The following is a 72,089-nucleotide window of genomic DNA, read 5'->3' on the forward strand; positions in this document are numbered from 1 at the left end:
TTCATTGTCGATTTAGAAACGAGAAACGACTTCGAGAACAACTACAGCGCACAAGACTGTCAGCAAAACAGTTTCATAATATTAATTTCGCGTGATTTAAACAAATTCATTAGTTATTATTATTATCATTATTAGTAGTAGTACCGGTAATGGTAGTAGTAGTAGTGGTAGTAGTACCCAGTAGACCCCCAGCGTCACCCCATCTCTAAGGATCGGAATGCACGGAAACTCTCCGAGGAGCAAGGACATTCATATAAACATCACGTAGACATTTATATTCCAAGAGAATGTTTCCCCTGTAACATTATGGCGCCTCAAGGCCTCTTTAGTATGCACGCTCTCCTTGGACAAGATCGTAGATCTTTATTCCATGACGACTAAAGCACACATCGCCTCCAACATTTGTTTTCCTTTAATATGCGCCAGAATGAATCATTAAGTGATGTAGACACAAAGAAAGAAGACACATGTGCTCCAATTAAGAGGGTAATTGCTTGTGGTGTCGAGTTACTTGCTGCCATCTGCCATACAGAAACTGGACGTTTGTTCAGACTGCTGGGAGTTTCGAGTTAGTCAACAGATTGTTCACAAAGACTCAAAAACTTCTCTTTTTGTTGGCGGAACTAATTTGTCAACCCCGATTACGACTTAACCGTGGTAAAAAGGATGGCCTATCATGGTTAAGTTGAATTTCTGTTGTATCAAGCCCGTTTGTGAAGTTTTTGACGTTTAATCGCAGTTAAAAGTTCACCGGTCGTCAGTGAACGAGTGCATCCAATGTGCCGTGATTTCATCGGCAAATCCATTTGAAGATCAGACGGACTCCTCGTTTGAAAACAGATTTCGGTTGGAGAAGGAGACTGTGATGTCTTTGTTACAATTAATAGGTGACCTACTCGTGGAAATAAGTCTGTTTTCGCAGAAAGTAGTCTAAATGCCCCGGTGCACCATGGCGTATGGCTTTTAGTGCCGGGTTCACTGTTACAGCACTTGAGATTACCGTGTCGTTGTAGTTAATTGACATTACAAAATGCCATACAGCGGTGTGTGTTCGTTACCCCATAGCATAACAGACACGTCCCGGGACTTTGTTGTTTATAACGTAAACCGAGTGAGCAGACAGTTTCATTAATGTCCACAGGTACAGATACTCCTCACACTCTTATATTCCACAGAACTTGTAAAAACTTCACCTAACACCAGGCAAACCCACGCGTACCAAATACTCTGGCCAACCCACACATTTTCCCGAGTGTCCTCTACACTTGCCATCAATGAACGCCTCCTAAACTGTCAAGTTGGCCGTGTGGTTAGGGTCGTGCAACTGCGATCTTGAATTCGGGAGATAGTGGGTTTGAACCCCACTGTCGACAGCTGTGGAGATACTGTAGTTTTCCGTGGTTTCCCATTTTCACACCAGGAAAATGCTGGGACTGTACCTTAATTTAGGCCACGGCTGCTTTCTTCCCACTCCTATCCCATGGTCACCACACGACCTATCTGCGTCGGTGCGTCGTAGAGAAACTCAGCAACTTGAATTCCGCTAGGGTAGCTGTGTTTCGCGCTACGGAAAATGGTATAGAGAGAAACTATCTCAGGGAAGAAAAGTTTTGCAGTAGAAATGCAATAGGGAAAGTGATCTAGAGAGAAAATATGTTAGGTAAAATCCAAAACCCCACGGCGCAACAGCCCGGAAGGACCATGGCCTACCAAGCGACCGCTGCTCAGCCCGAAGGCCTGCAGATTATGAGGTGTCGTTTGGTCAGCACGACGAATCCTCTCGGCCGTTATTCTTCAATCAATCAATCAATCAATCAATCAATCAATCAATCAATCAATCAATCAATCAATCAATCAATCAATCAATCAATCAATCAATCAATCAATCAATCAATCAATCAATCAATCAATCAATCAATCAATCAATCAATCAATCAATCAATCAATCAATCAATCAATCAATCAATCAATCAATCAATCAATCCCCACGGTATCCCCTGCCTGTCGTAAGAGGCGACAAAAAGGGGCCCCAGGGGCTCTGAACTTGGGAGCATGGGTTGGCGACCATGGGGCCCTTAGCTTAGTCCTGGTATTGCTTCCACTTACTTGTGCCAGGCTCCTCACTTTTATCTATCCTATCCGACCTCCCTTGGTCAACTCTTGTTCTTTTCCGACCCCGACGCTATTAGGTTTGCGAGGGCTAGGGAATCTTTCATTTAAACGCCCTTCGTGGCCCTTGTCTTTCTTTGGCCGATACCTTCATTTTTCGAAGTGTCGGCCCCCTTGCATTTTTTCTCTCTGATTAGTGTTATATAGAGGATGGTTGCCTAGTTGTACTTCCTCTTAAAACAATAATCACCACCACCACCTCAATCAATCAATCAATCAATCAATCAATCAATCAATACTGATCTGCATTTAGGGCAGTCGCCCATGTGGCAGATTCCCTATCTGTTGTTTTCCTAACCTTATCTTAAATGATTTCAAAGAAATTGGGAAATTTATTGAACATCTCCCATGGTAAGTTATTCCAATCCCTAATTCCCCTTCCTATATGAATATTTGCCCAAATTTGTCCTCTTGAATTCCAACTTTATCTTCATATTTTGATCTTTCCTACTTTTAATGACGCCATTCAAACTTATTCGTCTACTAATGTCATTCGACGCTATCTCTCCGCTGACAGCTCCGAACATACCACTTAGTCGAGCAGCTCGACTTCTTTCTCTCAGTTCTTCCCACCCCAAACTTTGCAACATTTTTGCAACGCTATTCTTTTGTCGGAAATCACCAAGAACAAATCGAGCTGCTTTTCTTTGGATTTTTTCCGGTTTTGAAGCAAGTAATCCTGATGACGGTCCCATACACTGGGAGCATCCTCTAGTTAGGGTCTTACCAGAGACTTATATGCCCTCTCCTTTACCATCCTTACTACAACCCCTAAACACCCTCATAACCATGTGCAGAGATCTGTACCCGTTCTTTACAATCCCATTTATAACCCGTCCCAAAGTCTGTTTACAATTTTATTTACCGTCTTCCACCGATCATGGTAACTTTTTAAAAACTGCCTCATGCCTGCTTTATCGGCCAAATGGTACTGCCTAATAGACCTACTTTTAAGACCTTCCTTTCTATCACATTTATTTTTAACTACGACAAAAACAGCTTCATGATCACTAATACCATCTAATACATCGGTTTCTCTATAGACCTCATCTGGTTTTACCAGCACCACGTCCTAAATATTTTTCCCTCTAGTTGGTTCCATCACTTTCTGAATCATCTGTCCTTCTCATACTAGCTTATTTGCCATTTGTTGGTCACGCTCCCTGTCGTTCGCATTTCCTTCCCAATTGACGTTTGGTAAATTCAGATCTCCCGCTACAATCACATTCTTTCCATGTCGTTTCCCACATAGCTGATTATCTTATCAAATAATTCTGAATCAGTGTCAGCGCTATCCTTTCCCGGTCTATACACTCCAAAGACATCACGTTTCCTATTATCTTTAGAAATAAGTCTTACACCTAGAATTTCAGGTTTCTCATCTTTAACTTTTTCGTACCGAGCTCGATAGCTGCAGTCGCTTAAGTGCGGCCAGTATCCAATATTCGGGAGATCGTGGGTTCGAACCCCACTGTCGGCAGCCCTGAAGATGGTTTTCCGTGGTTTCCCACTTTCACACCAGGTAAATGCTGGGGCTGTACCTTAATTAAGGCCACGGCCGCTTCCTTCCCACTCCTAGCCCTTTCCTGTCCCATCGTCGCCATAAGACCTATCTGTGTCGGTGCGACGTAAAGCAAATAGCAAAAAAAAAAAAAAAAAAAAAAAAACTTTTTCGTAGCTTACAAATTCTTCTTTCACCAGAATGAATACTCCCCCTCCCTCCATTGCTATCCTATCTCTATTTTCCGTGAGAAAATGTCTGCATCCATTATATCATTTATCAGCCATGATTCAACTCCTAATACAATATCTGGTAAATATATATCTATTAAAGTTCTGTTCCTTTCTTTACAATACTTCTACAGTTCAACACTAATATTTTTATGTCATCCCTACTTGACTTCCAGATCTCTGTTCCCTTATCGCCGCTCCCTAGAGAACCCCGTTTCCCTGAATATACCTCCCTATTACCCTTCCGAACAAATTTCCTAACTATACGTACCACTGCGGTTTAAGTGAGGGCCATCTGAGCGCAGATCCCTATCCCCTACCCACCCATTAGGATCTAGAAATTTCACTCCCAGTTTCCTACATACACTATCTCTCTCTCTCCAGTCGTTCCACCCATGACTGAGTATCGTGACCCAAGGACTTTGTTGTTTCTTTTATAAGCTGATACCATTCTCAGTAACTCTCCTTGGTAAGTCCATGATCTCTCTTTCTTGATCAACCCGTCTTGTGCCAGAAACTTTTCATTGAACAATTAATTTTTCCAGGTTGCCATCCTCTGTTCTCATAATGTGACCAAAGAATTGCAGGATTCTCTGGTACTCAACTTGGCATAGACTTTCTTGTATTCCAATTTCCCAATTTTCCAATTTCATGTCGAATTTACAGGCGTACCGTGTTATTTAATTTAATAAACTATTACGTGCGTAATAGTTTGAACGGACATCTATATGAAATATCGGAAAAGTTGCGGCGGAAGTTACAATGAGTTACAACTCATTATGTCCGGCTCCATGGCTAAATGTTAGTGTGCGGGCCTTTGGTCACAGGGGTCCCGGGTTCGATTCCCGGCAGGGTCGGGAATTTTAACCTTAATTGGTTAATTTCGCTGGCACGGGGGCTGGGTGTATGTGTCGTCTTCATCATCAGTTCATCCTCATCACGACGCGCAGGTCGCCTACGGGAGTCAAATCAAAACACCTGCATCTGGCGAGCCGAACTTGTCCTCGGACACTCCCGGCACTAAAAGCCATACGACATTTCAACTCATTATGGTAATCTGCCTTTGTTATTATACCAAGGAACCTACAGATATTTAAAAATATTGTTTTAAAAGTTAATATTAACACCTAAAGTATTACCTAAACCTAAATTCGAAACAAGGTACCCCTAGCTAGTCTACTTAACCTAGAGAACGTAATCTACTGAACACCAAATGAATTACTTGTTATAAAATTCAAATAAATAACACTACTCCCAATTTCTACCAACAAGCACTAAACACCAATATATAAATAGCACTAAATACAACACAAACACACACACAAACACAAAATTTAAACAATTTCAATAGGTTGTAACTACTTTACCACTGCCAGGGGGACCAGTCCGGCAATGGAAGCTGCCATTGGTCGCTCTCGCGTGACGTCAACTGGCGAATAGCCTTGAGACAGCGCATGCTGTGTAGGTTGCGAGAACGTACTACTTTCGTAATTTACACGTTTTAAAAATGTGTAAAATAAACACAAATACATAGCATACAAAATTAATACTGTAATACGGTACTGTATACAGTTCCACGGCCACCATTAATTTGTCGCAAACCGAACATACCTGTGTGAAGGGTATCCTCATTATTTTACTGGCTGAGATGCAGTCCACATCAGATTCTTCTTTGCTGCTTGCAACTGCCTTTCCTTATTCAAATGCCTGATGCGAATAAATGTCCTCGTCCTAGTCTACAAATGAATTATATTTTTATGCACCTGAGGAAACTTCGATTTAATAACTGAAGACAAAGTTTTAATCACTTTGTCACACTTCGAACTGTCATGTCCATGAAAACCAGCAAATATAATTTCGAATTGTTTGACTGTGTTCACCCAATCCTTTGTCGGAGTAAAAAGGCCCCGTCGAGAAACAGTAGATATCCAGGAATTAGAACTTGCCCCAGGAATCGGGCACATTTCAGTTCGTGATTCCAAGGATTTATCAATCGCTCGGCACTTAAATGCGAGGTAGCCCGCCATGTACTGGACAGTATCGGGAGAAACGTCCTCATTATTAGAACAGTTCTGCCCTAACTCGTGGACTTTACTCAGTAACTCTTCTTCGTCTTCTTGAATGTCTTCAATGTCAGAACTACGTATAATATTCGCTGGGCGTTCTTCTGTTACTTCAATGCACAGTTCACTACTTATGAATTTGAAGAATTCCTCATCTGTTCCCTCGTCCCGTGTTTCAACGTCTGCCACAGAAGTACTATTTCTTTCTTCAGCAACTGATGTGCTTCCTGATAAGGGTATGTCATTTGAGTTTCCTGTTAAGATAAGAAGCCGAATCCTGTGTTTCACCTCAAGTGCTGTAGGGTTGTTATAAAAGGCACCAAGACCTCGAATTCTCGAAAAATAATTTTCTAGACAGTCTTGATTTAGTCGAGATGTTAGGATCTCTTCTCGGATTTCTTGAAACAGTCCCAGAAGTGACGTGATGGAGATGAGAAATCCCTTTTGAAACGGCAACAAACCTTTTCTACTTCCAAAGCGCATGCCACGGCAAACGTCCATGAACCTTCTTAATGTATTCTCCTGGCTCGCAAGATTGAGACCGAATCCGCTACGGAGAGGTGTACCATGGTCAAAGGGAACTCGAGAATTCAGAACATCGAAAACATCATTCACTAATTCAAAGAAAATGCTCTCGCGTTCCTTACCTAGAACATACTTCAATGCTTTAGCTGTACGGTGTGAAAACAAGCGCGCAGCCATTCTGTCGCGCTCGACCTGTAACACTGATGTGAGCTTCTGATATGTGATGCGTAATAGATAAATGGCCTTTCTGGCTATCTAATACGTCCTCAATTATCTTCCTCGTTATCTCAGTTCCATCGGGCAAAACTACCCCCTCATCTAAAAAGTGGTTTCGAAGGAGCTTCAGTAAGTGAGGCACGTCATAAAAAAAACAGATCTTTCTTTCCTTGTCCGCTGGATTTATGAAAAAAGTTTTTGATTTGTTGACGCAGAGTTCGTTCCACACTTTTGAATTCTTTCCCACCATATCACACGTTACCGCCACGACATGTAGCCCTAAATCTTCAACTCTCATTATTATATCTTGGAGCAATTCGCTGTTCATTGTCACATCAAAATCGTTATAAAGTGCTTGCTTCCAAGTTTTACACAAACCGCGAATCATCACAACTTGAACATTGCTGTGAGGTCCTAAAATCCTGTCTTCCGAGGCATCATAGCAGATACGACCATCAATGATCATTTCGTCAAAGCACAACACAGTTTTCTTATCTAACTCGCTAAATGTACGGGCCTTAACTTTCAAAATTGAAAGAACTTCTTCCGAAACACCCGGATTGCACTTAAAATTCCTAGTCCAATTCTGAAGCGTAGCACGACACGGCAAAGGAATGTTGCGCTTTCTTAAATAGGTATAAGCCTTTCGAGAAAGGGCTTTTAAAGTCAGTGCGTTGGCAATATCCTCGGAGCTCCATCTTACTCGTTTGTTGCCTCGTAACAAGCAGCGAATTTGTCCGGGAGTGAAACACTTAGACAGAACACTTTCCACTTTCTTCCTCACGACACGTTCTTTCAGAGTTGTGGATAATTTCCTCTTGTTTGGCAACATGTGCCTTACAGCTTTGACCTTTTTTAAGGGCTGCATCACACTTTTTAAGGCAATTTCTTGAACTGCATTTTTCTTCTTTAGGACTTCTATTTCTGTTTTCAGTCTTTTAATTTCTTCGTCCTTCACTTCCATATCAGACAGTTCACAGATGGGCTCTGTATTTGTGACTTGGTCCAGTTTCCTATTCTTCGGGGGTATAGACTCTAAGGTTGCAATTGCTCTCTTTCGCACTTCTCTACTTTGATGGCGTTGAACACAACCACGTTCAGCCTAAACGAAAAAAGAGCAACTTGTAAGAAATAAGGTAGATAATTGCCACAGTTCCAGGTTTCCTGTTCTATTTCTAAGTAACGTAACACGTGTAACCCCGCGGGTGTTATACTTGAACGCCGATGATATTCTACGTGTCCTAATCCACCGACTGACTTCACAAGGCTGGTGGGACCCTGTACCAATCCCCCATGCCAGATTAAATCACTTGCGGGATCGGGGATGGAACCCGGAACCTCGGGGATAGTAGTCAATAACGCTGCTACTACTACACCAACGAGGTCGGCTGTTTTATTTCTAACAAATGAGGAATTATAACTACCTATGAATAAAAAAAATCATTCGAGAAGATAAAAGTCAACAAATGAATACTCTAAATCAAGGTTAATCAGTTCAACAGTACTTATGTAGAAACATCATTAGCATCCTTACCTCTTCGACTGCTTCGCTATTCGTGCCACAGTCAGCTGTACGTACTTCTCCGTGCTGTGATGGAACTGCATTTGCTCTTAGTTTCTTATTTAGCGGTAAACCGAGCAGCTCATTCTTTAAATCCCGCTCGTAATCCTCCAGAAGGAAACGAGCTCAGCATGTACGTGGATCGGCACTCTTACCATTCTCTCTGTGTCATTGCATCTTTAGGGAAACCACTCGTCTTACGGCCATAATTGTTGCACAATTACTGTTATTTTTACTCATGGATGACAGCTCCTCTCACAACGCTTCCTTTTTACTAGTTCCTCACACACACACACTCACTAGTTACCTCGTTTTTCACTCACTCCTAAGTCTACCGGGGCCTGAGTTAACCGCCACATGACGTCACAGCGCGCAAAGCAGTGTGGGTAAATTGTCCGCTGAACGGGCGGGAGTGGCCTACTTACCTTGTATCACTGCAATAATACAAGAGCTCTCTCAACAGCCAACCGTTCACAAGCGCATCCAACAATGCGATCCTTGCAATCTTGGTTCCCTAGACCGGGATTTTATCGGAAAAGCGCCAGGAACATATGTTCGGGAACGCCCGAAAGAGCTGTGAGCGCCATAGTTTAAATACGTCGGGGTTAGACGCCAGAGCACGGTGTGTCTTGACTTTGACAGGCTTCCTGTCTGACTTCCACATTGCTGATTTGAGTCTTTCTGGAATACTGAAAATCCGCTTTATCGACTACAAGGAGTTTTTGATAATTTCTCGCCGTGGCAGATTTTCTCGCTTCTTCGGTCTACAGCGGTGATCTGTTTTCGCCATCTTCTTGAAGTACTCAAGACAGCGACGTACTAACACGCCATCGAGGGATTGGCGCAGGTCTTGTCTAGAAATTATTTCGTTGTCCTTTCGTGGCCAGTGGGTGATATAATTCCCACTAACTTTTTACGCTATTGGGCCGAAGGGTGACCTGATTCCCACATTTGATTTGTGTTGCTACCTGGTGTGGACATCAGAAAATCTAGAAAAAAAAATCTGCTCTGGTATATTTTGGTGAACGTGTTTGCTTACTGTAAAGGCTGCCAGAAGCGGGAAGTGAAGTGATTTTCTGCACCAGAAAGATAGATGCTTGCAATTCTAAGCTATTTACGTTATCATAAAATATCCTGTGCGGTACAAGATGAATGCACATATTAACATTCTGGGTTTTTTTTTGGCTTTACGTCGCACCGACACAGATATGTCTTATGGCGACGATGGGATAGGAAAGGCCTACGAAGTGGAAGGAAGCGGCCGTGGCCTTAGTTAAGGTACAGCCCCGACATTTGCCTCGTGTGTAAATGGGAAACCACGGAAAACCATCTTCAGGGTTGCCGACAGTGGGACTCGAACCCACTACCTCCCGATTACTGGATAAACATTCTGTGTCCTGATTTGTGTGTGCTAGCATTTGGTTATTGGGAAGTATAGTTCCCACATTTGTGTCACTGACAGCTATTGGATATATAGTTCCCACATTTTTTTCGACAGTTCCAGTGAATGAATTTTTTTTAAAATAGGCTCTCATTCCTTGACATTCCATCACTACAAAAACATCTTTAGTTCCCAGAAATTAATTTCTTAATTAGTTTGGCCATGAAAGTACAGACGTACTGTGTAACAACCTAGCAGCATCTGTTATGCTGGTACTTTATTTATTAACAGTGAATCAGTGTTCCTCTCCCTCCCATCTGGTCGCGTATCAACCCTCAACCCCGATAATCAAGCCTTCACTTCTCAAGTCACGAGTGCCTCTGTCCAGGAGAGCCAGCATCAGTGCGGGTCACACTCCTACAGTACGTGTTTCAGACTTTACCAGACGCTTCTATATGTAACACACCATGTGGCCTCGTTTAGTTCTTGGTCTCCCTCTACTTTTCTTACCCTTCATGACCGACTCCATTATTCTCCTAGGTAACCCACCTTCCTTCATTCGCCTCACATGACCCCACCACCGAGGCCGGTCCATCCATCCAGTACATTCCTGTCTTAGGATTGATCTCATCATTCTTAGTATCCTTCTGCCATTGTACCCACCTGCTTGTACCGGCGATCATTCTCGATACTTTCATGTCTGTTACTTCTAACTCATCAATAAGATATCCTGAGTGCACTCGATACAGCAAAGCTGGTCTGCGAACTCACTACCATCCTGGGAGAACACACATCCAAAACACTTGAAATGACCCCCTGTGGGTGGGGGCGGTGCATGTCTGATGTAAGAGGTGACTAAAAGGGGTCCCAGGAACTCGTAACTTTGGTGAATGGGTTGGCGACCACGGGGCTCTTATCCTGTCATTGCTTCCACTTGCTTGTACCAGGCTCCTCACTTTCCTCTGTACTATCTGACCTCACTTGGTCAAATCTTGTTCTTTTCCGACCTCGACGGTTTAGGTATCGAGGCCTTCGCCCTTCGTGGTCCTTGTCTTTGTCCGTACGGTATTATCACTCTTTCTTTCTCAATCCGTTTACCCTCCAGGATTCGTTTTTCCCTGGGACTCGGCGAGGGATCCCACCTCTACCGCCTCAAAAGCAGTGTTCTCGCGGCCTCACCTGCTATGCTGAACAGGGGCCTTGTAGGGGGGATCGGAAGATCGGAAGGGATGGACAAGGAAGAGGGAAGGAAGTTGCCGTGGCCTAAGTTAGGAATCATACCGGCATTTGACTGTAGGAGAAGTGGTATACCACGGAAAACCACTGCGAGGATGGCTGATGAGGTAATCGAAAGGCCCCCGAAAATGGATATAGACTGAGATCACGCAAAGTGACAGAAGAGTTTTCCAACATCGCAGCAGACATCCGCAAAAGACGTCTGAAATGTTATGGGCACGTTCGCAGACTGCCGGCAAGTAGACTGACGAACAAGATTCTCACCTATATAGAACATCTAAAAAATATTCCATGGGTACTGCAAGTGAAGAAGGATCTGGAGAAAGCCCATATGAACTCAACTGACACCGCGGACAAAAACCTCTACAGGAAAAAAATTAATGGATGGAAAGTGCAACCAGAGAACGAAGTGAAAAAGAAGACTGGAGCAAAGTGAACAGAAGAACGAAAAAGGATCCACAGTGAAAAGATGAGAGCTGTTTGGCAACTCAAAAAACAGAATCGTTAAATCTTTGCGTGATCCATTGGGTCCATACGCACATAATAATAATAATAATAATAATAATTTTATTATTATTATTATTATTATTATTATTATTATTAGTAGAACTAGTAGTCCGACTCAGTGGCTGAATGATAAGCACTGAAGCCTTCGGTTCAGAGAGCCCCGGGTTCGATTCCCGGCCGGGTCGGGGACTTAAATCGCGTGTGATTAATTCTTCTGGCTCAGGGACTGGGTTTTTGTGTTTGTCCAAACATTTGTATCTTCATATTCAGACAACGCACTACACTACCAACCGCCACAGAAACACGCAATAGTGATTATATCCCTCTATATAGGCTTGGTGCCAGGAAGGGCATCCGGCCGTAAAACAGGGCCAAATCCACGTGTGCGGCACAGTTCGCACCCGCGACCCCACAGATGTGGGAAAAGCGGTAGAGAAGAAGATTAGTAGTAGTAGTAGCGGTGATAAAATAATTGTTGTAAAGAGTTATGTTTATTAATTGAAATATTTAACTCTCGATTTATTTATTTATTTAAATATTTATTTATTTATTTATTTATTTATTTATTTATTTATTTATTTATTTATTTATTTATTTATTTATTTATTTCATGCCTTCATTTGCGGCGAAGTTAAGGCTCACGTCCCTCTCTTACACTTAACCACATAATATCTAAAATAAACTTCATAAAACAGAATAATGAAATAATAAAATAATATAAAAATCCCACCTCATTTATTCTTCCATTCATACAAGCTGGTTATACATTTAATAGGTAATCTCGACAAGACCGCTTGAAAGAAGCTAAGGAAGTGCAATGTCTAACACTGACTGGAAGGGAATTCCATAGCCTTGCACCAGACACTTGAAAGGAGCAGTTAAATGAAGATGAGCGATGCACAGGAATTGAGAGTGTCGTAATCGATCGTGTGTTGTGTTCATGAGAGGAGGAGAGTAAATTGAACTTTGAGGATAAATACTGGGGTTTAGATTCATTCAACAGACGAAATACGAGAGTAGCAACGTGAAGATGTCGTAGTTTATCGGCTTTTAACCAGGAGAGTATTTTACAATGGTGGAGATATCAGTTGAAAATATAAACCTAATGCAAGAGTTCATTGCCCTCTGTTTGTTCCATGGTGGCATCTATCATTACAATATCACGATAATTAAGTGTGGGAAATATGAGGGTCACGATAAGTTTAATTTTTATGCTTAGTAGAAAAGTGATTGGCGAGTTTTGAGAAAGTTAAGTGACTGGTGAATTTTCCTACAAATGCTTATTATGTGCTCACTAAAGTCTAGTGTGTCGCTTATGATAATCCCAAGATTGTTTTCAGACTTCTGAAATGGTATAGCTTCACCAGAAAGCAAAAGTGAAGACAATAACTTCTTGTTTAGAATATTTAACTGGCTTCTTGCCCTATTATAATAGCTTGTGTCTTTTTAGGATTTATTAATAAACAATTCTCATTAGAATAGAAGCTAAACAGATTTAACATAGAATTCATGTGATGAATTCGAAAACCAATATCAAGAGCTTTATATTTATACTAAATTTGAATATCTTGTGCATACAAATGATACAGTTGCTGAACTGAAATTCTAGAGTAAACAGAAGAGGTCCTAGCACGGATGCCTGTGGGACACCGGTTTGCTTAGTCTTCCAGTTCGTGGTCATACCGTTGGTAACAACACGAGTTACTGGTGTCGTGAATTACAGCGGACAGAACATCACACGTACTCGAGCTTGTCGCAGCAGGACGGGGAGTGTTACAACACCACGACAGTTCACAATGTGAGCTTGGCCGTGCCACGCGTCTCTCTACGAGTGTAACAAATTGTTGTACGAAGGATCGAGAAAAATCATTTCTTTCACAAAATGCGCCCATGTCCACACACTAACTCTTCCGTCATTCCAGCTAGTAAGTAATGTCATTCGTCGTATGATCATATGTTGTGTGTTTATGTTGTTTTGGTGTAGTACAACCCTCGATTGCTTCGCACGTGTTAGGAAACACACTTAATAAAAGGTTGCTTTTTACAGCGTACAGACGCACTTCATTAAACAAAACGTGTCTCAGGAAGACCACAAACTTCGCCCTAGCGCCTATTATTAAACCTATTGTTTCTTTAGTAGAAGTGAGTTTGTATTTTTCTCCATTGTAAGGGATAGTTTCCATTCTGATGTTACTGAAATCATTTGTTGAGCGCTCCTAGTGATCTACATGGCCTATTCTCAGTACACCTTTATGTCGCATCTCTCAGTATATCTTTATGTCGCACCGACACAAGTAAGTCTTAAGGCGGCGATGGGATACGAAAGGGCTAGGAGTTGATAGGAAACGGCCATGACTTTAGTTAAGGTACAGTTCCAGCATTTGCCTGGTGTGAAAACGGGAAACCACGGAAAACCACATTCTGGGCTATCAACTGTGGGATTCAAAGTCACTATCTCCCGAATGCAAGCTGACAGCTTCGCGGCCCTAACCGCCAAACTCCTCTCCGGATGATGATATTCCTGATTTTATTAGTAATTCTCCTTCTATTGGTCGCGGGTATGTGCTCTTCTCGAAGCTGTTCCGGTAAAGAAAGTACATGTTCCGTTCCTTAGGAATACTATGTAAATAGACGTTGTTCTAACGTTTACTTTCAATCCTAGCATGGACTGCCATTTGGATGAATGGTTAGCGTTGAGGCATTCGATTCTGAGAGTCCCGAGTTCGATTCCAGGCCGGGTCGGGGACTGGGTGTTTCAACACGCCGTACTACTAACCCCAATAGCTGATACAGCCCTGCCGGAAGAGCATCCGGCCGTAAAAAAGGGGGCCGAATCCACATGAGCAACAGCAACCCCGCAGGTGTGAAAAAAAAAACGGAGTGCTATTCACTCTCGAAAGAAGTGCGGTCGTCCCGGCCGTTATTAGATACAAACGTTGAAAAGTAGAAAAGGGGCTGGAATTGATAAGATGTCTGGGGTTATACTAAAGACCCAGAGAAACAAGGAAATGCCATTTTGTCCTTGTTTAAATGACGGTGAATCACCTCCCCGCGGTAGAGAGGCGCAACGACTGCAGGCGGCTAACGAATGAAGCGACCGATTATACCTAGTGCCAAGAGTGGATGAGCGGGCACTCTATTGCCCTGGGAACAAGCAATTGTCTCGATTCTTCGCACAACAATTTCTTACACCCGTAGAACACAGTGAGACGCGCGACACGGCGTTGGAATTTTGGGCTGGGAAGATTTGGGAAAGAGGAGACGAGCTGCTCGACTAAGTGGTATGTCCCGAGCTGTCATCGGATAGATGGCGTGGAATGACATTTTTAGACGAATAAGTTTGAGTGGTGTCTTTAACAGAAGGAAAGATCACAATATGAAGATAAAGTTGGAATTCAAGAGGACAAATTGGGGCAAATATTCGTTTATAGGAAGGGGAGTTAGGGATTGGAATAACTTACCAAGGGAAATGTTCAATAAATATCCAATTTCTTTGAAATCATTTCAGAAAAGGCTAGGAAAACAACAGATAGGGAATCTGCCACCTGGGCGACTGTCCTAAATGCAGATCAGTAGTGATTGATTGGTTCTCGACAGGGGCCGTTAGCTCACTATCAGATAGGTCCTCAGTTGTAATGTCGTAGTCCGAGTGCAAAACGAACCAGTCTTCAGATCCACGTTTGCCCCCAAGCCTTCATTATGGTAGAAACACTTCCACACTATGGTACATCAGTGGCTTTCTATCAATCTTCAAAACACAGCAAAACCTTTTGCCTGGAAAACCGGTAGAAAGTTCACTTCCTTTAGGCTCCGTATTCACTTGTAAGGATCCTGGACACACAATTTTTCCGCCGTGTTTCACTTTAAAAGAAAAGACCTGTCTGCTCCCCAGACAAGCTAAGAGCCTATAATACTCTGGAGGAGAAGTTTTCTAAACGTTAATAAATTACTGCAATCTGTTTAGTAGCTTTTTTTAAATACTGCATTGATTTACATCGCGCCAACGCAGACTGCTGTTATTGCAATGATGGGATAGAATAACCCTAGGATTATTATTATTATTATTATTATTATTATTATTATTATTATTATTATTATTATTATTATTATTATTATTATTATTATTATTGGGTTCGATTCCCGACTCTGTCACAAAATTTGAAAAGTGGTGCGAGGCCTAGAACCGGGTCCACTCAGCCTCGGGAGGTCAACTGAGGAGAGGGGGCTTCGATTCCCACCTCAGCTATCCTGGAATTGGTTTTCCGTGGCTTCCCTCTTCTCCTCCTGGCAAATGCCGGGATGGTACCTAACTTAAGGCCACGGGCGCTTCCTTCCCACTCTCTTGTCTACTTCGAAACTGTGCGGCTGTGCGAAGTACTGGTCCTCTTCGCGATTTGTATACACCGACCCAACGTTTCACTGTCCAGGACACTGCTCTTGGGGTGGTAGAGGTGGGATCCCTCGCTGAGTCCAAGGGAAAAAACCCTGAATGGCGAACAGATTAAGAAGGAAATAATAATAATAATAATAATAATAATAATAATAATAATAATAATAATAATAATAATAATAATGGGATACCGCCCTCAAATTAGTACCTATAGGCGAACTGCGTGTCTGTGAGGACGGGGCCCTACACACAGCCCGCAAGCCAGAGGAATTAACCAGTGAAGGTTAAAACTCCTGACCTAGCCGAGAATCGAAGCAGGGACCCCTTGGATCACCCCTGAGGGTGAGGGTGGTAGAGTACCACGCACGGTATCCCCTGCCTGTCGTAAGAGGCGAGCAAAAGGGGCCCAAGGGGCTCTCAACTTGGAAGCGTGGGTTGGCGACCATGGGGCTCTTAGCTGAGTCCCGCTATTGCTTCGACTTACTTGTACCAGGCTCCTCTCTTTCATCTTTACTATCCGAGTAGTGCCTGGGGAGTCTCACTTTCACGCCCTTCCTAGTTGTACTTCCTCTTAAAACAATAATCACCGCCGCCACCACTGGGTCAAAGGTGAAAAATGGAAGAACTTTAAGGCAGAAACAGTGTGCAAGAATCATTAGTGAACAAGGGGAGTGTGCATGCAGTGTGTTGGTTACAAGGATAATGTGAGCTGACTAATATTAAAGAAGTATTAACATTTACGTATGATAACAATACAGGACCACAACCATTTACGAATGGAGTCGGCCAGGCTTAGGAATGAAGTGACATTGGTCACAGCCTGATGAGCTGCCAACAGTGGGGTTCGAGTCACCACCAGCAGCACGGCTGATGGGGGTTGTCCCATATAATGCCAAGAAGCTACCCTCTTCCCTGAGCACGTGACCCGCATGACGGCCCACATCCCAGGGGAGCACTTAACGGAGGACAGTCTGCGCCAACAGACATGGACCAGCTGTCCAGTATCCTCGGTGCTTGTGCCACACCCTCACCCTTTTGTCTTCTTATCTTGGAAGTAGCAGAACATCCGCTTCCAAGTCTCATTCTTGTCACGTGACGATATTATTGTTATCATCTTATCTAGTCAGTTTACAGTCCAGGATTGGTTTGTCCCCAGGAATCAGCTAAGAATCCCACCTCAACCGCCTCGAGTGCAGTGTCGTGGAGCGTGAGATATTTGGCCGGGGATACAACTAAGAAGGAAGACCAGTACCTCGCCCAGGCTTGTGAGGGATGCGAGGATTAGAAGGGAAGGAAGAAAGCGGGCGTGGCCGTAACTTAGATAACTTTTGCCAGCACAAGAAGTGGGAAACAACGGAAAACCACTTCGACGATGGTTGAGGTGGGAATCGAACCCCTCTACTCAGTTGACCTCCGAACGCTGAGTAGACGCCGTTCCAGTCCTTGTACCACTCTTTAAATGTCGTGTCAAAGCCTGGAATCGAACACGGGCCTTCGAGGATGACAGCTAATCGCACTAACCGCCAAACTAGGGAAGCAGATGCCACATGACAACGATAACAGGAAAGAAGCTGTCGGGTCGATCACTCTCCTCCATGTCCTCTGTCCTTACAGTCATTGGACTCTCCTCCATGTCCTCTGTCCTTACAGTCATTGTACTCTCCTCCATGTCCTCTGTCCTTACAGTCATTGGACTCTCCTCCATGTCCTCTGTCCTTACAGTCATTGGACTCTCCTCCATGTCCTCCATCCGACTCTGTCCTTACAGTCATTGTACTCCACTCCGTGTCCTCTGTCCTTACAGTCATTGGACTCTCCTCCATGTCCTCCATCCGACTCTGTCCTTACAGTCATTGTACTCTCCTCCATGTCCTCTGTCCTTACAGTCATTGTACTCTCCTCCATGTCCTCTGTCCTTACAGTCATTGTACTCCACTCCATGTCCTCTGTCCTTACAGTCATTGGACTCTCCTCCGTGTCCTCTGTCCTTACAGTCATTGGACTCTCCTCCATGTCCTCTGTCCTTACAGTCATTGTACTCTCCTCCGTGTCCTCTGTCCTTACAGTCATTGGACTCTCCTCCATGTCCTCTGTCCTTACAGTCATTGGACTCTCCTCCATGTCCTCTGTCCTTACAGTCATTGGACTCTCCTCCATGTCCTCTGTCCTTACAGTCATTGGACTCTCCTCCATGTCCTCTGTCCTTACAGTCATTGGACTCTCCTCCTTGCCCTCTATCCTTACAGTCATTGGACTCTCCTCCGTATCCTCTGTCCTTACAGTCATTGGACTCTCCTCCGTGTCCTCTGTCCTTACAGTCATTGGACTCTCCTCCGTGTCCTCTGTTCTTACAGTCATTGGACTCTCCTCCTTGCCCTCTATCCTTACAGTCATTGGACTCTCCTCCGTATCCTCTGTCCTTACAGTCATTGGACTCTCCTCCGTGTCCTCTATCCTTACAGTCATTGGACTCTCCTCCGTATCCTCTGTCCTTACAGTCATTGGACTCTCCTCCGTATCCTCTGTCCTTACAGTCATTGGACTCTCCTCCGTGTCCTCTGTCCTTACAGTCATTGGACTCTCCTCCGTGTCCTCTGTTCTTACAGTCATTGGACTCTCCTCCTTGCCCTCTATCCTTACAGTCATTGGACTCTCCTCCGTATCCTCTGTCCTTACAGTCATTGGACTCTCCTCCGTGTCCTCTGTCCTTACAGTCATTGGACTCTCCTCCGTGTCCTCTGTCCTTACAGTCATTGTACTCTCCTCCGTGTCCTCTGTCCTTACAGTCATTGGACTCTCCTCCGTATCCTCTGTCCTTACAGTCATTGGATTCTCCTCCATGTCCTCCATGCGACTCTGTCCTTACAGTCATTGTACTCTCCTCCGTGTCCTCTCCTTACAGTCATTGGACTCTCCTCCGTGTCCTCTGTCCTTACAGTCATTGGACTCTCCTCCGTGTCCTCTGTCCTTACAGTCATTGTACTCTCCTCCGTGTCCTCTGTCCTTACAGTCATTGTACTCTCCTCCGTGTCCTCTGTCCTTACAGTCATTGGACTCTCCTCCGTGTCCTTTGTCCTTACAGTCATTGGACTCTCCTCTTTTCACTCGAGTATCTTAACTAACGAGCATTGCTTTACGTCGCACCGACACAAATGGGTCTTATGGAGACGATGGTCAGGAAAGGCCTAGGAGTAGGAGGGAAGCGGCCGTGGCCTTTATTAGGCTAATTAGGGTAATTCCTGGTGTAAAAATGGTAACCACTTAAAAACATCTTCAGGGCTGTGTGGCGTGGTACAACTGTTTGTGGCATAATGATATATATATAGCAATGACGAAAACTATGTATAATCACAGCACAGGTAATGATAATGGGATCGATCCACGGCACAAGGGATTACGAAACGGTGAGTTATTTCGAGCAACTCAGTACCTAGAGCAAGCAGGTGTCATTTTGCTGGAAGGAACTTGTCAGACCGCGGAAAGACATATATTCGATACCAGAACCAATAATTATCGTTAGATAATAGCAACACGTAAACTAGTGTATTAGAAAAGACATTGCTTTCTTTCTTTTTTTTTTTTTTTATCACAGAGTCGGTGAAGCTTCACCGGACCGACCAAGAGAGTTGTCGGTGGTAAGTGCAATGTCAAAAAAAGAGAACAGAGGGGAAAGGGCATACAACAGAGAAGATTTTTTAAAAAAGGGAATCAATTTAAGTAAGTTATATTTTTACCATAAATGACTATAACGGACAGAGTTCAACAAACAAACAAAAATGCAAACAGAAGGATTTCAGAACAGGCACAGTCCTTTTTCAATTAAATACAATCGGAATAAATCTTGACTAGAGATTTTTACAAACAGCACACAGGAGTCTCTGCAAAATCCATGACTCGTGATTGATACAGAACCACAATTTATATTTAGTGAACTACAACTCTTAAGAAGAAGGGGGTGTTAATAACAATTTCTTAATACTGATTTAAAGGCCACACTTACAATTATTTAACAAACCGAAAAAAGGGTAAGCAAAATACAGAATTAGAGCACATTAAAGAAATAGGAGTTAATACAGCGGAAAGAAAAAAGAGGAGACAGGCAGGGGAAGGAGGCTGCTTAAACCCTATCAGTTAACAGTGCGCTGTTCATGATGTGCCAACAGTCCACCATGTGAAATTAAAGATTGGGAATGTATCTTCCAACACCATATTTATTAACATTCAACTGTTTGGTATATGTATCAACACACATATTTACAAGAAAAGGTAAAAATTTCCCAAACATACCGGCCACCAAAAGGCACTGGCCTTTTAAGAAGGGAAGAAGAAAGATAATTCACTTCAGGAATAAACACATAACACAGATAGTCAGGGAGTTCATAAAGGTATAAATCACATCACTGTGTAACTCGAAACTTTTAGTATTCTTTGTCATTCTCAGGCAAAACGCACATCTTCTTGATGGGTCGTTTTATGATACCGGAGTTTGTTCTCACAGTGGCGACCCGTACGAGGTTGTCTTCACCAGGATGAACCGACTCTATTACGCCTATTTGCCATAGCAGAGGTTGTAGGTTGTCATCTTTGATGAACACAAGATCTCCAATTCGAAGATTAGGATGTTTCTCAGTCCACTTGTGGCGCTGCTTCAGAGTGTTAATATATTCCCTGTGCCATTGTTTTCAGAAGTCCTGGGTCATATTTTGAAGATGTTGCCATCTGGAAAGTCTGTTTATGGCACAGTGAACAAGGTCATGATCAGGAAGTGCAGTAATTTGTTCCCCAATTAGGAAATGAGATGGGGTTAAACAAGATAAGGCTGTAGGATCATCGCTGAGTCTTGTTAGAGGACGAGAATTCAAGTAGGTCTCTATTTGGGAAGAAAGGGTAGTTAATTCTTCAAAGGTAAGCACCGTGCTACCCATAGTTCTTCGCAGATGGTACTTGAAAGATTTCACCATGGACTCCCAAACTCCGCCGAAATGCGGTGCTGATGGAGGGATGAAATGCCAGGCGATCCCCTTTGTGGTTGCAGCTTCGACAATATTTCTGTTTTGATCAGAATCTTGGAGAAATTCTCGCAGTTCTTTCAGCTCCTTTGCAGCACCGACGAAGTTAATGCCATTGTCGCTATAGATATTTGATGGACATCCTCTGCGTGACGTGAAACGTCGCAGTGCGGCCTTGAATGCATCCGTTGTAAGGTCTGAGACAGCTCTTGTGGCAAGGCAAGTGAAGATGGCGACGTAGGCTTTGCTCGTACGTTTGCTCCGCAGTGTTCCAATTCATAAAATGTGGACCAGCATAGTCTACCCCCACGTTCAGGAATGGTCTTGCAGGGGTGAATCTTTCTTTGGGAAGATTTCCCATCTTCTGTTGATTTGTTGGAAATTTTAATTTGTAGCATGGCAAGCATGAATGAATGCACCCTTTAACGACTTGTCGAATTCTTGGAATCCAATATCTCCCACGTAATGATGATATCAGGAGTTGGGGTCCAGCGTGGAGTAATCTTTGATGTTCACTTAAAATAATAAGTTTCGTGAGGTGATGCTTCGGAGGTAATATAAGTTGATGTTTAGCTTCGTAAGAGATGGATGATGCATTGTACAGTCTTCCACCAACACGAAGATAGCCATGTTGGTCCAGAGTCGGGCTTAAATTCCTAATTTTGCTAGCTGAGTGAATGTTCTTTCCTTGCTCGAGGCAACGAATTTCTTCACGATAGGATATTGCTTGAACAATCTTGATACATACATTGAGGGCATTACTTATTTCTTGAGGCCTTAACGGGGACATGTCGCGATCATCGGGGTTTCTCCTGCAGTTTGAAGCAAATCTGAGGCAATAGCTAATCGTCCTGAGTAGTCGGTTTAACGAAGAGAATGTATTTAGAAATGAGTCGTTATTTTGCACAATAACAAGTGAAGTTAATATTCTTTTGTCTGGTATCTTATTAGGGTCGGAGATAGTTTCTTGTTTCGGCCAAGCTGAGGGGTCTAAGCATAGCCAGGCTGGACCGTGCCACCACAGCATGTTGTTCTTCATGTCTGTTGGTTCAATGCCTCGCGAGACGAGATCTGCTGGGTTATCCTGTGATTTAACATGAGACCAGTGATTCGAGGGAACAATTTCTTGAATTCTGCAACCCTATTTGCTAAGAACGTCTTCCATTTAGTGGGGCACGCATTTAACCATGCTAGTACAATTGTCGAGTCAGTCCAAAGCTGTATTTTAGTGAATGGCAGTTGTAGATAGGCAAGTGTTTTATTCAGAAGATGGGAGAGCAGTAAGGCACCACACAATTCTAGTCGGGGAATTGAGACTTGCTTTAAAGGTGCGACTCTCTATTTTGCGCATAACAATCTGATAAGAACGTCACCTTTGTTGTTCACAGACCTCACGTAAATACAGGCGCCATAAGCGTGATGTGAAGCATCGCAGAAACCATGGATGTCTATGGACTTGATTTTCCCTTCAGCGAGAACACACCTTGGGACCTTGATGCTATTAAGCGTGGGGATCTGATCATGTAATTTCAACCAAATATCAAGTAAGTTTACTGGTAAAGGGTCATCCCATCCTGACCTTTCCTGCCAGAGACGTTGCGTGAAAACCTTGAAGCTGATTACTACAGGGCTTATAAATCCAAGTGGGTCGAAAATTGAGAATATCGTTGAGAGCACCATTCTCTTTGTGAACGTCGTATCACCCATTAATTCTTGAAAATTTGCGTTACAGTTTATTTGAAACTTGTCCGTGGATGGATGCCAAGTCAACCCTAAGGTCTTCACCATGTCACTAACGTTGTCAGTTAACGAGTGCTTAGTTTCTCGCAAGCTTTCTGGGATGGAGTTCAGTAATTCAGGGCTATTGGAACACCATTTTCGCAAAGGAAACCCTGCACGACTGAGAAGCTGTTGTAACTCGATTCGCAGCTCCAGGGCTTCTTCTAAGGTAACTACTCCAGAAAGACACTCATCAACATAGAAGTCACGCTTGAGGATCGCGGCCACTCTCGGGAATTCGGACGCTTCTTCGAGTGCTAATTGCTGGAGACATCTTGTGGACAGGAACGATGCTGCAGACGTGCCGTATGTGACAGTGTTAAGAGCATAAGATTTTATATTATCTTGAGGATGTTCTCTCCATAGGATGCACTGTAAGTGTCGATGTTTAGGATGAACCATTATCTTTTCAATGTCAGTGGTGAAAGCAATGTTGTGAGTGCGGAATCTCATAACTATTGAGCAAAGATCATCTTGAATTGTAGGTCCTACCATTAAGATATCGTTTAAGGCAGTACCGTTGTCAGTCCTTGCTGATCCATCAAATACGACTCTTGTTTCAGTAGTGCTGCTAGAATGCTTGACAACAGCGTGATGAGGCATATAATATCTTTCTCCTTCAACGGGTTCTGACTGAAGTTCCGTCATGTGTCCAAGGGCCTGGTACTCTCTCATGAAGGTGATGTAATTTTGACGAAGGTCGTCTTGAGTTTGTAGTTTCCGTTCTAACAGATGAAAACGTCGGCTGGCAGTCTGCACTGAGTTTCCAAGTTTCAACTCTCTCTTAAGGGGTAGCTCTACGATGAATCACCCAGTTTCATCTCTTCATGTGGTGTCCTGGAAATGGGCTTCACATTCCTTCTCTTCAGGTGAGTGTGTAACATGGTTCACTTCCTCGAGGCTCCAGAACTTCTGAATTTGTATTTCTAAGTTGAGGTCAGACCTGATAAAGAGCGGCTTGGTTGGTGTCTTCTCTTCCCTTTCTCGATTGAGTTGTGAATATTCTCCGCTGAGAATCCTTCCTAACTGTGTGTTCTATAGGCATGGTACCCTTGTCGGCTTTTTCTTCCGGGTTGCAGGAGCTGTAAGAAAAACTGTGCGCCAATCAGTAAATTGGTAGCCTGAGGGATGTGAAAGTCAGGATCAGTGAGACTGATGTCTTGTGGAATGTTCCAGTCCTTGCAATTGATATGTGAGACAGGTATATTGCCATTTATTCTGGGAAGAACAATACATTCCATGTTGAAGTGATAATCGTTGATTGTTGAGTAAACCTCAATATTCACTGCTGTGTTTGCTTGGGATGTGAGTTCACCAAAAGCTTGCAGTGTTATGGCGCTGGTCTTTTCCTTTTTCAGTCTCAGTTGTTGCACCATGTGTTCAGATATAAAGTTACTCTGCGAACCATTGTCGAGTATGGCACGAACTAAATGGAATCTTCCCTGACCGTCCTTGATCTTTACTAAAGCCGTACTCAGAAGTATCTGATTCTTGGATGTGCTTCTCAGAGAATGATAAGATGATTGTTGTGGATTGTTGTTTTGATTTGCAGGAGATGATATATGGTCAGTCGCATGATGCAACAACGTGTGCTGATATTTGTTACATAATCTACATGATGTTTTTGATGTACATGTCTTCCAAGTGTGAGATGAGCTCAGGCAATTGCTGCACAGATTTTTATCCTTTACTACTTTGAACCTTTCATCACAATCTAATTTAAGAAATTCTGGGCACCTATAAAGCTGATGTTCATCTGAACAGATGCAACATTGTCTTGACCTTGTAATGTATGACTGTTGAGCTGCGATTTGTGACCTTGAACTTGTCTGATGGTTTTGCGATAGACTGGGAGAGGGGTCGGAGGCACAAAGTTGCAATGTCTGACAACGTCTCTCCAAGAACTTAACAAGTTCTTTAAACTCTACAGCTTCGAGATGAGAATGTTTATTTTCGAATTCTAGTCTCGATTTCTTATCCACTCGCGATAGTAAGAGCTCGTTTAGGAGAAGATCTAGAATGCTTATCTTAGCATGTAGTGCGTTCAGCGCATCAGTGCTACCTCGGAATTTATTTACGAGTTGGCGTATCTCTGTTTCGGTTGAACATACTTTACCCGGTGATTCTAGGATCTGTTTAATATATTCAGCAGCTATTAATTTTGGCGAGTGATACCTGCTCACGAGAAGGTCATAAGCTACAGTAAAATTGGAGTCTGAAATGCCAGTATTCCTAACAGCATCCTTGGCTTCTCCTTTAATCGAGGATAATATGTAATGAAACTTCTCAACATTTGACAGATCATGTTATTAACTATCAGGTTCTGAAAGGTGTCCCTGAAGTGAAGCCAAGTTGTTAATGTACCGTCAAATGTAGGGAGCTTGATTTCTGGCAATTTTATTTGCCTTCCTACATCATTGGTTGAAAGAGAACGTACTTCGTCAGCTAAATATGAAGTCTGGGAAATGATAGCCTTTCTAAGCTTAGCTTCCAGAAGATCGCTATTATTTTCGAATTCCTGGTAGTAATCGATATGTGAATCGATATTTTCGAAATCATTTAGCTCGAGTTCAGTTTGAATGTATTTGAAATCTTTCTTAAGAGAAAGTAGCCTATTCAGTTTTACTTCGATTAAAGTTGTGTCTGCCGGATCAGAATAAGAATTTAAAATATCGCAAAGGACCAGCCGTGCTCTCTCCACTCGATGTCTGACCGTCGAAAAAAGGCAGGAGCACGCATATATAGCTGGTAGAAAGGCGAGTCTAGAAGTTATTTTTAATTTCATTTTCCCCCCCGTAAAGAATGGCTAAGGAGCGCGAGTGTACTTACTGTGGGTGTGGCGAGGCATTGAGGGGTATGAGGGAGGAGTTGGAAAGTTTGAGGGAGATAATTAGGATTCTCACAGAAGACAGGAAGGAAGATAGGACTCCCTCAAACAATGTACAGGTTACAGTAGGTGTACAAGAGGGAGGGGAAGGAAAGGGAGGAGTTGTAGAAGACAGGTGGTCTAATGTTCTAAGGGGAAGGAGATTGCAGGCCAAGGGCTCTATTCAGGATCAGGATTCAGGACAGGTGTCTGTGAGAAATCGGTACGAGTCACTCCAGGTAGAACAACAGAGGGAAGATGAGGGACAGGAAACTGTTGCTGAGATGTGTGGAAGTAGGAGGAAGGGAAAAGGTAGGAAAGGAAAATGTAGAGTAGAGGATAGGAAAAGACAGGTGGAACAGGGTCATGGGAAGGAGAAAAGGGAGGAGGAAGTAGCTTCTGCAGCTATCAGGAAAGATACGGCTGACCAGGAGGGGAGGGGATCAAATGAGGTGGGTAGGGATGAGGCTCTGGTCATAGGGGATTCCATCGATAGACACGTGGGGAAAGTGTGTGGAGGAAAGGGTAACAGGGTAGAGTGTTATCCAGGAATTAGGTTGAGGCAGATGTTGAGGAAAGTAGAAGAGAGGGAGGAGGGGAGGGATAAGGTGGTAGTGTTTCACGTTGGTACCAACAACGTAAGGCAAGCTGATATAAGTACCAACATAGTTGGAGATGTGTGGGATCTGGTAAATGCAGCACGGGTGAAGTTTAAGAAAGCGGAGATTGTTATTAGTGGAATACTGTGTAGAAGGGATACTGACTGGAGGGTGATTGGGGATTTAAATGAGACTATGGAGTGGGTATGTGGGAAACTGGGAGTGAAATTTCTAGATCCTAATGGGTGGGTAGGAGATAAGGATCTGCGCTCAGATGGCCTTCATTTAAACCGCAGTGGTACGTATAAGTTAGGAAATTTGTTTGGAAGGGTAATAGGGAGGGAAATGGGATGGCCTAGGGAGCGGTGATAAGGGAACAGGGAACTGGAAATCAAGTAGGGATGATGACATAAAATTGTTAGTGTTGAACTGTAGAAGTATTGTAAAGAAAGGAATAGAATTAAGTAATTTAATAGATATATATTTACCAGATATTGTAATAGGAGTTGAATCATGGCTGAGAAATGATGTAATGGATGCAGAAATTTTCTCACGGCACTGGAGTATGTATCGTAGAGATAGGATAGGAAAGGTTGGAGGGGGAGTGTTAATTCTGGTGAAAGAAGAATTTGTAAGCTACGAAAAAGTTAAAGATGAGACACATGAAATTCTAGGTGTAAGGCTCATTTCTAAAGATAATAGGCAACTTGATATATTTGGAGTGTACAGATCGGGAAAGGGTAGCACTGATGCGGATTCGGAATTATTTGATAGGATAGTCAGCTATGTGGGAAACGACATGGAAAGAAATGTGATTGTAGCGGGAGATCTGAATTTGCCAGATGTCAATTGGGAAAGAAATGCGAAAGACAGGAAGCATGACCAACAAATGGCGAATAAGTTAATATGGGAAGGGCAGCTGATTCAGAAAGTGAAGGAACCAACCAGAGGGAAAAATATCCTGGATGTGGTGCTGAAAAAACCAGATGAGCTCTATAGGGAAACTGAAGTAATAGATGGTATTAGTGATCATGAAGCTGTTTTTGTGGTAGTTAAAAATAAATGTGATAGAAAGGAAGGTCTTAAAAGTAGGACTGTTAGGCAGTACCATATGGCTGATAAAGCAGGCATGAGGCAGTTTCTAAAAAGTAACTATGATAGGTGGAAAACGGTAAATACAAATGTAAACAGTCTCTGGGATGGGTTTAAAGAAATTGTTGAGGAATGCGAAAACAGGTTTTTACCATTAAGGGTGGTAAGGAATGGTAAAGACCCACTTTATTATAATAGAGAAATAAAGAGACTAAGAAGGAGGTGCAGACTGGAAAGAAATAGAGTTAGAAATGGCTGTGGAAGTAAGGAGAAATTGAAGGAACTTACTAGAAAATTGAATCTAGCAAAGAAGGCAGCTAAGGATAACATGATGGCAAGCATAATTGGCAGTCATACGAATTTTAGTGAAAAATGGAAGGGTATGTATAGGTATTTTAAGGCAGAAACAGGTTCCAAGAAGGACATTCCAGGAATAATTAATGAACAAGGGAAGTGTGTATGTGAGGATCTTCAAAAGGCAGAAGTATTCAGTCAGCAGTATGTCAAGATTGTTGGTTACAAGGATAATGTCGAGATAGAGGAGGAGACTAAGGCCAAAGAAGTAATCAAATTTACATAAGATAACAATGACATTTACAATAAGATACAAAAGTTGAAAACTAGAAAAGCGGCTGGAATTGATCAGATTTCTGGGGATATACTAAAGACAATGGGTTGGGATATAGTACCATATCTGAAGTACTTATTTGATTATTGTTTGACCGAAGGAGCTATACCAGATGAATGGAGAGTTGCTATAGCAGCCCCTGTGTATAAAGGAAAGGGTGATAGACATAAAGCTGAAAATTACAGGCCAGTAAGTTTGACATGCATTGTATGTAAGCTTTGGGAAGGCATTCTTTCTGATTATATTAGACATGTTTGTGAAATTAATAACTGGTTCGAGAGAAGGCAATTCGGTTTTAGGAAAGGTTATTCCACTGAAGCTCAACTTGTAGGATTCCAGCAAGATATAGCAGATATCTTGGATTCTGGAGGTCAAATGGACTGTATCGCGATTGACCTGTGTAAAGCATTTGATAGGGTGGATCATGGGAGACTAATGGCAAAAATGGGTGCAATTGGACTAGACAAAAGAGTGACTGAATTGGTTGCTATACTTCTAGAAAATAGACCTCAGAGAATTAGAGTAGGTGAAGCTTTATCTGACCCTGTAATAATTAAGAGGGGAATTCCTCAAGGCAGTATTATCGGACCTTTATGTTTCCTTATATATATATAAATGATATGAGTAAAGGAGTGGAATCGGAGGTAAGGCTTTTTGCGGATTATGTTATTCTCTATAGAGTGATAAATAAGTTACAAGATTGTGAGCAACTGCAACGTGACCTCGAAAATGTTGTGAGATGGACAGCAGGCAATGGTATGTTGATAAACGGGGTTAAAAGTCAGATTGTGAGTTTCACAAATAGGAAAAGTCCTCTCAGTTTTAATTACTGCGTTGATGGGGTGAAAGTTCCTTTTGGGGATCATTGTAAGTATCTAGGTGTTAATATAAGGAAAGATCTTCATTGGGGTAATCACATAAATGGGATTGTAAATAAAGGGTACAGATCTCTGCACATGGTTATGAGGGTGTTTAGGGGTTGTAGAAAGGATGTAAAGGAGAGTGCATATAAGTCTCTGGTAGGACCCCAACTAGAGTATGGTTCCAGTGTATGGGACCCTCACCAGGATTACCTGATTCAAGAACTGGAAAAAAATCCAAAGAAAAGCAGCTCGATTTGTTCTGGGTGATTTCCGACAAAAGAGTAGCGTTACAAAAATGTTGCAATGTTTGGGTTGGGAAGACTTGGGAGAAAGGAGAAGAGCTGCTCGATTCAGTGGTATGTTCCGAGCTGTCAGCGGAGAGATGGCGTGGAATGACATTAGTAGACGAATAAGTTTGAATGGCGTTTATAAAAGTAGGAAAGATCACAATATGATGATAAAGTTGGAATTCAAGAGGACAAACTGGGGCAAATATTCATTTATAGGAAGGGGAGTTAGGGATTGGAATAACTTACCAAGGGAGATGTTCAAGAAATTTCCATTTTCTTTGAAATCATTTAGGAAAAGGCTTGGAAAGCAACAGATAGGGAATCTGCCACCTGGGTGACTGCCCTAAATGCAGATCAGTATTGATTGATTGATGACGTCACAGCGTGGAGCAGCTGAGTGAGCAGTAGAACGCGGATGCTGCCGACAGTGGGTTTCCAAACACTATCATCTGAATGCAAATTAGAATTAAACGAGCTGTGGTAGAAACGTTAGCCAATCACAACTGAACCGGGCGGTACACCTCAAATCTTGCGCCAATTGAAACTCCTCTACAGGAGAAGCTCTGAACTTTAAAAACTGAACTAACTCTACTGTTTATCAGAAGATGTCACTGTGTGTTTTTGATTTGCTTTTGTTTTTTATTAATCAAGAAGTGTGGACAGACTCTAACAGAGGTCTCTACCAAGAACTATGATAACGCACTCTGGTGTAAAGGAATGTACCTTCTTGGAGAAATGTTGTATTCATAAGTTTTGTCTTTACTAAATTTTGTCCTGTGGTTTGTGGGTTGGCAACATTAATTCTTTCTTTCCGCCTGTTTTGAATTTAGCCAATCAGTAATTTCTGTAATTAATTTTCCTCAAATCATTGCTTTCTTCTTCGAATTTCCGTGTGTAATTATTAGTCAACCAATAAAAATTGAGGGGGTGTGTCTACTCATTCCTGAAAGGTCTCGAATTTTCCACGAGGGTATAAAAACTGCTGATTTTCTTGTCTACGGGCCACTCGTATAACATCTAACTCAGTGTGTGATTATGTAGCAGGGGGCGGGAAGCGCCTCTTTCCTCGGGCAGCAGTCCAACCTTCAGGTAATGGCCGTTTTATAGCTTATTTTCTCGCCAGCTCAGCAGTTTAACCCTCGGGGCGGGTTCGAAAGTTTCCTCGTGTAACCTATATTTAAAATGTTAAAGACACTTGGTATAAATTCTGTCTCTTTAACTACAAATTGGGATAGAGAGTGCCTAACCCTCTCGAGCTCCCATTCATTTTGTTTTGAGGTGACTACGTTTTTATAACTGTTTCCCTTCTATTCGTAATGTCATAACATTTTTCAACCGTGTCACCTCCGTAGTAAGGGATTAGCCCTTGCATACGCGGCCTAAGTGCCAAGTAGGTTTTAAAGAAGTGTATTAGGAGGCGTACCCAAGTTGGTATTTTGGGGGCCATGTAATTGTCCTGCTTCTTTATTGAGTAGGCCTCAGTAGGTTGGGTATTTTTACCCCTGTTTTCATGTGCTTGGAGGACAGCTTGAAGGTGGAGTTTGGTGTGGCCTTTGATAGGCTTGAAGTTTGAGAGCGGGTTGCTCTTTCCGAAATTTGGTTTCTGTGTGCCTCGAGCAGGCTTTACTGAGTAATAGGGAGCGAGTGCTTCTGGGCATGATTGGGGTTTTCTGCCCCTTTGTTAAACCTTGTGTATAAGTAGAGTTGGGCTAATTGCTCAAGAATTGTGTGTCTGGGTCTCGGAGCCCAAATCCTGTAACTACCGTAATTGTACATTCTTGATTTGTTGCTAGGCTACTGTGTACCTGTTATATTTGTTATTTCTTGATCTTGAAAAGAAAATATAACCTTGTTAAATTTTAAATTAACTTTAATTTCGTATATTGAGACCTATTCATCCAAGCACCTTCTTTCACCTCTGCTGATCCACCAAATCACGGTAACAGTAGTAATGCAGTTGAAGGTATGTGCTGAACGTGAAGCCGACCACAAGAGGAAACAGGTAACGTTTTGGCCAAACCTGAGGATGAAGGAGAAGTAACGAAGGTAACGTCACGTGTGTTCATCTTCCAGGAGGTGTGGCTTGTGACGTTGCGCAATCAGAGGCCACTCCCAACTCCATGTTGTCGGGAACTAATTAAGATGTCTATATAGTTAAACATTCTGGCTATACTAGCTTTTCCTAATCAAGGTAAACAATCAATTAACTGTAATTTAATTGCGATGAGGTGTGCACGATGTAATCCCATCCCAATATATGGCATTATTTGTTTGATCCCTAACATTATAGCTACAGTTTTACGAAAAATAATTCCCGTCCCCTTAAGCGATGTATTATAATTTGATAGTACTCAGCCTACGTCAGCTCGGGTAGTCCTGCTGCTCCATCAGCACTGAGACGATCGTTGATGTCACCAGTTGAAACTCCATAGTCCTTGGTTGATGATGACCCTCCAGTTACCTGGGAACACAATACGTCCACGATACGTACGATTGCTTCACCGCCCACGAACCGCCGCGACTTTGATAATTAAGTCCCGAATCCAAGAGTGCTGATACTGGGGCGCACACCGGAGTCCGTGAATCCTGTATCTTATAGCCACTGTTCAATTGTCACTACGCGTCGCGATCTTTGTGTAGTACTAATAATAATAATTTTACAGGTTAAACCGAGTGTTTCACAAGTCGACACAGTTTAAACATCTAATTATTAACGTCTCATGCGTTAATACTTGCACTGTTCACTCGAATTACCCAATTTCTTTGCGATTTTAAAGTCACATTTCACTTAACAAAGGAACACTACGAGCACGACCGACAACACACTCAAAACATACGACATTCAGGTGACCAGTATCAGCGCGATCATCGACCGTACGGTCTCATGTAATCAATAAATGTTTCTCCTCGTTCTCTTCCCTCCCTGGGGTGAATCCCCGCGTCAATGAGGTGTAGAGACACAAACCAGATGGCCGTGGTTTTCCATGGTTATATTACCAAATATTCTTACTCTATCCGTAAGTTGTTAACAAAAAGGACACCACACACTCCAAATAAATGCCCCATTTATAACCAGCTCTTCTGGATCAAAAAGCAACGCCGGAATATGGATTTTATTCATTCTTAGGGCGTAGACAATCAAGTTGGCCATGCTGATTTAAAGATGGCTCCCATATTTCGATTCGGAAATGTTTCCCTCTCCCGCTTTTCTTGAACGTCAGGTCTCCTGAGTTGCGGCCTGGTGGATCACCGGCTTGACGTCACAAGCTTCAATCTTCCGCTCGCTCGTGCAACATATCGCAAATACGGAAAACTTTCAGAATAAAATTTAAAGAATTGTTCATCTCTTGCAATGATGTTGTTTTTTATTGATTTCAAAATTTCCCTCCTCAAAATAGCGTTACGGTACGTCTGCAATTTTGATGACCAGTCTTGACCGTCCGGTGCAATATTAAGTCTTCTAAAACATACTGTATGTTTAGAAGGAGGGTTCGTATATTTCGCTACCTTCTGTGTGAATGCTCAGGACTTTGCTATTATTCTGCTCAACGACCGAAAATGTCCTTTCTCTTACGAAGCGTAAGAGCGAGTTTTTAGGCCTAAAGACGTTGGCGATATTTTGGGGTAAAATAGACAAAATATTATCATCGCCGGTTTAGACCCTAGCTTTCTGAGCCCAAGTTGGCAGGTTCGAAACTGGCTCAGTCCGGTGATACATGAAGGTGCTCACAAATATGCCAGCCTCCTGTAGCTAGATTTAGCGGCACATGAAAGAACTCCCGTGGGAAAAAGTTCCGACGCCTCAGGGTCTCCGAAAACCGTGCAAGTACATAGTGGGACGTAAGGCCAATACTATTATCATTATTATTATTATTATTATTATTATTATTATTATTATTATTATTCCTTCGTTATGCCCATTCATAGAGCGCGTTTGAACTTGATAGTTGGTTTGATGGTTTGTGCCTTTTTATCCTCCCAAAATCTCTTCATGAATGCACTGTGTTGCATCTTGCGTTCTGTCGACCACTTCCTACCAGTTGTCTTTTTTTGGTTTCACCCTAAATTTATGATTAGCTACTTTGGTTCTAAAAGCTCCACGATTTTCCATGATGTCGTCTGTAATATTTATTTCTTGGAGGTCCGCCTTAGTTTCTTCTAGCCATTTTATTTTGACCTTCTTTGAGTTGATTACTTTGAATAATCTTTTAGTTAGTCTGTCGCTGTTCATTCTGTAGATATGGCCATAAAAATTAAGGCGCCTTTTCCGTACAGCATCAGTAAACCTGTCGGTGAAGGAGTAGAGGTCCGCTGTTTTCCTCTTAACCCGCCAGTGCACGGGTCACAAAAAGTTACATGAGTAAACGGGTTGGGTCTCACAGACCCATCATCATATTTCTTTTTTTATAGTATGCTAATATATTTTTATTTTCAGTATTCATTCCCTCCTATTCCGATAACATCATAAACACAATGCTGTCACAAAACCTTTGATGATTAACACTTACTTAACATTTTACAAAGCAATTCTCTAACCACTGCAAATTTACACACAATATTTTATTTGATCACAAAATTCAGAACTTATCAAATCAAAATTTATGAAATCGTCATAACCTAATCTTCACGATCCAGAATGTTCACTGGAATATTCACATTTCAGCTTTACATTCACTGCACACAAATATGGAGAGTTCAAGATACATTAACTTTCTGCACAAACAGCACGAGTAGCGGGTCTTTCTGTCTCTACAGTATGCACGACGTCCTCTTTTATTATCTGTATTTTCACGTCCTGCAACCCTGATATCCTTCTTGCCGTATCGCGAATGCTCTTAGGAAGATATCTTGAGACAGCTCTTTCTCTTATTTGTTCTTCAGTTAGAAGAAACAAGAGTTTCTTCAAAAAAATTATTCTGTTCCTTGCGTCTGGAGAGTTAGTGTTGTTGGCTCTGAATATTAAATATGCGTTAAAGCCTGTAATATTCAGCAATACATAGAAGACGACCATTGTCCAACGTCTGGTGTTTCGAGCCGTCCTTTCGTCTACACAGCCTACACCACCCTTAGCTGAATTATGGAATGTGACTATTACAGGCTTCCTCTTTCCTTCTATACTTTCCTCAGTTTTATCGTCGCTGTGCATCGGCGAGAGGAAAACCGTAGTAAATTTCATCATCTGACAATGGTTCCTCCAATAATGCGGCAACTCGTTCCATATCACGTGGATTGCTGACACCATAACACTCCTTTTTTTTAGACCTACGAAGAAACGAACTGATTAGCCCAGGTCAACCCATTTTCAGTCTCACCTTTGTACTTAAAACCCAAGGAACTAACGTGAAAGACAGCCAAGCTAGCTAAACCACGGATTTGGACAAGACGCTATGATATAATCACCCTATAACCTTTTTTATGTACACGGTTAACATGGAAAGACTAAAATGCTTATGATAAAAAAACTTACACGACTGCACGGGTTGGGTCTCACAGGCCCACAGAGCACTTTAACTTACCACTGCTCACGTACTAAAGCAATCAATTCCATGTTCGTCTGCAGGAATACTACACCGGTGATAACAGGAAGGTAGCAGAAGCCGCAAGTATGCAGCTATCACCGTCTATCAGAAAATGTTGGAAATACCAGCGCATGGGTCTCACAGACCCAACCCGTGCATTGGCGGGTTAATCCACATTCCATTTTCTCTCGTAGGACCATAAATTTTCCTGAGAATTTTCCGCTCCTGCTTTTCAATTTCTGTAATTTTAGAGTGACCACCTAAGCATATGGTTTCTGAGGCATATAAAGCTTCGGGCAATACAACTGTCTTGTAGTGTCGTAATTTTGCATTACGCGATATGACTCTTTTGTTGTAGTAATTCCACGTCAGTCTGTATGCCTTATGTAGTTTGGTGTTTCTTTCTACATTGGCACTACTGTCTAATCCTGATGGTAGTATAATTTCTCCAAGGTATTTGAAGGAGGGCACCTGTGAAATTGTGCCGTTTTCCATTTCTAGCGGAGTTCTTTTGCTATTTTGACGTAGATTTTCCATGTACTTGGTTTTCTCGTAGGATATCTGGAGGTCTGCCTTTGATGCTATATTGTGTAGTCTCTGTATGGCATACCTTGTTTCATCCTTGGTCTTAGTAATGATTGCAAGATCATCAGCAAATGCTAAACATTTCACATTAACCTTGCTTCCCAAATTTCCGATGTTCACACCCTTGATATCCTTTTCCCACTCTCTAATAACTTTGTCTAGAACTAAGTTAAACAGAATAGGGGAGATGCTGTCACCTTGACGAACGCCCGTACATATTTCAAAAGGCTCAGAGATTTCTCCAAGGAATTTCACTTTAGAGGTCGTACTTGTGAGGGTCTGCTGGATAAGTGCTCTGGTCTTCTTGTCCACTCTGAGTTCTTCTAGGGTATCAAATACTGTCTGTCTGTCCACAGAGTCATACGCCTTCTTAAAATCCACAAAGGTGACGATCGTGCTGGCACTTCGGCGAATCCTTAATATCGTCTTCAAGTTCCATATTTGTTCTGCACATGATCGACCTTTCCTGAAACCCGCTTGGTACTCGCCAATCAGATGATCTGTCTGTTATTATTATTATTATTATTATTATTATTATTATTATCGTACCGGGAGGTACACCTAAACACCGCTCATTCAAAGGAAGCGCCTTAATGAACACTATCCATCCAACAAATGTGAAACTGCTATTACAAGAATTTGGGAATTTAATCAGAAGATGCCACTACTGAAGTATTGAGTAATTGTGTTGTTGTGAAGTTGCCTAAACTCACTGGATCTATTTGCTTGATGTCTGTTTACTTCAAGAAGTCTACACATTTCCCTATAGATGTCACTACCAAAAACTATGGTCATGCATTCTGGTGCAAGGTAAAAGAAGTTGTTATTCAAAATAATTTTGGGTTCATGGGTTTCTTCCATAAATCAACTTTCATTTGTTTTTCTTATATATTTCAAAGTTTGCAACACTTCTTTCTTATTCCGCCAGTTTTGAATCTGGTCAATGAGAATTTTCTGTAATTATTTTTCAGCCTATCACAGGCTTCTTTTGGTTCTTTGGGTGTAACTTTTGAATTTGCCAGTGAAATTGAGAGGGTGTGTCCGGATTAGTCCAGAATCTTCTCGAACCTTCCCTTTGGGTATACAGACTGCGGCTGCTCTGGCTACCTCGTCTCATTTATCGTCGTCTTTCTGAGTGTGTGTGTTAAGACAGGAGGCGGGGTGCCTCATTCTTGGGCAGGCAGGACATCAGCCAGGTAATGGCCACCAATATTCTATCTTTCTAGCTGTCTCCGCAAACGTATCTGAGGGGGAGGTCCGAATTTCTGACTATGTAAACCGCTTAATGTAAACTTCTTCCTTTTCATGTAAAATTTCAGAAGTTCTTCAAACTGTAAATCGGGGATAGAGAATGCGTTACCCTCTCGAGTTCCCCTTCAACTTGGTTAGAGGTGACTACGATTTAGTACTGTTTTTCTTCGCTGTAATGTATTAACTTTCATTCGAGTCACCGCAGTTGCTTGGGATTGGCCCCTGTATCATCGGGCCGAGAGCCCTGTTAGGGTTTTAATACTTCATTTCTAGGAGCGCAAGTGAACGCCTCCATTCAGTTTGTGTTCGGGCCATTTATTTAACCTGTTCTTTTTCCACAAAGGCCCAGTAGGTTGGGTAATTGATACCCCTGTGTAAAACAAATTTTGTAAATTCTGTAATGTTGCCCTAAACGGGCGGTTAAAATTGGATGAATGTTGGAGACCACGTAAGCTCTTTTCTAGTTTGCTGTAATATTGAGGAGTGCCTCTGGAATGCTGTAAATTTGTTGGATCGAAGTGCTCTTGAATTGGGGGATTTCTGCCCTTGCCTACATAATACCACTTTGAAATAGCAAATTTGTAACCTAGGGGCTTCAAGCCCAGAATTGTGAAAGTTCTGAATCTTGAATTTTCCAATTTTTGAAATTGTCATTGTACCTGTAACCTCATTATTGCACTGAGTGAAAATTTGTTACGTTTGGAATTCTGAAAGAAATATAACCTTTACTTAAAGTGTTAACTCAATTTCTTATATCGTAGTTAGACCCGTTCAACACCCGCACCTTCTTTCACCTTTTTCTGCTCCACGGATATTTCCGGAACAAGCGGTAGCAGGGCGTGGTTGAATGGGTCTAGTTTAAGCCCTTTTGACGGCTAAAAGTAGGATCTGTTTCGAACTCTAAAAATTTTCTCTGGTCGCTGGAAATTTTTCTGTCAACATGTCTGGCCCTCCCAAAGTCCTCGCTCCCGGGTACTTGCGCAAGGAGGAATTGATTTACGAGTTACTCATTAGAAAGTTCCAATCTGGAGGCACAGTTGTTGGCAGATATTGCCAAACCCAAAGAATCCTTAGAATTGCATATTTGTATCACAATTTTGGGGGAAAAGGAAATTGATGAGGCTCTATCCACTATCACGGACAATACCACCGAGCTAGCGTCTGTAGTTAGTGAAGTAAGTGATCCATCTGCTAACCAACTTAAGAGAGTTTTTACAACAGGGCTAGGGACCTATTGTCTCTAAAGTTGAAAGAAGATCATGCTAAGGAGGCTATCAATTTGGTAGAACATATATCAGATATGTCAAATAGAGTTAGTCAATTGTTGACTTGGGCAGCTGCTCCTAAAACGGACCAAGTCCCCTTAGTAAATGTGTCTACTGAGGAGGATTCTTCCAAAGCTGTAGAAAGTAGAAAATCTTTGGCAACTCAACAAACTTCTGCCCCATTGGAAACTGAGTCTGGTCATCCTAGACAAATTCCACCTTTCTTTCTGAATAATGCTGTGTTTGAGACCTCTCAACCCTCTGTGCCGTCAGCTTCAGTAGTCTGCCTCATCCACTGGCTATGTTGCTGAAAGGAACTTCTAAATTTTCAGTAAACTCCACTAAAGAAGTAATCTCTTTTCTAAGGTTTTTGGTTGAATATCAAGATCACGCTTTGGTATTTTCTCTCTGTCATTCTCAAATACTACAAATCATGTATCCATATTCCGTAGGCGTCCTCTCGGACAAGATAGTCAAAGCTATAACCGATAGGTCATCCATAGAAGATTTCCACCCACCTTTTGGCAAACTTTATTCCGGCTAGGGCAATGTCATCTTTGATACAAAAGTTTTATTTCAGAGTACAGCAGTTGGATGAGAATCTTGCCGATTTCATCCAGGACATTAAATTCTATACCCGGGTTTTCGCTCTGCATGTTTCCGAGACCAAATAGTGCAAACTATTGTGGAAGGTATTCTCCGCCTTATAGGTATTACTTATGTTCTGCGTCTCGTCCTCAAACGTTTTCAGAGTTATAGGCGAAGGAGTGAGGTATGCCGACACCTTGCGAGTCGCTAAGGAGCCCCCTCCGTCTTCTAATATCTCTCGGCCTCCACATCGCCGAACTTTCACCACCCGCAAATGTTATGCTTGTGGGTCTGAGGAACATTTGCGCAATAAGTGCCCATTGATCAAATCGAATGGGACAAAGAATGGAGCAGGGTCATCCCAAGGTTGTTTCAAATGTAGCTCATTTACTCACCTCCCCAAGAATTGCATTCATGTCAATAGCACCCCCTCCGGCTCAACTTCTGGTGCAACCTCCACGAACTCCAATAATAGAAAGTGACTAGTGTCATCGGCTGAGTCGGCATGTTCATCTGCCCAAGGCTCAGCCCCTGTTGAACTCAGTGAAGGCTCTGGTAAAAGTGAAGGTTCTTCCAATTTATCGTTTGAAGGCCCTAAAGAATGCCTCAGAATTGCTGCAGAGACCCCTGCGTTTGTGCCATTCCTTAAAATTGAAGTGAGAAATGAACCCGTCACAGCTCTATTAGACTCAGGGTGTGTGATTTCCATTATTTCGGCCGAATGGTATCCTAAATTAAAAACTGTTTATAAGTTTCCTGATTATCGTTCGTTTTCAGTCCAATGCGTTTCGGCTAATTCTTCTTCATTATAAATTTTTGGTTTCATTTTCGCTAAAATCCGTATTTCCAAATTTACCTGGAGAATAAAATTGTTTGTGGCTAAACACTTGTCTTGCCCGGTGATATTGGGGGCTGATTTCATGTCTTCTGCTGGTCTCGTGATCGACATTCAGAGCAAGTCGTGCACCTTCAAATTTGCTAATAGTGGTAAAAATCCTCTCTTAAAGTGTAATTCTGTCATGTTCATCTGTACCGTCTACCTAGGATGAGATGTTGTTAGACCTTAGACATGTTCCTGAGGAGCAGGCTGAAAGTATTCGTAAGTTATGTCAGTCTTTTCCTGATGTGTTTTCTGATACTCTTGGTGTCACTGACCTTATCAAATACAAGATTGAAGTTACGGATTCGGTTCCAGTCTGGTTTCCGTCTTATAGGCTATCTCTACCCAAAATGAGGGGTCTTAAGTAGATCATCGATCAAATGCTAAAGGATGGCATAACTCGACCTTCTAAGTCGGCGAATTCATCGCCCTTTTTTCTTGCGCCGATACCCAAAGGTGGCTTCAGGCGTTGCCTACGAGATACATAAGGCCGGGAAATAGGAAGCAATTTGCCGCTGTAAAAGCGGCCCGATCGTGTTCACGGCTTGGCCGCTAGATGTCAGGTTTCCGTTCTGTTCTTGGCGGACTTTTAACATTGTGATGTGCGGACTAATAGTGATGTTGTGTTGATTTTGTGCAATTTATTGTCAGTATTTTTTCTATCGGTGTGTGTATGTGAGGTTGAGAAGATGGCGAACTGTTGTGTATCTCTGTGTACTTCCCATACTGCTAAAAAGCAAGAAAATGTGACAGTTCATAGCTTCCGTTCGGAGCGCGGTTTAAGAGAGAAGTGGAGGCAAGCCATTTCCAGGCAAGGCGATAAGCTAGGATGTCTTTAGGTACCTAACAATTATTCTTATCGAGTGTGTAGCTCGCATTTTAATACGTCAGATTCACCGAGCTCGATAGGTGCAGTCGCTTAAGTACAGCCAGTATCCAGTATTCGGGAGATAGTAGGTTCGAACCCCACTGTCGGCAGCCCTGAATACGGTTTTCCGTGGTTTCCCATTTTCACACCAGGAAAATGCTGGGGCTGTACCTTAATTAAGGCCACGGATGCTTCCTTCCCACTCCTAGCCCTTTCCAGTCCTATCGTCGCCATAAGACATATCTGTGTCTGTGCGACGTAAAGCAACTAGCAACAAAAAAAAAGTCAGATTTTAGTGTAAGTACATCAATCAAGCGAATTCTTCCCAACAAAGTTCCTTCTGTTTTTAGTGTGTACCCTGTTCATAAACAGAACAGTAACAAGCGCAGGAAGGATCCAGCTCCCAGAAATGACGTACCATCAAAATTTAGTAGAATTTCTGATTCAGATAATGATATATCTTCAACAAATAACGGTTCTACACCAGTCACAAACGAAAAAGGGTTACAAGTCTCGTTTCTATGTAAGGGAAAGTCTACGAGTAGATCTTTTAAATCGAAATATTTATTGACGAGAAAGTCGAATACCAGGTTAAGGGAAACAATATTTAAATTGAGAAGTAGGATACGGGCAATTAAATCAGAAAAACGTTTTAAGATATCTGAACTTCATCGAAAATTTCCGATCAGGATGATACGTTCAAGAATTTCCGAAGGAAATCCCTGAACCGCAAAGTGCAGAAAGTTTGATAATTTCCTGCACCTCAGGTAAGCTAATCTTCTGTATCGGTACGTCATACATTATAGATAATATTCTATGAGATTATATGAATTGTTTCTTGTGATCATTTGAACATTAATGCTGCTGATATGTATTTGTCTTAATTGATCACGAAGTTTTCGTGAATTACTTATTTCGTCTTAAAACACAGTGTGAGACAAAAGGCCTACGTTCTAGAAAATAAGTCATACAATTGCTCTTAGTCTATTTTGTATCTTATATCTGTTTGGTGTCCTCTGAAATTACTAGTTTTAATTAAATTTAATAGTTTTTCGCAAACCAACGTGTTGCAATGAGCGCGCGAGACAGAATAGTAAAGAGAACTCTAGCGGCGCTTGTCGGAAATATCTCGAGACAAGTTTAGAGTGCTGTATTTCCCGGCCTTGGTGTATCTCGTAGGCAACGCTTCAGGCCTGTGATTCATTATAGGGCTTTAAACCGTAAGGTGGTGTTACAATCTGTGCCCCGTCTCGATCTTCACTCTCGTTTTACATGGTTTCGGAAAGGCAAGTTCTTTACCACCCTTGACTTGAATCAGGCGTACAACCAGATCTCTCTAGCTGAAGAATCGAAACATCTAACTACTTTTGCCACGGTTTGGAACTTGTATGAGTACAACCGCGTGCCTCTCGGGATCCCCACGTGGCCAGCTGTTCTTACTAGACAGCTAGATAGGGTCTTCTCGGACATCAAATTCGAATATTCGTATCACTACCTCGATGATATCGTTGTATTTTCTGAGACATTTGAAGAACACCTAGATCATCTAAAGGAAGTGCTCAGTCGCCTTCGTAAGGCTGGGTTGACTGTCAAGTTAACCAAAGTAGCTTTTGCTAAGCCTTCCATGTCATTCTTAGGGCATATTGTGTCGTCCGATGGTGTTTCCATTGATCATTTTATAACACAGGCCATCCGTGATTTCAAACCTCCTAAGGACATCAAAGGTATTGCCAGGTTCATAGGCATGGTGAATTTTTTCAGGATATTTATTCCTAAATTCGCTAACAGAGCGGCGCCCTTGAACTTACTTCTTAGGAAAGGCGTCAAATTTGAATGGGGGCCGTCTCAACAAACCACTTTCGAAGATCTGAAATTAGCTCTTTGTAACGCCCCTGTTCTAGCAATGCCAGATTTTTCAAATAAATTCATTTTTCAAACCGACGCCTCGTCATCGGCGGTGGCTGCTGTCCTGCTTCAGGAAACGGAACTCGGAAGGCGACCTATTGCCTAGGACCTTATCGGTTCAAGAGGCCTAATGTTCCATCTATGAACTTCAGGGTTTGGCAGTTTTGTTTGCACTAGAGAAGTTCCGTTTGTATCTGGAACATGTCGACTTGGAAAGAGATAACCAAGCTTTAAGTTGGGTATTACCTGGGCCGCGTCGTACTAGTCGTATAACCCGCTGGGTCATTAGGATTTCTGCCTTCCAATTTGATGTGAGGCATCGAGGATCTGAAAATATGGTGGCGGATGGACTAAGCCACATGATGTGGGGACCACCGAACTAGAAGATAGTTCTTCTCTTCCCACGCCCATACCTTCCGGCGTTAATGACATTCTAACTGATGCCACCATGTTGTTTCGGGATATCCAAAAATACCAACGTGAAGATCCTGTGCTGGCTCCTATTATGCAAACCCTTTCTTCTGGGGAACATGTCGTCCCTGATGTATTGAGCGGGGTTTTGTGTTGCCCGTCGAGGCATGATCAGAAGATGAAAGTAGTAGTTCCAGCTGTGCTTGTACCTATGATCTTCAAGTACTATCATGAGAGCCCATTAGGGGGGCATTTAGGCATCTTCAAAACTTGGGAAAAGATCCGAGAGATGTTCATTTGGAAAGGTATGGACGGCGAAAATCTTGAAATGGTAAAAGCTTGCAAACCTTGTTTGCTTAGTAAGCCCACCTTGTCCACTAAACTAGGTCTATTGTCATCTCATCAAGCGTCTCGCTCCATGGAACGTCTATATATAGACTACGTCGGCCCTTTAACACAATCAAAGGGGAACTCAAATAAATTTATTCTCGTGAGTGTAGACGGTTTCACTAGATTTTCTTGGTTACTTCCAACTAAGCTGGCCACCGCTCAGTCTACTACTTATTGTTTGAATACTATTTTTGCTTCTTTTGGTCCTTGTCAATATATAGGTTCTGATAATGCAAAGCCATTTACGTCCAACTTATTTCGTAAATTCTGTTCTGACCTGTCTATATCACATGTAACTACTTCAGCTTATTATCCTCAACCGTCTCTGGCTGAGCGGGTCAATCGTAACCTTAGATCTGCTTTAATTGCATTTCATCATGAAGATCATTCCAGGTGGGATACTTCCCTGCATTGGCTGGCTTTTGCTCTAAATTCGGCGGTTCATGAGTCCCACAAGTTCGCTCCAGCTTCTCTCATGTTTAAATTTGTTCCTAACAGGCCGCTCTCTAATCTTTGGTCACTTAATGACATATTACCAGAGACAATAGATCCCGATAATCTTAGAGATCTATGGAAGAAGGCTAAAGTCAATCTTAAAGCTGCCCACGAAAAGGTTAGGGAAAGATATGATGGTGGACGGAGGCCCACCAATTTAAAAGTCGGAGATCAGGTCATGGTAAAAAATTTGTTCCTGCGGGCACGCTTGCCCCCAGATTCCATGGGCCGTGCGTCATTCTTGACTTCCTAACGCCGGTTACATTTTAAGTCAGTAACCCAGCCACAGAGAGGATATTTAGTGTTCGTCCCTCTCAGGTGAAACCTGTGTAATTTCATTGCTGTTTACTTTAGCCATTATAATTTGGCAGGAGTCGAAGGTTATGTTTTTTAAAGAAATTATTTTAAAATCATATTAACGATTGATTCGAGGCCTTCTGCCCCGTTTTTGATAGAATTTTGTATATCACCTGATATGTACTATCTTTCCCTCTCTTTTTTCCTGTGGTCAATTCTCTGGTGGCCATTACGAAGCGCCCGTCTCCTGCATCCACGCATTGTTGACACATACTCACCATAAACGCCGCCCGCACCTCTGCCTCACACCAATAAAGATCGTACTCTCAAACCTCCAGCAACACATCTCTGTCGCCCAGTCATCATTCTTTCAGTAACCCCTCAGCCGTCAGCGGCCGTCTCTCAACATCTGCCGAGAGATACCGGAGTGCGGTAAGGGCCCACTCCACTCTAGTGAAGACTCCTTGTGGACGGCGTGCTGGAGCTCCATCTCTCCGGCAAGGGAAGAGGCGTGGTAATCCTACCGCCAATCCATCTGGGAACTGCACATCTACATCTGATCTGCGGCGACCATCACTACGACTACCCCTCTCATAGTAGCGGGAGAGTTGTATCTGAGGGTACTTGGGGGGTCCGGGCAACCTCACCTTGGGTATCGGCAGCGGCGGCAGGTCTTTCCGTCATATTTAATCAGCACGTAATTAACTTCTACGATCGCAAGGAGACTTTAAATCTGGATTTCCAAATTTTCTACAAATCAACTTTCGGAAAAGACTTATCAAAAATATTTTGAATGGAAATGAGGTACACCTCAACTCTGCTCATTCAAAGGAAGCGCCTTAATGAACACTATCCATCCAACAAATGTGAAACTGCTATTACAAGAATTTGGGAATTTAATCAGAAGATGCCACTACTGAAGTATTGAGTAATTGTGTTGTTGTGAAGTTGTCTAAACTGACTGGATTTATTTGCTTGGTGTTTGTTTACTTCAAGAAGTCTGCACATTTCGCTATAGATGTCACTACCAAAAACTATGGTCATGCACTCTGGTGCAAGGTACAAGAAGTTGTTATTCAAAGAAATTTTGTGTTCATGGTTGTTTTAGTAAATCAACTTTCATTTGTTTTTCTTATATATTTCAATGTTTGCAACACTTCTTTCTTGTTCCGCCAGTTTTGATTCTGGTCAATGAGAATTTTCTGTAATAATTTTTCAGCCTATCACAGGCCTCTTTTGGTTCTTTGGATGTAACTTTTGAATTTGCCAGTGAAATTGAGAGGGTGTGTCCGGATTAGTCCAGAATCTTCTCGAACCTTCCCTTTGGGTATACAGACTGCGGCTGCTCTGGCTACCTCGTCTCATTTATCGTCGTCTTTCTGAGTGTGTGTGTTAAGACAGGAGGCGGGGTGCCTCATTCTTGGGCAGGCAGAACATCAGCCAGGTAATGGCCACCAATATTCTATCTTTCTAGCTGTCTCCGCAAACGTATCCGAGGGGGAGGTCCGAATTTCTGACTATGTAAACCGTTTGACATAAACTTCTTCCTTTTCATGCAAAATTTAAGTCTTAGAACTTGGTTTGAGGTGACTACGATTTAGTACTGTTTTTCTTCGCTGTAATGTATTAACTTTCATTCGAGTCACCGCAGTTGCTTGGGATTGGCCCCTGTATCATCGGGCCGAGAGGCCTGTCAGGGTTTTAATACTTTTTCCTAGGAGCGCAAGTGAACGCCTCCATTCAGTTTGTGTTCGGGCCATTTATTTAACCTGTTCCTTTTCCACAAAGGCCCAGTAGGTTGGGTAATTGATACCCCTGTGTAAACAAATTTTGTAAATTGTGTCTTGAGAGGCCAGAGTTCATAAAGTTCTGTGTAATGTTGCCTTAAGCGGGCGGTTAACATTAGATGAATGTTGGAGAGCACGTAAGCTCTTTTCTAGTTTGCTTTAATATTGAGGAGTGCCTCTGGACGGCTGTAAATTTCTTGGATCGAAGTGCTCTTGAATTGGGGGATTTCTGCCCTTGCCTACATAATACCACTTTGAAATTGCAAATTTGTAACCTAGGGGCTTCAAGCCCAGAATTGTTAAAGTTCTGAATCTTGAATTTTCCAATTTTTGAAATTGTCATTGCACCTGTAACCTCGTTATTGCACTGAGTGAAAATTTGTTACGTTTGAAATTCTGAAAGAAATATAACCTTTACTTAAAGTGTTAACTCAATTTCTGATATCGTAGTTTGACCCGTTCAACACCCGCACCTTCTTTCACCTCTTTCTGCTCCACGGATATTTCCGGAACAATTATTACTGTCGATGTTTTCTAAACCTGATTACAAGTGGAAATACGACACTAGGTTGTGGTTTCAGCCTATTGTATTTAGCTTTTCCTGAAATTCATGATTTGCTTTAAGATTTTAACTTGTAAAATGAGTTTCGTTAATGGGAAGGGAGAGTGGTAAATTATATGATTGAAGAGAACTGAAAAAGTACTTACAATATTTTTTACCAATTGCTTTACATCAAACCGACACAGATAGGTCTTATGGCGACGATGGGATAGGAAAGGCCTAGGAGTGGGAAGGAAACGACTATGGCCTTAATTCAGGTACAGCCTCACCATTTGCCTGGTGTAGAATTTGGAGACCATCTTCAGGGCTGCCGACAATGGGGTTCAAACCCACTATATCTTGAATGCAAGCTGACAGAAAGCCTGCAGCCAGTGACTCGGTATCATGCACAACGTCAGGCCTTCAGTCCTCGAGGTAAGATCCAAAGAATCAGTCGCGAAGTCAGCCCAAAGTAGGCCAATTCACATGACAATAAGTGTTACGCAAAGTATTATTTTATATGCACGGAAATGAATTTCTAGGAAAATAACTGTGAAACGATACGCCATTGCCCTTTATGAACGTATCTATGCAGCCATAAGCTGCACAGGAGACTGGCATTTTTCTTCCTGGAAGTATATACTTCAATTTATCGGGAAGCTCCAGTAGTGACAGTGCCAAACAATCTAGCTTTTGCCAAACAGCGCATCGTTCAACTTCGCACGGGACTGCAGCGCCAGTTCTTGATGTAAAGCTTGGTTTTGTGTCGTAGAACGCAATGGTATTTTTAATCTCAGTTCTTCTATATACAGCAGTTGTCTTCTGAGCTCACAGGTTAGTCTCGAAGGAGCGTTTTTTTTTCTGTATTATTTTTTTATTTTTTGCCAGGCACAGAAAGGTTCATGAATAATACAATCAAATCAATAAACAATCACTCCAATAATTGCAGGCGAAGGCTTACCCTGACCCGCAATACATTCTGTACTTAGCAGGTTGCTTTCATTAATATTCTGATATGTGAATTTCATCCTCAGCAATGTCATTGCTTGATTACTACCTGTCAAGACAGAGAGTGTACACTTCCTCTGCTAGATACTCTTTGATTCTCTAACCTTTACCAGCTTCCAAATATATTCAACAGATGGCAGAGGGTTCCTAATAATTTACATGCTGCTAAGAAAAAAGTCTACGCACAAACCGACCGTATCATGACATACGCCTTAGCTATCGAAGGATAAGCTAGCTACACTAGAAAGATTTAAGGCCATGGACCTTTCTGTGCCTGACAAAAAAAAAAAATCCGCTCCTTCGAGACTAACCTGTGAGCTCAGAAGACGACTGCTCTATATAGAAGAACTGAGATTAAAAATACCATTGCATTCTACGACACAAAACCAAGCTTTACATCAAGAACTACATGTTATCAGTCCGGTAAAGAAACTGAGGCCAACACTAACCGTTACTCTAGGGAGGCTGAAAGTGAACAAGATGTGGGTGTGAATGACCTGTGCTAATTGCCCCAAGGGCGAGTGCAGGTGGTTATCTCTCGAATATGGGTCAGTGGTGTGCGCAACAGGTTGTTGGCCTCAGTGATCTGCAAGGTTTCTTCACCGGTGTGACTTGATTTGTCTCTCACAAAGGAACCTTGGCAGGATGTTACCATCACGTACAGTATGTTGCGTATTCAGCCCGAAGGCTGCTTTGATCCTCCACAGCTCCACCAAAAGCTATCATAGATAGCCCAGGCGTCACTGAGGAGGCATACTAGGAAAATGAGAAGTGAGGTAGTTTCCCGTTGCTTTCCTCACCGAGCCAGAAGTTGCTATCGCTCATCAGTCTGCCAAGCCCACTGAAATGCATGCATCAACAGACCCTGTGAGCGATATTTTCACACAGTAAATGAACATATCAAGTATCTTCTTACTTTCGTTTGTCTTTCTTTCTGTATCTGTTTACCCTCCATGGTTCGTTTTTCCTTCGGACTCAGTGAGGGATCTCCCCTCTACCACCTCGAGGGCAGTGTCCTGGAACGTGAGATCTTGCGTCTTTGCTTCATTAATTAAAGTGGTTAATTAAGGTATTTGCTTGTTGTGAAAATGGGAAACCACGGAAAACCACCTTGAGGGCTGCGCCGACGGTGGGGTTCGAAACCACTATCACTCGAATACTGGCCGCACTTAAGCGACTGCAACTATCGAGCTCGGTATCAAATATTCTGCGCACTTCTATCATATTCGCCTTATTACAAAACTGAGAAGAGTAATAAGTTGTTGAGGCGAACACGCCGTGAAGACCAACTACAATATCATCTGCGCACTTTTTATCGATAGATTTATGTGCGGGTTTGAGGAGTAAGGAGGGAGCAATTCCGGTTCCAGTAGTACTGCCAACTGAATGGAAATGAAATCTGAATTGAATCGATAGTATGATCGATCGATATGAATTTTGCTAAACCTTTGTTATCTTAAGCCAGCAACTGTGTCACACACACTATATAACATTTCTCGATGCGAATCTTATTCCTAGAGTGAATTCTATAGTTTGGCTTTGCTGTGTAAATAACAACAGTACTAGTACGTAAAGTGCACGCCAGATGTCGCACAGCGATGCATAAGCGATTCATAGTTTGTGTTTCAAAGGTTGCCAGTACGAATCTCGAAGATTGCCCAGCACTAGGGCAGCTTTTTAAAACGCTTAGCATTTGAGAGAAATATTCATCTTACGGACAATCGCGCTAATACCTCGACCCTAACCGCAAGGGCAACTCTCTCGGCATCTAGTAGAGCGTGAGTTGCATTCGGAAAATGGGAGGGGTTCGAAACCCACCGTCGTAGCACTGAAAATGGTTTCCATGTTGACACCAGGCGAAGGACATTGAAACGAACATCAGCCACTCACAGCACTTAGCTAAAACACACATCCTCTTGGTTCCCTGCTCTCCAAGTTTCTTCGTAATTTCTTTTGATATTTTATTTTCATTTGAGACCTTCGTAAAATTGTTGACAAGAATACCAGCCAGAATTTTAGTACACACCTTTATAATTTTTGTCGAAGAAACATCACACTTCCACACATCACTTGACAAATTAATGTTACTTTCAAAGGTTAACACAGGCTAAAACAAGGGCTTTATTTTTCAGAAAGTTCCCCAAAATAAAGACTCACTGATTTCGATACTACTTTCTTCATAACTACCGTGGTGACAGGTCGTCTTATCAGCACCTCCCTTCCCTTGAGAACACTCATCTTCCTCGTCCATCAGTGGTTCATGCTCTTTCTTCCCCGAGGTAGAAAGCTGATCGTAGAACTTGTCTCAGGTGACAAGTTATGATATTTCCTACGGATGCGAATAGGTTCCCTGTTCTCAACGGGAAAATGTAATAGCTTTGCGGACAATAAAACATAGAATAAAATATTTGATGCATAAGAGAATTTCATTATTTACAGCAACATTTTCCCATTTCTCTGTCGGTGAGGGACAAGGTACACTACACCGGTCCGTTTTCGCAAATACTTCCTTATCACGAAATACGGTCACATCCGAACTCGAAATACCTAGTTCACAATAATAATAATGGTCTCCGGAGAGGCCTGCACTCCCGTAGGCGACCTGCGCGTCCTAATGAGGATGAAGACGGCACATACACCCGGTCTCCGTGCCATGGGAATTAACCAAATATGGTTAAAATTCCCGACCCGGACGGGTATCGAACCAGAGACCCTGTGACCCAGGACCAGCACGCCACGGAGGCGACTATTTCACAATTATTACTTCAAACTCGTATCCACGATCACATTCCACCAACGCCTGGCCCGCCTTGAGTTGGACCAGCTTCTCCCACACCGAATGTGAAATCCACGTCATTACGTTCTAAGAAAGAAGTCCATTGCAGTTTATGTATTTTGACCGGGTACAGTACACCCGCCCCGCTCATTCAAAGGAAAAACGCCATCTTCAATATAAACTTGCAACTACTTGGGCAAGAAGTTTGGACTTTCCTCACAGATGTCCAGATGTCTCTACCAAAAGAACGTATGTTATGCCCACTAGTGTTAAGAGGATCTATTAAAACTCTAAAGTAATTTGTTAATTTAAGGTTTCCTAAACTGATTTGATTTGCCTTTTTTGGTGTATCACAGTTGTCAGCACTTCGATCTCGTTCCGCCAACTTCAAAATTAAGCAATAGGAAATGTTGGGTATTTAATTTTCAACCAGTCATGGGTTTCTTGTACATATTTAATTATCCAATGGAAATTGGGATGTGTCGAGCTTTAGCCCAGATCATTTTAGAATCGTCCTCTCGGGTATAAAAGTTGGCAATTTTTCGAGCCACTTTGTCTTCTTGATCGTCCAGTTTACTGAATGTGTGCCCTTCATCGAGCAGTCCAGTGCAATAAGGTAATGGCAGCTAGCTGTAGGGGAAAGTTTCCTATCTTTAATAATGTAATCTCAACCTTCCAAACATGTACCGTAAATTTCAAACAAGCCGAAAATCACTTAGCTTAAATTCGGGAAGAGAGTGTGACACACTCTCGAGATCCCCATTTGAGGTGACTATGTTTTGTAACTGTTTTCTATCGGTAGCTTCTCCATCTAGTCACCTCGGATTAGCCTCTGTAACGTCGGGCAGTGAGCCCAACTAGGGTTTTAAACTTCTAAGTGCCTCCGCGTCATTTTGATTTTCGGGCCAGTAACTTTGACCTGTATTATTTTTCTTCCCACAAAGGCCCGCTAGAATGAGTATTCGATACTCCTGTAAAACTTAGTCATTTCTATTTAAGACAGTGAATTATTTTATAATTGTAAAATGTAGGCCGTGCCTAGAGCGGCATGGAAAGTGTAAATTTTAGTCGGGTTGTTGAAAGTTGCCGTGATGAAGGTATGAGCTTTCTGTTCTTGTAAATGAAATTGGGAGACCTGTCTCTTGAGTGCTCGAATAACATTGGGAGCCTTAAGCTCAGAGTTTAAACTACCGTACCTGAAACGTTGTTCCGTCGCCAGCGACTTGTTTTGTTAATATTTGCCACTTATAGAAAAGAGAGAGGAGAAAAGAACTATAACTTTAATTTTAAAGCTTTAATTAATCTTTTGATTGTAGTAGATAGACCCATTCGTGCCCGCACTTTGTTTCACCTCTGTCCACCTCGGAATCTCCGTAACAATGAATTACAGTTTTCACTCTTACGTTTCTTAAGAGGTCCGCCTCTGTGGTGTAGTGGTTAGTGTAATGTGCTGCCACCCCCGGAGGCCCGGGTTCGATTCCCGGCTCTGCCACGAAATTTGAAAAGTTGTACGAGGGCTGGAACCGGGTCCAGTCAGCTTCGAGAGGACCACTGAGTAGAGGTGGGTTCGATTCCCTCCTCAGCCATCTTCGAAGTGGTTTTCCGTGGTTTCCCACTTCTGCTGGGAAATGCCGTGATGGTACCTCACTTAAGGCCTCGGCCGCTTCCTCCCCTCTTCCTTGTCTATCCCTTCCCATCTTCCCATTCCCCCCGCAATGCATAGCAGGTGAGTAGTATAATGGGAGAGTTCGGGCGCCACCTCCACCTCGGGCTCTCGGGAGAGGCCTCCACCTCCCGCGGGAAATTTGAATTTTGGCGCGAGATTTGAATTTGTAAACAAAGCCACGTACTTTTTGACAGCTGTCATCGACAACAACGCATCGCTAACCTCACTGCTGCCATCTTGACGGGCCTAAACCTCAGTAGTGCCAACTTAACCTAACTAACGCGAGGTAAACAAAGCCACGTGTTTTTTGACAAACACGTGCTTTTTGACAGACAACAACGCATCGCTAACCTCAGTACTGCCATCTTGACGGGCCTAAACCTCAGTAGTGCCAACTTAACCTAACTAGTGCGAGGTAAACAAAGCCACGTGTTTTTGACAGCCACGTGCTTTTTGACAGACAACAACGCATCGCTAACCTCAGTACTGCCATCTTGACGGGCCTAAACCTTAGTGGTACCAAATTAACCTAACTAGCGCGTGGTAAACAAAGCCACGTGCTTTTTGACAGCCAAGTGCTTTTTTGACAGCTGTCATCCGCCATCTTTAATCCTGAGAGCACAGTGCTGCCCTCTTTATCGTAGTAGATGTAAAATTCGTCACCTGTCATCGGCAGTGCTGCCATCTTGGCGGGCCTAAACTTTAGTGCTACCAACTTAACCACACTAGCGTGAGATAAACAAATCCACGTGCTTTTTTGACAGCTGTCATCCGCCATCTTTAATCTATAGAGCACAGTGCTGCCCTCTTTAGCTACGTACCTTTCAAATGTGGTGGCGGATAATTAGAAAAATCCTTTATGACAGCAGCCATCTTTAATCTAGAGAGCACCGTGCTGCCCTCTTTAGCTAGATACCTTTGAAATGTGGTGGCAGGCAATTCCACCTGACAACAGCCATCTTTAATCAAGAGAGCACCGTGCTGCCCTCTATGTGGTGGCGGCAAATTCTACATGCTCTTGTTTGGAAACAAACTCACGCGCTTTTTTGACAGCCGTCATCCGCCATCTTTAATCAACAGAGCACAGTGCTGCACTCTTTAGCTAGATACCTTTGAAATGTGGTGGCGGCAATTTGAAAAATTCTATGTGCTCTTGTTTGGAAACAAAGCCACGTGCTTTTTTGACAGCTGTCATCCGCCATCTTTAATCAATAGAGCACTGTGCTGCTATCATGCGGACAATTTCATCAGCTGTCATCCGCCATCTTTAATCCACAGAACACAGTGCTGCCCTCATTATGACATGTAGTAGCGGGCAATTTGAAAAGTTCTGTTAGCTGTCATCCGCAATCTTTAATCAAGAGCGCACCGTGCTGCCATCTTTAGCTAGATACCTTTGAAATGTGGTGGCGGCAAACTGAAAAATTCCACGTGCTCCTGTTTAGTAAACAAACTCACGCGCTTTTTTGTCAGCTGTCATCCGCCATCTTACATCGCAAACCTCAGTGCTACACTCTTTAGGTACATACCTTTGAAATATGGTGGTGGATAATTTAAAAAGAAAATTTCTACAGCAGCCATCTCTCGACGCTAATTGCACAAGATGGTGGCCTTACATGACTCCTTAAAGGTGCTTGTGCAAGATGGCCGCTATACATAGGTTCTTATGAGACACCCTTGGGATGCTTGCGCAAGATGGCGGTTATACATGGCTCCTTATGAGATGCCCTAGGGATGCTTGCGCAAGATGGCGGTTGCTCTTATGAGGCGACTTAAGGGTCCTTGCACAAGATGGCTAGAGACGCCCTAAGGATGCTTGCGCAAGATGGCGGACACAAGATGGCGGCTATACACGTCTCCTTATGAGACGACTTAAGGGTGCTTGCGCAAGATGGCTGCTGCTCTTATGAAGAAAGCTAGCTTAGAGGCTAACGCGTCGTGCTAGTTCGATTCATTAAATTTGGGGCTTAAATGCAAAATGTTAAATATCTCGAAAGCGGTGCATCGTAGAGCAAAACGGACAAAAAATTTTCTGCCCAGTACCTCGGTTCGCAGAACGAGGAACAAGAAAAACAAAGTCTAATGATGAGCAACGGTTCGGTTCCTACTTAGGCCCTTTGGCATTCGCTCTGTTTTAGCTTGTATTGAAGCAAGTATTCGTAACATGATCAGGTTTAGCTATGGTAGAGAGTATAACGTGCCGTGCAGGTTCGATTAATTAAATTTGGGGCTTAAATGCAAAATGTTAAATATCTCGAAAACGGTGCATCGTAGAGCAAAACCTGATACCTAGGTTTGCAGTACAAGGAACAAGAAAAAAACATAGTCTAATGATGAGATCGACGGTTCGATCCCTACTTAGGCCCTTTGGCATTGGCAGCTAACTAATTCTACAAGATGGGGGCTATACATAGCTTCTTATGAGGCAGCTTAAGAGCGCTTGCACAAGATGGCTGCTGCTCTTATGAGACGCCCTAGGGGTGCTTGCGCAAGGTAGCAGCGACAAGACGGTGACTATACACAGCTCCTTATGATACGGTCTAGAGGTGCTCACACAAGATGGTGGCTGCTCTGATGAAGAAAGCTAGCTTTGCATCGTGCAGGTATCTTTACAGCACTAAACCTCATACCTTTGAAATGTGGTGGCGGGTAATTTGAAAAATTCTACGTGCTTTTTCTTAACAGCAGCTATCTTTAAACAATAGCGGCTATACATAAGCTGTTAAGGCCTCCTCTTATGTCAAGGCATAAACCTGCATCGGGATAGCTAGAGTAAGCACGTGCTGCAGTGATGACGTCATTATGCATGTTTAGACTTGCAAATCACTAAAGAAACCTAACAAGACTAGAATCGAACACTGCACTCTATGCTGTTAACTTTATCATGTGATCGGAACATTGATTGAAGTGTTTAGAACACTAAATAAGTAGAACAGAACACTGTACGCAATACAACATGTCAGGGGATACCTTTGTTCTAAGAAGAGTAGATTACCGCACATTCCTTGTAGGGCTAATAGGCTAAAGGGCTAATGGGTAAAAGGGCTAATGGGCTAAAGGGCTAAAGGGCTAAAGGGCTAAAGGGCTAGGGTGCCTCTCCTCTCTTTATCCGGGCTTGAGACCGGCTCTACAACTAGAGGCGGAGTTAACACCCTAAGGAAGGGAGAATGTTGGGAAATAATCTATACGAATATAGCTACTCGATCGACTATATACTACAGATGGATGACTTAGGTGAGGGTAAGCGCTTACTTAATAATACCAACACGACGTAATTCATGATCTATTTCAAAAATATCTTCTTTGTACTGTGTGTAACCAGCATCATGATAGGCTCTTAGCAGTTGTAAACGTTTTACCAGTACGTTGGGGTCTTTACAGTAGCTTATATCTACATAGGGTAACAGAGGCTCGTTGTGAACTTTGAGTCTATATGCAGACAGTTGATGTGTAGGGACTTGTTTTGATATAATACGTGCTTCAGCAGTAGCGTTTCTAGGTACAAACTTAACTTGTTTCGATAGCGATGAAGCGTTGAAGTTTCCTTCTTCTTTACCTTGCATCTCTTCTTGAGATGTTTGCACTGCGACAGAACGTGTAGTAGGCTTAGGAAATGAAGTAAAATCATCAAGCTGTAACGGCAATGAAACATTAAGATTTTCTTCTTCTACTTTCCCTTTACTACTGTTTTGATGAACATGATTATCCTTATTATCATAATTATGATCTTGCCTCTCTTTATCTTGAAGTTTGTGCTTAGTAACAGAACTCGCAGCAGGTCTAGACAACAAGGAAGAATTAAAAATCTCTCGCAGAGGTGTACTTTTTAAACATATATCAGTGTTCGCTGGAATATGGTTGAGCTCTTTGTATTTTGTTCCCGTTGAGCGTTGTATGCGTTCATGAACTCTCTCCTACAATGTTTGCATTAAAAACTGTCCTGCATGATATCTCATGACGTCTCCTGTGATAGCTTCGGGAAAATGCTTTTCCACACTCATGGCAAATATACCTAGAAATAGGTTTTTCCATGACGGACTTTTATCTTCTGCTAACAGATTCTTCTTTAAATCTACTCGACATTGGTTACTCTCTACTTCAATGATGCGAACAGCTTAGCGATGAACAGTAAACTAACACAAAAGCGTATAACCAAGGTAGCAACAGTAAGGTTTAAGCCCATCAAGATGGCAAGAGTGAGGTTAGCGACGTTCTGCTGTTGGATTTTAAATTCCGCGCTATAACATGCATAAGGTGGCACCCTTGAGGTTTACTGCCGTAAAGATGGCAGCAGTGAGGTTAGCGACGCTCTATTGTCCTTCAAAGTGAGGTTAGAGTTCGTCAAGAAGACAGCTGTCAAAAAAGCACGTGGCTATGTTTACCAAAGAAGAGCACGTGGTCGTGACGTCACGGTCACGTAATCAATCCTTAGCTCTACGTCGTTAAGAGCAGCATTAGGATTAGCTATGTTTAAAAATCTTAGGAACAAAATAGCAGTATGAATAGCCATGTTTAATGAGTGTAGATATCACCTTTCGATTTTACAAGCATCAAATATCGCAATAATCTTCTTCGGCTAGATCGTGCTGCTATCTTAGCATAACTTATGCACATGAACTTAAAAGTATAAAGAATAGCCATGTTTGAAAGCGTGTACACATTACCTATCGATTATGCATGCATCGACTCTCGTACTAAACTTCTTCCGCTAGATTGTGCTGCTATCTTAGCATAACCTATACGCATGACCTTAAAGTACAAAGAATAGCTATGTTTCAAAGCGTGTACACATCACCTATCGATTTTGCATGCAACAAATATCGTACTAAACTTCTTCCGCTAGGTTGTGCTGCTATCTTAGCATAACTTATACACATGAACTTAAAGTACAAAGAATAGCCATGTTTCAAAGCGTGTACACATTACTTATTGATTTTACATTCATCGAATCTCGTACTGAACTTCTTCCGCTAGATTGTGCTGGTATCTTAGCATAACTTATGCACATGAACTTAAAAGTACAAAGAATAGCCATGTTTCAAAGCATGTACACATTACCTATCGATTTTTCATGCATTGACTCTCGTACTAAACTCCTTCCGCTAGATTGTGCTACTATCTTAGCATAACCTATACGCCTGACCTTAAAGTAAAAAGAATAGCCATGTTTCAAAGTGTGTACACATCACCTATCGATTTTGCATGCAACAAATATCGTACTAAACTTCATCCGCTAGATTGTGCTGCTATCTTAGCATAACTTATACACATGAACTTAAAGTACGAAGAATAGCCATGTTTCAAAGTGTGTACACATTACTTATTGATTTTGCATGCATCAAATATCGTACTAAATTTCTTCCGCTAGATTGTGCTGCTATCTTAGCATTACCTATACCCATGAACTTAAAGTACAATGAATAGTCATGTTTCAAAGCGTGTACGCATCAACTATCGATTTTGCATGTATCGACTCTCGTACAAAACTTCTTCAGGTAGATTGTGCTGCTATCTTAGCATAAATAAGACGCATGAACTTAAAGTACAAAGAATAGCTATGTTTCAAAGCGTGTACACATCACCTATCGATTTTGCATTCATCGACTCTCGTACTAAACTTGTTACTCTAGACTGTGCTGCTATCTTAGCCTAACCTATACGCATGAACTTAAAGTACGAAGAATAACCATGTTTTAAAGCGTGTACACGTCACCTATCGATTTTGCATGCATCAAATATCGTACTAAACTTCCCGCGCTAGATTGTGCTGCTATCTTAGCATAACCTGTACGCATGAACTTAGAGTACAAAGAATAGACTTGTTTCAAAGCGTGTACACATTACCTAATGATTTTGCATGAAACGACTATCATACTAAACTTTTCCCACTAGATTGTGCTAAAATCGTGTAAGTGTGCTGCTATCTTAGCATAACCTATCGATTTTACATGCATCGACTATCGTACTAGACTTCTTCCGCTAGAGCATGTAGCAATCGCTTTTGTGTATCCCTAACCCATGTGCACGAACTAAAAGCACAAAGAAGAGCTATGTTCTAAAGCGTGTACACATCACCTATCGATAATGTATGTATCGAATATCGTACTAACTTCTCCTGCCAGAGCGTACGACTATCGCTTGTGTGTGCACGAACTTAAAGCATAAAGAATAGCAATGTATAAAGATCTTGTAAACAAAGCAGCAGCATTAAGTACAGTCATGTTTAAATGCGTGCACACATCATGTATCCATGATGCACGCAGTACTAAACGTATTCCATTAGAATGTACAAATTTCGCATGTGTTTGTGCTGCTATCGTAGCATAGCCTATGTGCATGAACTTAAAGCATAAAGAATAGTTATGTGTAAAAAATCTTGTGAACATAGCAGAATGTTTACTACGTAGGTGTAGACATTGAACTTTGCATGCTGAGGCAGCATACTACGTTACCGTGACGTCACGACCACGTGCTCTTGTTTGGTAAACATAGCCACGAGCTTTTTTGACAGCTGTCTTCTTGACGAACCCTAACCTCACTTTGAAGGACAATAGAGCGTCGCTAACCTCACTGCTACCATCTTTACGGCGGTAAACCTCAAGGCTGCCACCTTATGCATGTTATAGCGCGGAATTTAAAATCCAACAACGGAACATTGTTAACGTCACTCTTGTCATCTTTACGGCAGTAAACCTCAAGGGCTGCCACCTTATGCATGTTGTAGCGCGGAATTTATAATCCAACAACAGAACATTGCTAAACTCTCTGCTATCATCTTGAAAAGTTCAGTGTTCCAAACACTAGTTCGAAAAACGTAACTCATCGAACCTCGGGAATTTTATTAGGTAAGACCCCCTAGGTTCCATTCCTTGTTCTGAACAAGAAACCATTTACAAATAAAGAATAACTTTCTACACTTAACAAAGTACAAGCGTTCTTGCTGATAGCGATCGATGAGGTTGTTGCTCCTTTAGCCCTTTAGCCCTTTAGCCCATTAGCCCTTTAGCCCTTTAGCACTTTTGTCCATTAGCCCTTTAGCCCATTAGCCCTTTAGCCAAGAAATGTGCGGTAAACTAATCTTCTTAGAACAAAGTTACCCCCTGACATGTTCTAAACACATGTTGTATCAAGTACAGTGTTCGGTTCTACTTATTTAGTGTTCTAAACACTTCAATCAATGTTCCGATCACATGATAAAGTTAACGGCATAGAGAGCAGTTTTCGATTCCAGCCTTGTTACGTTTCTTCTGTGATTTGCAAGTCTAAACATGCTTAATGACGTCATCACTGCAGCACGTGCTTACTCTAGCTATTCCGATGCAGGTTTAAACTTGTTCGATAGACATAAGAGGAGGCCTTAACAGCTTATGAAAAAGCACGTCGAATTTTTCAAATTACCTGCCACCACATTTCAAAGGTATGAGCTTTAGTGCTGTAAAAATACCTGCACGATGCAAAGCTAGCTTTCTTCATCAGAGCAGCCACCATCTTGTGTAAGCACCTCTAGGCCGTATCATAAGCAGCTGTGTATAGTCATCGTCTTGTCGCTGCTACCTCCCGCAAGCACCCCTAGGGCGTCTCATAAGAGCAGCAGCCATCTTGTGCAAGCGCTCTTAAGCTGTCTCATAAGAAGCTATGTATGGCCGCCATCTTGTAGAAATAGATAGCTGCCAATGGCAAAGGATCTAAGTAGGAATCGAACCGTCGATCTCATCATTAGACTATGTTTTTCTTATGCTATCATGTTCCTGATACTGCAAACCTAGGTATCAGGTGGAAAAATTTTGTCCGTTTTCGAGATATTTAACATTTTGCATTTAAGCCCCAAATGTAATGAATCGAACCTGCACGGTACGTTATACTCTCTACCATAGCTAGACCTGATCATATTACGAAGACTTGCTTCATTACAAGCTGAAAGAGAGCTAATGCCAAAGGGCCTAAGTTAGAACCGAACCGTTGATCTCATCATTAGACTATGTTTTATTGTTCGCCATACTGCGAACCGAGGTATTGGGTAGAAAAATTTTGTCCGTTTTGCTCTACGATGCACCGTTTTCGAGATATTTAACATTATGCATTTAAGCCCAAAATTTAATGAATCGAACTAGCACGACACGTTAGCCTCTAAGCTAGCTTTCTTCATAAGAGCAGCAGCCATCTTGCGCAAGCACCCTTAAGGTGTCTCATAAGGAGTCGTGTATAGCCGCCATCTTGCGTCCGCCATCTTGCGCAAGCATCCTTAGGGCATCTCTAGCCATCTTGTGCAAGGACCCTTAAGCCGCCTCATAAGAGCAACCGCCATCTTGCGCGAGCATCTCTAGGGTGTCTCATAAGGAGCCTTGTATAACCGCCATCTTGCGCAGGCATCCCAAGGGCACCTCATAAGAACCTATGTATAGTGGCCATCTTGCATAAGCACCTTTAAGGAGTCATGTATAGCCACCATCTTGCGCAATTAGCGTCGAGAGATGGCTGATGTAGAATTTTTCTTTTTAAATTATCCGCCACCATATTTCAAGTAAAGAGTGTAGCACTGAGCTTTATAGATTAAAGATGGCGGATGACAACTGACAAAAAGCGCGTGAGTTTGTTTACTAAACAAGAGCACGTGGAATTTTTCAATTTTCGCCACCACATATCAGAGGTATCTAGCTAAAGATGACTGCACGGTGCTCTCTTGATTAAAGATGGCGGATGACAACTAACAGAACTTTTGAAATTGCCCGCTACTACAGAGAGCAGCACGGCGCTCTGTGGATTAAAGATGGCGGATGACAGCTGACGGAATTGCCCGCATGATAGCAGCACAGTGCTCTATTGATTAAAGATGGTGGATGACAGCTGTCAAAGAAGCACGTGGCTTTGTTTACTAAACAAGAGCACATAAAATTTTTCAAATTGCCGCCACCACATTTCAAAGGTAACTAGCTAAAGAGCGTAGCACTGAGGTTTGTGATGCAAGATGGCGGATGACAGCTGTCAGAAAAAAGCACAAGAGTTTGTAAAGCACGTGGAATTTGCCACCGCCACAAAGAGGGCAGCACGGTGCCCTCTTGATTAAAGATGGCTGCTGTCACGTGGAATTGCCTGCCACCACACTTATCTAGCTAAAGAGGGCAGCACGGTGCTCTCTGGATTAAAGATGGCTGCTATCAAAAAGCATTTTTCAAATTATCCGCCACCACATTTCAAAGGTAAGTAGCTAAAGAGGGCACCACTGTGCTCTATGGATTTAAGATGGTGGATGACAGCTACCAAAAAAGCACGTGGATTTGTTTACCGATTCAAATCTCGCGCTAGTAAGGTTAAGTTGGTAGCACTAAGGTTTAGGCCCGTTAAGATGGCAGCACTGCGGGTGACAGCTGTGACGTACCACATTTCAAAGGTAAGTAGCTATAGAGGGCAGCACTGTGCTCTATAGATTAAAGATGGCGGATGTCAGCTTTCAAAAAAGCACATGGCTTTGTTTCCAAACAAGAGCACGTGGAATTTGCCGCCACCACATTTCAAAGATATCTAGCTAAAGAGGGTAGCACTGTGCTCTGTTGATTAAAGATGGCTGATGACGGCTGGCAAAAAAGCACGTGAGTTTGTTTCCAAACAAGAGCATGTAGAATTTTTCAAATTGCCGCCACCACATAGGGGGCAGCACGGTACCCTCTTGATTAAAGATGGCTGCCGTCATGTGGAATTGCCTGCCACCACAGGTATCTAGCTAAAGAGGGCAGCACGGTGCTCTCTGGATTAAAGATGGCTGCTATCAAAAAGCATTATTCAAATTATCCGCCACCACATTTCAAAGGTAAGTAGCTAAAGAGAGCACCACTGTGCTCTATAGATTAAAGATGGCGGATGACAGCTGTCAAAAAAGCACGTGGATTTGTTTACCGATTCTAATCTCGCGCTAGTGAGGTTAAGTTGGTAGCACTAAGGTTTAGGCCCGTTAAGATGGCAGCACTGCGGATGACAGGTGACGAATTTACAGCTACTGCGATAAAGATGGCAGCACAGTGCTCTATAGATTAAAGATGGCGGATGTCAGCTGCACGTGGATTTGTTTATCTCACGCTAGTGAGGTTAAGTTGGTAGCACTAAGGTTTAGGCCCACCAAGATGGCAGCACTGCCGATGACAGGTGACGAATTTTACATCTACTACGATAAAGAGGGCAGCACAGTGCTCTGTGGTATAAAGATGGCGGATGACAGCTGTCAAAAAAGCACGTGGCTTGGTTTACCACGCGCTAGTTAAGTTAAGTTGGTACTACTGAGGTTTAGGCCCGTCAAGATGGCAGTACTGAGGTTAGCGATGCGTTGTTGTCTGTCAAAAAGCACATGGCTGTCAAAAAACACGTGGCTTTATTTACCTGGCGTTAGTTAGGTTAAGTTGGTACTACTGTGGTTTAGGCCCGTCAAGATGGCAGTACTGAGGTTAGCGATAGGTTGTTGTCTGTGAAAAAGCACGTGGCTGTCAAAAACACGTGGCTTTGTTTACCTCACGCTAGTTAGGTTAAGTTCGCACTACTGAGGTTTAGGCCTGTCAAGATGGCAGCAGTGAGGTTAGCGATGCATTGTTGTCGATGACAGCTGTCAAAAAGCACGTGGCTTTGTTTACAAATTCAAATCTCCCGCCAAAATTCAAATTTCCCGCGGGAGGTGGAGGCCTCTCTCGAGAGCCCGAGGTGGAGGTGGCGCCCGAACTCTCCCATTATACTACTCAGGTGAGTTGCGTGGCGAGGTACTGGTCATCCTCCCCACTTTTATCCCGACCCAGAGCCTGAAGTTCCAGGACACTGGCTTGAGGCGGTAGAGGTGTGATCCCTCGCTGGGTCCGGCCCTGGAAGGTAAACAGGAGATGCTGTAGAAACATTTCTAATATAATACGGAGATAAGCTGTCTCCCTCCCGCCATTATCACCGGAGCCCTCTTCATTTTAAATACCCTTCTTTTTTTTGTTCAGAAATTTAGTGAATAGGGAAAGTCACAGAATACTAGATCACTGCGCAAAATCAAGTAATAAACTTGTTGAATTATGTAATTAAATTACTTTTTGGGCGATGAATAACAGGAATTTTACTTTTTTTAATGGAAATGCAGCCATGTCCATCCCAAGAATTGTACGCTACCTTTGTAGATTGAAACACGAAAACTATAACGTGCCAGTTTTTTTGAATGAATAAATATAAGAAAATAAAATTGACTTTATATGGAGCGCAATATAAATCCAACCGGAATATCTTGAAAAGGTCTGTTTTGCGCTTTGCGCATTTCGCCGAGTAGTGGAGGAAAGGCACTGCTGTTCTCTCTCACGCTTGCTAAGTAAGCTGCCTGTTTTCAGCTTTAACCGGGTCAGGGATGGAATGAACCTTGCGGCGAGGATAGGAACCGTGCCGGCTGTCGAAGCCTGTCGCACTGCTCTGGGACAATGATTAATGACTGACAGATGAAATTAAATTATATTGTAGAGTATCGCTGGAATGAAAGATGAGAGGGAAAATCGGAGTACCCAGAAAAAGAAACCTATCTCGCCTCCGTTTTTGCGAGCACAGACCTCACTTGGAGTGACCGAGATTTGAACCACGGAAACCAGCGGTGAGAGGCCGGGAGGAGGGGGGGATGAATAATAATAATAATAATAATAATAATAATAATAATAATAATAATAATAATAATAATAATAATAATAACACATTTACACATTTTAACGGATGTTTTTATTATTTTATTATGTTTTAGTATCTATTTATAATAAGGAGTACAAAGGTCAACGCCGCAGGTGCTGATCATTGTTCTAAGGGGAACAACGATCACCAACCGGGCAGGGTGGCTCGGGTTCGAGCCCACCTCAGCCCGGTGGTAGATTCACTACTTTTACTGGCACGTAAAAGAATTTCAGTGGACAAATTTCTGTCATCACAGCCTCTCCGAAAATCTTGCAAGTAACTACAAAGGGCACAATGTGAGTGAACACTTTATTTCCACCACACTCAATACACTGAAACCAGTCACTGAACCAACTCCGCCACTTTTCTTCGGTTACATTTTCACACTCTTGATCCCGTGCTGCCAGAAGCTCCTCGTCGGACGCAAAACGCCGCCCTTTCAGCTTCATCTTCACTTCTGGGAAAAGTGCGAAGTCATATGGGCCAAGATCAGGACTGTATGGAGGGTGATCAAGCACAGTCAATCCTGATCTGGCAAGGAAATCCATTGTTACATTAGCACGAAGTGCTGGAGCATAGTCGTGGTGCAAGAGCCAAGTGTTGAGCCGTGACCTTGGACGGAGCTGCTTGAGAGCCTGGATGACCTGAGGCACACAAGTCTCACTGTACCACTTCGCAGGAACTGTCCTTTGTCTTTCTAGCACAACCCGAGTCAGGATGTCCCGTTTACTGAAGAATACTGCAATCATCCTTTTCTTCACTGACCTTGACTTTCGCACAGTCACAGGAGTACCCTCATCTTCAAACAGCCACACCTCGTTCTGGGATTTTGTTGGGACATCTTAATAATAAGGCCAAGTTTCGTCACCTGTAACGATGCTATTGACGTTACGCGAAGTCCCATTTTCAAACTGTTCTAGCATTTCTCGGCACCATTTCACTCGATGTGCCTTTTGTTCCTCTGAAAGCGAATTGGGCACCCAAAGGAAACAAACCTTTCTAACATGGAGATGTTCCTATAGAACTGAATGAATAGCTGGTCCAGGGTTGTTGGAGGGTCTCTTCAACCTGCCGCTATGCCAACCGCCTCTCTTGCTTCAATGTTTTTCTCAGTCACTGATTCAGACGGTCATCCAGAACGAGGATCGTCTTCAACCCCAAAATTAACTCACTGGTACTCTTTGTACCAGCGGAAAATTGTTGTCCGATGTGGACAGTCATTTCCTCCAGGCACTGGACAGCAGTTAATCCACGAGCAAAACTGCAGCGGATAATTGCGCGATATTCAGCTTTAGACCACACTGACATCTTAACTTACTTTCAGTCCCACTGCTTGGTATCAACTGGTTTTTGCGTGTTGCAACACTTTCCTAGTACCCTTTGTATTGCAAAATACCGGGTGAGTTAGCCGTGCGGTTAGAGGAGCGCAGCTGTGAGCTTACATCCGGGAGATAGTGGGTTCGAACCCCACTGTCGGCAGCCCTGAAGATGGTTTTTCGTGGTTTCCCATTTTCACACCAGGCAAATGCTGGGTCTGTACCTTAATTAAGGCCACGGCCGCTTCCTTCCCACTCCTAGGCCTTTCCTATTCCATCGTCGCCATAAGACCTATCTGTGTCGGTGCGACGTAAAGCCAATTGTAAAAAAATCTCAATGTGAAATTCGCTATAAAATGACACGATAGTGGTAATTCGCGACTGTGTTCATATTTTTCTTTTGGGATCCCATTTCGCCACATTGTGGCGCGACTGTTTTATCCACATATTAATCATCAGAGTCCTTTAGTTCGTGAACATCTATCCAGGGTTATTACAAAAGATTGAAGCGATTACACAAATTCACTGTAGCTGCAGGAATTGACATATGTTCACGAAACTCAAGAGTCATATAGGAAAACTCAAAAAGTTTTGGTCTGCTGAAGTTGCACTTCAGATTTCTGCCACGAGAGCGCAGCAACAGGGAGCAGTGCGCAGTGAGACAAGATGGCGACATGAGCCGAGAAAGCGTTTCTTGTGCTTGAAATACACTCATACCAGTCTGTTATAACCGTGCAACGACACTTCAGGACGAAGTACCACAAAGATCCACCAACTTCTAACTCCATTCGGCGATGGAATGTGCAGTTTAAAGCTTCGGGATGCCCCTGTAGTGCAAATCAACGGGTCGGCCTGCAGTGACTGAAGAAACAGTTGATCGCGTGCGGGCAAGTTTCACGCGTAGCCCACAGAAGTCGACGGAGAGAGCTGAACATACCACAGCCGACAGTTTGGAACATTTTGCGGAAACGACAGAATCAGAAGCCTTACCGCTTGTAATTGCTACAAGCCCTGACTCCCAATAACAAAGTCAAACGCCTTGAATTTTCGGCGCGGTTGCGACAGTGTATGGAAGAGGATGAGGTAAGTACGAAGCTTGTTTTCAGTGACGAAGCAACAATTTTTCTTAATGGTGCAGTGAACAGATAAAATGTGCGAATCTGGGTTGTGGAGAATCCTCACGCTTTCGTGGAGCGCATTCGAAATTCACCGAAAGCTAATGTGTTTTGTACAGTCTCACACCCACTTTTCTTCTGCGAAAAGTCCCTTAAGGACACGTCGGCTCATGCCGCAACTGGAGGACAACGCGGATTTCATCTTCCAACTGGATGGTGCTCCACCCCACTTCCATGGTGATGTTCGTAAATTCTTAAAAAGGAGATTGCCAAACTGATGGTGCGGTCGTGGTGGAGCTGATGATCAGCAATTCATATCATGGCCTCAACGCTCTCCTGACCTTTGGTTGGGGTACGTTAAGGACTCAGTGTTTAAACCTCCTCTCGCAACAGAACTCCGAGCTCGCATCAGCCGTGCTGCGCCGAGTGTGGGACGAACTTGATTAAAGGCTTGATGTCTGTAGATCACTTAACGGGCAGTATCGAACATTTGTAAATGTCAAAATAAACTTTTTGAGTTGTTCTAAGTGCGTGCAAAGCCTTGTGACAATATTTCAAATAATAAAGTTACTGTAGAGCTTCGGAATCGCTCGAGTCATTTGTAATAACCCTGTATAAACAAGACCCTTATCTGTACATTGCTCAGAATTTAAAAATAATGTGATTTCTGTGTCGGTCGTATCCACAGTAACAAGGAAATGCACTGTCATCTGTCTGTGAGTATGTACGGCACGGCCATCACGAGAAAATGACTGAAGATAATTTAAGGAATTGGTAAGTAAAGGCAGGGAGTGAGCCACTGCAATCTAGGCTATACATCATTTTATTAATGATTAGTATAAGTGGGGATTCTGCGGCATCTCCTCGTCATGCCCTCAGCAGAGGCCTCCCCCTCCCGAGGGAAATTTGAATTTAGGCGGGAGATTTGGATTTTGGAGCGAGATTTGAATTTGTAAACAAAGCCACGTCCTTTTTGACAGCTGCCATCCGCCATCTTGAATCGCTAAACTCAGTGCTGCCATATTAACAGCACAAAACCTCAACAACAACGCATCGCTAACCTCAGTGCTGCTATCTTAACGGCACTAAACACTATAGGCACGTGGTGGTAGACAATTTCTACGTACTTTTCTGACAGCTGTCATCCGCCATCTTGCATCGCTAACTTTAGTGCTGCCCTCTTTACGGCACTGCGGGTAATGTGAAAAATCCACGTGCTTTTTTGACAGCTGCCATCCGCAATCTTGCATCGCAAACCTCAGTGCTGCCCTCTTTACGGCACAACGTCTGAAATGTGGTGGCGGCAATTTCTACGTGCTATTGTTTGTAAACAAAGCCACGTGGTTTTTGACAGCTGACAGCAACCATCTTTAATCAACGGAGCATCGTGCTGACATCTTTATTGCACTAAACCGCATTCTTTGACATGTGGTAGCGAGCAATTTCCACGTGCTTTTTCTGACAGCTGTCATCCACCATCTTTGATCAGAAGAGCACCGTACTGCTATCTTTACGACATTGCAGGCAATTTGAAAAATTCTACATGCTTTTAGATAGCAGCCATCTTTAATCAACAGAGCATCGTACTGCCAACTTTAGCTACATACCTTTCAATTGTGGTGGCGGTAATTTGAAATTCTATGTGCTCTTTTGACAAGCTGCCATCTTTAATCAACAGAGCACCGTGCTGCTATCTTCACGGCTACTACCTTAAGAGCGGGCAATTTGAAAAATTACGTCAGCTGTCATCCGCCATCTTTAATCAACAGAACACCGTGCTGCAATCTTTAGCTACATACCATTGAAATGTGGTGGCGGTAATTTGAAATTCTATGTGCTTTTTTGACAAGCTGCCATCTTTCATCAACAGAGCACCGTTTTGCTATCTTTATCGTAGTAGTGGGCAACTTTAAAAAATTCCCCGTGCAGCTACGACCATCTTTATCAACAAAGGATCGTGCTGCTAACTTTACCTACATACTTTTAACATGTGGTTGCGGCAAATTGAAATTCTATCCAGCTGCCATCTTTATTCAACAGAGCACCATGCTGCTATCTTTAGCTACATACCTTTGAAATGTGGCGGCAAGTAATTTGAAAAATTCCGTTAGCTATCGTCATTAAACAGAAAAACGTTAGTGCATACGCGAACCTAACCTCTCATTTACCATCCTGAAGGAGAATATCCATAGTTTACGAGAAGATACCATTCCCGACGCTAATTAGCCCTTAGAGAATACGACACAAGATGGCGGCCTCCTCTACCTCCTCCGCCTACTCTACATACTCGTCCTCCTCTGTCAAGGCATAGCCTTATCGAGCATGCATCGCCAAGGAATGAGTCCGCAGCGATAACATCAGACTTGCGAATTACAAACAAAACATAACAAGCCTAAAATCGAACACTCTACTCAATGTTGTTAACTTCAACACGTGATTAGAACATTGATTGATGTGTTGAGAACACTACATAAGTAATCAAGACTAGAATCGAAAACTGTACTCGATACAACAAGTGTTTAGAACATGCTAGGGGATAACTTTGTTCTAAGAAGATAAGATTAAAACATAAAAAGACTAGAATTGAACACTGTACTCGATGTCGTTAACCTCAACCTGTGATACCTTTGTTCTAAGAAGATAAGATTAAAATATAACAAGACTAGAATTGAACACTGCACTCGATGTCGTTAACCTCAACCTGTGATTTGAATAATAGTATAATAGGACAGTTCGGCCGCCACCAACTCCTCCGCGCTCCCAGGGGTCCCTCCACCACCGGCGGGAAATTTGAATTTCGGCGGGAATTTGAATTTTGGCGGGAAATTTGAATTTTGGCGCGAGATTTGAATTTGTAAACAAAGCCACGTGCTTTTAGACAGCTGTCATAGACAACAACGCATCGCTAACCTCACTGCTGCCATCTTGACGGGCCTAAACCTCAGTGGTACCAAATTAACCTAACTAGCGCGAGGTAAACAAATCCACGTGCTTTTGACAGCCACGTGATTTTTGACAGACAACAACGCATCGCTAACCTCACTGCTGCCATCTTGACGGGCCTAAACCTCGGTGGTACCAACTTAACCTCACAAGAGCGAGGTAAGCAAATCCACGTGTTTTTTTGACAGAAACGTGCTTTTTGACAGCTGTCATCGGCCATCTTTAAACTACAGAACACCGTGCTGCACTCCTTATCACAGTAGCTGCAAATACGTCACCTGTCATCCGCAGTGCTGCCATCTTAGCGGGCCTAAACCTTAGTGCTACCAACTTAACCTCACTAGCGTGAGATAAACAAATCCACTTGCAGCTGACATCCGCCATCTTTAATCCATAGAGCACTGTGCTGCCCTCTTTAGCTACTTACCTTTGAAATGTGGTACGTAACAGCTGTCATCCGCCATCTTGCATCGCAAACCTCAGGGCTGCACTCTTTAGCTAGATACCTTTGAAATGTAGTGGCGGCAATTTGAAAAATTCTTTATGCTCTTGTTTGGAAACAAAGCCACATGCTTTTTTGACAGCTGTCATCCGCCATCTTTAATCCAGAGAGCACCGTGCTGCCCTCCTTAGCTATTTACCTTTGAAATGTGGTATGTCACAGCTGTCATCCGCCATCTTGCATCGCAAACCTCAGTGCTGCACTCTTTAGCTACATACCTTTGAAATGTAGTGGCGGCGATTTGAAAAATTCGTTTTGCTCTTGTTTGGAAACAAACCTATGCGCTTTTTTGACAGCTATCATCCGCCATCCTTAATCCAGAGAGCACAGTGCTGCCCTCTATGTGGTGGTGGTAAATTCTACACGCTCTTGTTTGGAAACAAACCCATGTGCTTTTCTGACAGCTGTCAACCGCCATCTTTGTGCCGGTGGCAAATTCCACGCGCTCTTGTTTGGAAACAAACTCACGTACTTTTTGACAGCTGTCATCCGCCATCTTGCATCACAAACCTCAGTGCAGTACTCTTTAGCTAGATACCTTTGAAATGTGGTGGCGGCAAATTCTATGTGCTCTTGTTTGGAACCAAAGCCACGTGCTTTTTTGACAGCTGTCATCCGCCATCTTTAATCAATAGAGCACTGTGCTGTTATCATGTAGGTAATTTCGTCAGCTGCCATACGCCATCTTTAATCCACAGAGCACCGTGCAGCTCTCTGTAGTAGCGGGCAATTTGAAAAGTTCTGTTAGCTGTCATCCGCCATCTTTAATCCAGAGAGCACAGTGCTGCCCTCTATGTGGTGGTGGTAAATTCTACACGCTCTTGTTTGGAAACAAACCCATGTGCTTTTCTGACAGCTGTCAACCGCCATCTTTGTGCCGGTGGCAAATTCCACGCAGTCTTGTTTGGAAACAAACTCACGTGCTTTTTGACAGCTGTCATCCGCCATCTTGCATCACAAACCTCAGTGCAGTACTCTTTAGCTAGATACCTTTGAAATGTGGTGGCGGCTAATTCTATGTGCTCTTGTTTGGAACCAAAGCCACGTGCTTTTTTGACAGCTGTCATCCGCCATCTTTAATCAATAGAGCACTGTGCTGTTATCATGCGGGTAATTTCGTCAGCTGCCATACGCCATCTTTAATCCACAGAGCACCGTGCTGCTCTCTGTAGTAGCGGGCAATTTGAAAAGTTCTGTTAGCTGTCATCCGCCATCTTTAATCAAGAGAGCACCGTGCTGCCATCTTTAGCTAGATACCTTTGAAATGTAGTGGCGGCAAATTGAAAAATTCCACGTGCTCTTGTTTAGTAAACATACTCACGCGCTTTTTGTCAGCTGTCATCCGCCATCTTACATCGCAAACCTCAGTGCTACACTCTTTAGTTGAAATATGGTGGCGGATAATTTAAAAAGAAAAATTCTACAGCAGCCATCTCTCGACGCTAATTGCACAAGATGGTGGCTATACATGCCTCTATAAAGGTGCTTATGCAAGATGATCGCTATACATAGGTTCTTATGAGACTCCCTTGGGATGCTTGCGCAAGATGGCGGTTATACAAGGCTCCTTATGAGACACCCTAGGGATGCTTGCGCAAGATGGTGGTTGCTCTTATGAGGCGGCTTAAGGGTCCTTGCACAAGATGGCTAGGGACGCCCCTAAGGATGCTTGCGCAAGTTTGCGGACGCAATATGGCGGCTATACACGACTCCTTATGAGACGCTTTAAGGGTGATTGCGCAAGATGGCTGCCGCTCGTAGCTTCGAGGCTAACGTGTCGTGCTAGTTCGATTCATTAAATTTAGGGCTTAAATGCAAAATGTTAAATATCTCGAAAACGGTGCACCGTAGAGCAAAACGGACAAAATTGTTCTGCCTAATACGTAGGTTCGCAGTATGAGGAACAAGAAAAAACATAGTCTAATGATGGGATCAACGGTTCGATTCCTACTTAAGCCCTTTGGCATTGGCAGGTATCTAATTCTACAAGATGGTGGATGCTCTTATGAGGCACAAGATGGCTTGAGACGTCCTAGGGGTGCTTACGCAAGATGGCGGACACAAAATGGTGACTATACATAGTTCCTTATGTGACAGCCTAGGGGGTGCTCGCACAAGATGGCGGCTACTCTTATAAAGAAAGCTAGCTTAGAGGCTACTGCGCAAGATAACGGTTGCTGTTATGCATGCGGTGGAGAGCAAATTGAAATTCTATGTGCTTAATCAACAGAGCACTCTGCTGCCCTCTTTAGCTGAAATGTGGTGGTGGATAAGTTGAAAAATTATTTTGACAGGTGTCATCTTTAAACAATGAGGACTATACATAGGCTGTTAAGAACTTATCATTCTCCTCCTCCTCCTCCTCCGCCTCCTATGTCAAGGCATAGCTTTGTATCGAACAAGTTTAAACCTGCATCGCGAAGGCAAGAGTGTGCAGCGATAACATTATTGTACATGTTTAGACTTGCGAAACATAAGAAGAGTAGAATCAAACGCTGTACTCGATACAACATGTGATCAGAACATTGATTGATATGTACAGAACACAAAATAAGTGATCAAGACTAGAATCGAACACTCTACTCGATACAACATGTCAGGGGATACCCTTGTTCTAAGAAGATCAGATTGAAACATAACAAGACTTGAATCGAACACTGTACTCGATGTCGTTAACTTCAACATGTGATTAAAACATTGTTTGGTGTGTTCAGAACACTACATAAGTAGAATCGAACGCTGTACATAATACAACATGTTAGGGGATACCTTTGCTCTAAGAAGATCAGATTGAAACATAACAAGACTAGAATCGAACACTGCCTCGATGTCGTTAACCTTAACATGTGATCAGAACATTGATTGATGTGTTCAGATCACTAAACAAGTAGAACCGAACACTGTACTCGATACAAAATGTTAGGGGATACCTTTGTTCTAAGAAAATTAGATTGAAACATAACAAGACTAGAATCGAACACTGCACTCGATACAACATGTTAGGGGATACCTTTATTCTAAGAAAATTAGACTGAAACATAACAAGACTAGCATCAAACACTGCACTCGATGTCGTTAACCTTAACATGTGATCAGAACATTGATTGATGTGTTCAGATCACTAAACAAGTAGAACCGAACATTGTACTCGATACAACATGTCAGGGGATACCTTTGTTCTAAGAAAATTAGATTGAAACATAACAAGACTAGAATCGAACACTGCACGATGTCGTTAACCTTAACATGTGATCAGAACATTGATTGATGTGTTCAGATCACTAAACAAGTAGAACCGAACACTGTACTCGATACAACATCTCAGGGGATACCTTTGTACTAAGAAAATTAGATTGAAACATAAAAATACTAGAACCGAACACTGTACTCGATACAACATGTCAGGGGATAC

The sequence above is a fragment of the Anabrus simplex genome, chromosome 11, assembly GCF_040414725.1.
Source record: "Anabrus simplex isolate iqAnaSimp1 chromosome 11, ASM4041472v1, whole genome shotgun sequence".
NCBI classification, from domain to species: domain Eukaryota; kingdom Metazoa; phylum Arthropoda; class Insecta; order Orthoptera; family Tettigoniidae; genus Anabrus; species Anabrus simplex.